This window comes from Nansenia antarctica, assembly GCF_963989245.1.
Source record: "Nansenia antarctica genome assembly, chromosome: 3".
NCBI lineage: Eukaryota > Metazoa > Chordata > Actinopteri > Argentiniformes > Microstomatidae > Nansenia > Nansenia antarctica.
The window spans coordinates 33,834,785-33,904,784 of NC_137688.1; the positions used below are offsets into that span (position 1 = coordinate 33,834,785).

Genomic DNA, 70,000 nt, shown 5'->3' on the forward strand with positions numbered 1-70,000 from the left:
GAACACCAGGGGAGGCAGGGGAGGTAGAACACCAGGGGAGGCTGGGGGAGGTAGAACACCAGGGGAGGCTGGTGGAGGTAGAACACCAGGGGAGGCTGGGGGAGGTAGAACACCAGGGGAGGCTGGGGAAGGTAGAACACCAGGGGAGGCAGGGGAGGTAGAACACCAGGGGAGGCTGGTGGAGGTAGAACACCAGGGGAGGCTAGGGGAGGTTGGGGGAGGTAGAACACCAGGGGAGGCTGGGGGAGGTAGAACACCACAGGAGGCGTCTTGGTGTCTTAGGGTGGTTGCAGTGTAGTGTTTAGGTGCCTTTTGTTTTGAGTTTTCTTAACTTTTTTGTTTTTGTTTTTGTCATCTTTCATCAGAAAATAAAACAAACAAACTCCAGCTTCTTTTCAGAGTTGATGAGTCAGATTGTGTTCTTATGTGTTATATGTGTCTAGTATGTGAGGACATCAGGTTTTCTATCCATTTGTATGTGACTCACTTCCGGAATCAAGGTCTTTAACCAGGGCTGCCAAGTTTCACCAAAAGTTTGGAGTGAGATTTTTTGGCGGTGGAGCGACCCAAAACTGGTCTAGTGGATAGTGGATAGTGGATAGTGGTCTAGTGGATAGTGAGTTGGACTTGGGATCGGAAGGTTGTGAGTTCAAATCCCGCCTGAAGCCACACCACTACTAGTGTGCCCTTGGGTAAGGCACTTAGCCCTCAGTTACTCCAGGGGGAATGTCCCTGTAATTCGTAATTGTAAGTCGCTTTGGATAAAAGCGTCTGCTAAATGGCAAAATTATTATAAAATTAAAACTGTGCACGTTTTGGCAGCGGCGGCCCCTCTCTCCCAACCAATTATTTGTGCTAGTTTCCTGCTATTTTACATGTTGTTCATAATAAACCAGCACAAGAAATGAAAATAATAAATAATAACATTTTATAAAACAAGAAAAAAATTCAGACAATATATCATATTTATGAAATCTTAATAAACAAATACAGTAGCCTACAGACTCTGAAAGAAAAATTGGCCCCATCAGCAGGACTCAGCCCCTTGGTCAGCAGCAGAAAGACCCGTGGTCATTGTAGCAGTCTCTAGGCACAGAGGGAGGTCGACACAGAGGAATGGTACAGAATATATGTTTATTTAGTCCAGCACAACTCAGCACCGTCACTGACGTGCTGAGCGAGTCTTTTTCCCCCTCCCGCTGTCTCTCCCTTTCGGGACCCGCTCCGTCCGCTCCTGGCAGAGCCCTCGCTCTCGCCCCGCTACTCCGCTCCTGGCAGAGCCCTCGCTCTCGCCCCGCTACTCCTCCCTTTCGGGACCCGCTCCGTCCGCCCCTGGCAGAGCCCTCGCTCTCGCCCCGCTACTCCGCTCCTGGCAGAGCCCTCGCTCTCGCCCCGCTACTCCTCCCTTTCGGGACCCGCTCCGTCCGCTCCTGGCAGAGCCCTCGCTCTCGCCCCGCTACTCCGCTCCTGGCAGAGCCCTCGCTCTCGCCCCGCTACTCCTCCCTTTCGGGACCCGCTCCGTCCGCCCGGCTCCCTGCACCTCACCCCCTTTCGGGATCTCGTGCGTCCTCGCCGCGGCTCTCTCTCTCTCTCGGTCTCTCAGTGTCTCCGTGCGGCAGGTACTTCCTGCCCTCCTCCTTTCTCGAGGGAACAAACACACACAGGTTAAATAGACCAGTGGGACAACGAGTCTGATCACTGACACCTGTCCGTAATCAGCCCCTTGTTCCCCTCCAACGGCAGTCTGGCTCCCTCTGCAGGCCAGAACGCGCCATGTTCCCCACACATCCCCACCGCCAGTTTCGAGGCCGGGGAAACAACCGGCCGATAGCCTACTCCCCCCCCCCCATCACGGGAGAGGAAGTCGGCCACGACCATCTGCGTCCCCGGCCTGTGAACCACCGTGAAGTTGAAGGGCTGCAAGTGTTCGTGACATAAAGTTAGTGCCTTGGTCGGTGAGGATCTCTTTCGGGATCCCCACCCGGGAGATGACCTGGAATAACGGCTGTGCTACACTCTTTGCAGAGATAGTACGAAGCGGTATTGCCTCGGGGTATCGAGTCGCGTAGTCTATGAGGACTAACACGAACCGATAGCCCTGTGAGCAACGTTCAAATGGCCCGATTATATCCATCCCAATCCGGTCGAATGGTGCCTCTACCAGGGGAAGGGGGCACAACGGTGCCCTGGGCACGGCCGGGGGATTGACTAATTGGCACTCGCGGCAGGATGCACACCACAGATGCACCTCTGCCCGAATCCCCGGCCAATAAAATCGAGCCATTATCCGATTGAGTGTTTTGTCGTATCCTAAGTGGCCCGCCATAGGGTTATAATGCGCCGCCTGAAATATAGCTTTCCGGCGGCTCCTAGGTACCAACAACTGGGTCGTTTCCTCGTCCCTGCGAGTGTCACGACTCACTCTATACAGTCTGTCCCTAATCAATACAAAATACGGGTGGGCGCGCACAGCGTCTGGCCGTACCAGCACACCATCAATACTGATCACCTGGTCATAGGCGGAGCGTAGAGTGGCGTCGCGAGACTGCTCGAGGGGGAAGTCGGCTACTGGAGGGAACGCAGGCGGCGGATCTGCGGGTGCCGGACCCACCGCCTCCTCCGGCTCCTCGGCAGCGTCGGACGCCCTCGCATCAGCGCAGAGCACTGTGCACGCCTCACATTTCCCTGTCGGTCGTGCACGCACCCCCGTGGTTTCCCCTAATACCTGCGGAAACCCAGCCCAATCTGACCCCAAAACTAGGGGGTGCATGAGGCTCGGACTAACCGCCGCCTTGACACTATATTTTTTTCCCCCATAACGAATTTCGATGGGGACCACCGGATACTGGTGACAATCCCCATGTATACACAGTATCCCAACCCGCGATGCCTCTAACAATGCCCCGGGTCGAACCAGGCGCTGGTGGATCATGGTCTGTTGGGCGCCAGAATCCAACAGCGCCTGGTGCGTCTCACGCTGTACCCTTACTGGGATGTAAAACGCCTGTCCTGGACGCGGGGGAGGGGTCGGACTGCCGACGACGCGGATTACCTGACCCACCTCCATCTCGGGGCATTCCCGGCGGAGGTGGCCAGGCTGTCCGCATCGCCAGCATCCCTCCTCTACCGCTCGTGGGGCCGTCTGTGGGGTGGAGGTTGGCCCCCCGTGTGTGTTCCTCCCCCCGGTGTCCCGCCCCGTCCTCCGGGCAGGCGTTGGTGGCTCCCGCCGCGGCTCCACCGCAGGCCGTACCCCAGGCCGCGCCCCGCCGGCCCGTTGGCGCGGAGCCGGGGTCGGGGTAGGGCGCGGGCCCGGTGCTGGGCCCGGGGCTGGAACCTGCGGTCGGGGCAGGTGGTTGTCGGGGAAGGGGTCGAGAACGGCCTCCGGCTCGTCCCACACCCCCATCCTCTGGGCCCGAACCCGGGGACCTCCCCCGGGTGGCTCGGTGCGGTCCAGTAGCTCACGGAGCATGGCCCGCTGCTCCGCCTGTCCCCGCATCAACTCCGCTGCCATCACCTCCTGCGCCTGTAGCATTCGGGCCAGGTGCGTCACCACCTGGACCGATGAGTCCATGGTCCTCTGGGCGTGTGTGCCGACCCCCTCTCTGTGCCCCACGTTGGGCGCCAGATGTAGCAGTCTCTAGGCACAGAGGGAGGTCGACACAGAGGAATGGTACAGAATATATGTTTATTTAGTCCAGCACAACTCAGCACCGTCACTGACGTGCTGAGCGAGTCTTTTTCCCCCTCCCGCTGTCTCTCCCTTTCGGGACCCGCTCCGTCCGCTCCTGGCAGAGCCCTCGCTCTCGCCCCGCTACTCCGCTCCTGGCAGAGCCCTCGCTCTCGCCCCGCTACTCCTCCCTTTCGGGACCCGCTCCGTCCGCCCCTGGCAGAGCCCTCGCTCTCGCCCCGCTACTCCGCTCCTGGCAGAGCCCTCGCTCTCGCCCCGCTACTCCTCCCTTTCGGGACCCGCTCCGTCCGCCCGGCTCCCTGCACCTCACCCCCTTTCGGGATCTCGTGCGTCCTCGCCGCGGCTCTCTCTCTCTCTCGGTCTCTCAGTGTCTCCGTGCGGCAGGTACTTCCTGCCCTCCTCCTTTCTCGAGGGAACAAACACACACAGGTTAAATAGACCAGTGGGACAACGAGTCTGATCACTGACACCTGTCCGTAATCAGCCCCTTGTTCCCCTCCAACGGCAGTCTGGCTCCCTCTGCAGGCCAGAACGCGCCATGTTCCCCACAGTCATCATCTTATATACAGTGCATTGCTCATAGATGGCTATCATGTTATACAGTACATACCAGGGTTTTTCCTGGGTCAGAATCAGGGCTTGGTGGGTGATTTTGTGCGCGCGCAGCGCGCCCACATTTTTGGGGAGGGACCCCCAATTGTTGTATTTGTATTGTAAATTGTAATTATTAATAATTATTATTATTAATGTACCTGGTTATGTTACAGTAGAGAAACAAAAAACAGTTACCAAAACTGAGTATTTACTAGCTAAGATTGGCAAAAGATTGGCGTGGTGCAACCGAAATTAGTAAACAACTAGTTTGAAACTAGCTAGTAACAACTAGGGGTTTAGTAACTACTAAATGCCTGCATTTAGTAATGACTTACGCCATATTGGTGCAACCCAGTCCAGTAGGCTACCAGATACGATGTTGTAATGTATGCACATATTTTGCTACCACGGTTGCCAGATGGAATTGACAATGTCCAGCCCAACCGGTCTAAAAGCTGCCGAATCCACCCGTCCAATTTTCTGATACATGAGAAAGGTCAAAGGTCAAAGATGGTGCCAAAATATCTCCAAATGGCCTAAACATATAGGTGTCCGCCTAAACATACCTGTACTAAAACAGGTACAAAGTTGCATTTGCTCACATTACTAGCATCGACTTTGGCACAAGTACTAATAAGACCCTGGAGTACTGATTCCTAGATGATTTGGGCTTCGTCATCAGGTTTCCAAGGTGATATTCACTGTAAAAGCTGTTGTTTTTTTAGGCGGAGACTGAATTTGAGATGTTTTATAATGTTCTAGCTCTATTTACTCTGACACAGTAATATAGATTTTGATTCTGACACTTCTACAGCCACCCCACAGGTGTTAGCTTTCATTTGATAAGATCATTATGAAGGCCCTTGTGATTGTGGAGATATTTTATATTCACTGTGGGCATGTCATTTCGAGCAGAAAACCAGAAAAAAGAGGTGGATAAGATCTGGTTAATGACCAGAGGGAAGAGGCCGAGCCAACACACTCATAAACGTCTAAATCTCTGAGAACCAAAGCTTTCACTCTGCAAGGTTATTGCCGTTCGTTCTAACCAAATAATTACAATCAATAGAATTAGAATCATCTGAATTAGAATCAACAGAATTAGAATTGGAATTAGTATAATCAGAATTAGAACAATCGGACTTAGAATCATCAGAATTAGAATTATTATAATTAAAATCATCTACATTCTACTAATTGTCAGGACAGGACAGTGCTGTGGTGTTGGGGTTAAACTGGCTCTGTGTTTGGACCAAACTCTGTCTGTTCACATTCAGTACAATATCATCCTTTAATAATAATAATGTTTAAATATAACAATGCTCAGTGAAACGATTGTCTCAGAGGCTGCTCATATGAACATGTCCATGTCGTCATGTCGAGCAATGTCTGAGAGTTATCATCATTCTTCCAAAACAGCCTTGGACTTCCCAAATCATAGCTCCATTTACATGCGTAGTTCTCTGACTATTAATGTGTTTATTAATTAATTAATTAATTAATTAATCAATTACCTAATTGCCTCTAATTAGTTATCGGAGGTAGATGCCAGTGTTGAGTCCTGCTTCTCGGTCCTACCCAGTGACTCTGCGGTGGTCCTAGCCAGCGCAGTACTGGCTGGCTGGCTGGTTATCTCTGCGGCCAGGCGTCCCGTAAACAGTCATATCAGAGCCTCTAATCCCCTCAGCAGAAGACAGAGAGGCTGTCACAGCCAGCAGATACATGTTATCACCCTCCCAGAGCCTGTTTCTGCTGCTTAATGAGTTTGTTCTGCCGGGGCCCAGTGGAATGCTTCACGGAGCATTCTAGAATGCCGTCATCATCCAGGACTTTTATAGAGAAGTGTTCTGTCCAGGGTGTGGTGTTGTTGGAGGAGGAAGGGCTGGAGATGGAGGAGGAGGAGGAGGAAGAGGAGGAGGAAGAGGAGGAAGGGATGGAGAGGGGGGAGGAGGAAGGGCTGGAGATGGAGGAGGAGGAAGAGGAGGAGGAGGAAGAGGAGGAAGGGATGGAGAGGGGGGAGGAGGAAGAGGAGGAGGAAGAGGAGGAAGGGATGGAGGAGGAGGAAGAGGAGGAGGAAGAGGAGGAAGGGATGGAGGAGAAGAGGAAGGGATGGAGATGGATGGAGGACAGGGTTGGAGATGGGTTTAATACTCATCATTCATGTTCATGTTCTTGAGGTCATACATGTTCTAGAGAGGGGCCATACGTTCTAGAAGGTACTGTAGGGATCAGAATCAACCGATAGGGAGCTCTACGAAGCAAATGACTCAATGTTCTTATTGTCACTCTGAAGTTCAGAGTTTCTGAGAGGGCGTGAACGCAGCATTAATCCTTCTGTGTTGTGTTGTCCCCAGGGGCTCATCTTTGGTGCACCACAACCAAACCCATCATAGAGGGGGAGGAGCTAGCTGCCTTCGCTGTGGCCTTCTACTCCCGCCTCCAAGCTGTCAATCACCAAGCTTGTCTGTCTGAGGGGATGTACCCAGCCTATCAGAAGGCCTGTCTGTCTGAGGGGATGTTCTCAGCCAATCAGAAGGCCTGTCTGTCTCAGGGGATGTACCCAGCCTATCAGAAGGCTTGTCTGTCTGAGGGGATGTACCCCGCTAGCCTGCTGGACTCCATCCAGCTGCTTCCCCAACAAGCAGCTGTAGTCAACAGTAAGTAGACGTGTGTGTGTGTGTGTGTGTGTGTGTGTGTGTTTGTGTGTGTACGCGTGCACGCACACATCAGTTAGCTATCTGAGCTCACATGAGTCTGTTTGTCAGGGATAAGAGACTCATTAAGGCTCTTTCTGACCTTCAGTCTCTGTGTGAATGTACACACACACACACACACACATGCACACACCAGCCTATCCTGTCTGGTAGAGGTCAACAGGGTGAGGTCATCTCCATCCCCAGCTGACCAATGGGAGATAAGTTATGCCTGAATGCTTTCTTTCCCCCATGAGACTCTCTCCCGCCTCTTTCCTCTTCACACACATTCTGATTGGTCGAGATAAGCCTGCCCAATTAAAGGTAGACTAAGCTTAATGACATCATCATAAACACTGGGGTGACAGACTGCAAACAGACATCTGATTGGTTGAGATGAAATAAAGTACCGTCAGTTGATGTAACGTGTGTGTGTGTGTCTGTGTGTCAGTGTGTGTGTGTGTGTGTGTGTGTGTGTGTGTGTGTGTGTGTCAGTGTGTGTGCGTGCGTGCGTGTATGTCTTCTGTACCAGCGCTCTGTGATGTGACTCATGATTGTGGCGTGTGTTATCTGGTCCCTGATTGGTTGACTGACCTCAGTTCTGGTTTGTGATTGGTCCAGAGGACATCTTCCCGTGTCAGGCGTGTGGGATCTCGTACCGGAGCGAGCGGAACCTTCAGGCCCACCTGATGTACTACTGCAGCGGGCGGCACCATGACCTGGACCTGCTAACCAGCCTCAGCCCGTACCCACAATGCACTATGATGCCCGCCGGACCACAGAAAGATGCAGAGAAGCACCTGAACACGCCCAACGGTGAGGGGGAGGGGCATGTATGACGTCACTGTACTAAACGATGATGTCACTGTGCTGAATGATGTCATGACAGTTATACTTCTGGAGTGCTTTCAAACATAGCCCAGGTGATAGGGTCAAAATGGTAAATTATTTAAAATTGTCAAAATGTTGTCATTCGTATTGTCAGTCAATGTGACAATGTGACCTCTTGGTATTACCTATAAATACAATCTATTTGTATTTCACACATCATACAAGCATCTACTAACTAGACCATGTGAAAACACCCTCAACTTTTAAAAAAAATCTACTGTTGTACCGAAATGTATGTTTTGAGATGATCAATCATCTCTAGTCTAATCTAGTCTAACCATCCATCCCTCTCTTCTCCTCAGGGGTGACGCCGGGGGAGGACGTGGCCAGTCTGAAATGTACGGTGTGTGATCACATGGCCACCTGTCTCACCTCCCTGCAGCATCACATCCTGTCTCACCTCTCCCAGACGGGATACAGGTGCTCCAGCTGCCACTTCAGCTTCCCCTCCCCCCGGGAGCTGGAGCAGCACCAGCAGACCCACGGACACAGTGGGGCCCAGCAGGGGTGGAGGGGTCTCCCAGGGCCAGGAGCAGGGGCCCAGCGGGGGTGGAGGGGTCTCCCAGGGGCAGGAGCAGGGGCCCAGCGGGGATGGAGGGGTCTCCCAGGGCCAGGGGCCAGGGGGCCCAGGCAGCAGTCCCCGGAGGTGGAGGGGTCTCCCAGGAGCAGGAGCAGGGGCCCGGGCACGGTTGACACCCCCCAGCAGCCCAGGAGAGATATTCCAGGGTCAGGGCTAGGGTCAGAGATAGGGTCAGGGCTAGGGTCAGGGCTAGGGTCAGGACTAGGGTCAGGGCTAGGGTCAGGTCTAGGGTCAGGGCTAGGGTCAGGTCTAGGGCCAGGACTAGGGTCAGGTCTAGGGTCAGGTCTAGGGTCAGGACTAGGGTCAGGCCTAGGGTCAGGGCTAGGGTCAGGGCTAGGGTCAGGACTAGGGTCAGGGCTAGCGTCAGAGATAGAGCCAGGACTAGGGTTAGGGCTATGGTCAGGTATAGGGTCAGGACCAGGGTTAAGATCAGGGCTAGGGTCAGAGCCAGGGTTAGGATCAGGGCTAGGGTCAGGGTCAGGGTTAGGATCAGGGTTAGGATCAGGGTTAGGATCAGGGCTAGGGTCAGGACTAGGGTCAGGGCTAGGGTCAGGGCTAGGGTTAGGGTCAGGGCTAGGGTCAGGGCTAGGGTCAGGGTCAGGGCTAGGGTCGGCCATACTCCCTCAGACCAGTCCTGGTGCAGAGGTAGAGAAGAGAGAGACTCCTCCCCCTGCTGTGAGGGCCGTCTCTACCTTGGGTTCGAGAGCTAGCTTCTCCTCCACCAGAGTCAAGTCTGAACCCTCCAGCCCTCGACAAGCCTCCTCGCCCGTCCAACGTCACCACCACCAACACCACAACAACAACACTGGCCCCACCTTCCCCATGGGGCCCTTTGCCATACCCCACTTCCCCTTCTCACAGGAAGTGACGTCGCCGGGCGGCCCCCAGGCCTCGGAGATCCTGGTGAAGATGTCAGAACTTGTCCACCGTCGGTTGAGACATGGGACTGCCGGCAACAACAACAACAACAACAACAACAGCTACCCCGCCTCCTCTGTGCTGTACAACGCCCTGATCCCTAAAGGAGCCACCTGCTTCCAGTGCAACATCGCCTTCAGCAACCTGGACAGCTACCTGGTCCACAAGAAGCACTACTGCCACAGTCGCTGGCGGCAGGCGGCCCAGCCCCAGGACCACACCGCCAGGGCAGGGAGCCCCGCGGCCGGGGGAGGGGTGGTCAGCCTTACCACAGGGGGTCCCCCGCCCGCCTCGGACTCCAGCGGCCGCCTCACCTCCCCCCGGCTGAGTCTCCTCCCCGGCCTGGATCTGTTCGGAGCCGAGGTCAAGGGTCCGCCGGAGGGCCCGGCCGGGGGGACGAGCGTCTCCGAGGAGGCTCCTCCTCCTCCTCCTCCTCCCCCCTCGCGGGCAGACGCCAAGACCGAGTGTCCCCACACACCAGGGACGATGTCCGAGGAGGGCGAGGCGACGGAGGTGAGCAAGACCACGTGCCAGGCGTGCAAGATCACCTTCAGCCGCACAGAGAACTACGTGGTGCACAAGCAGTTCTACTGCGCCACGCGGCACGACCCGCTCGCCCGGCGCTCCCACGGAAACAAGACGGCCGCCACCGCCGCCGCCGCCGCTCAGAGGACGTCGCGGGCGCGGAAACAAAGGAAGAACAACTACGAGACGGGCGTCGTCTGTCGCGAGCCGGTCGGACCTCTGATGGTCCACCGCCCGCGGTTCCTCGGCGTGGGCGTGGCCTCCATAGGGGCGGGGCTGTACCCGGACCCAGGGGAGGTGTTTGGGAACCAGTTCCACCCCAGGTATCCCAGCATGTTCCTGGGCGTGGTCCCCAGACACCCCCCCGAGGCCAGCCTCCCCGGCCTCGCCAAGTCAGCTCAGTCAGCCTCCAGGTGCAACTCCGTCTCCGCTCAGGGTGACCTGGACTTCCCCATCGACCTCAGCAAGAAGAGTCCCTCCTTTTCATCTTCATTATCATCATCATCCTCATCATCGTCTTCGTCGAGCCCGGGCAAAGCGCCGGTGACGGTGGCGGCAGCGGCGTTGGCGTCCAGGAGGCTGCTGGACTACCACGAGTGTACGGTCTGCAAGATCAGCTTCAACGAGGTGGAGGCCTACCTCCGACACAAGCACAGCACCTGCCCCGCCGCGGCTCGACACCGCAAGGCCCCGCCCGCAGCACTGACACCAGACGGCCACGGCCACCACCACCACAACAACAACAACAGCAGCAGCCATGTAGAAGAGAAAGAGAAGACCAGCGAGGTGTCGGTTCGGGCCGCCATCAGAGAGGAGAGCAGGGACCCATTCCTCTCCTCCTCCTCCTCCCCTCCTCCTCCTCCGCTGAAGAAGAGGAGACGTGAGGAAGATGAAGAACACGGGAACATGAAGTCAGCGCTCTACGGCCTCCAGCCCTCCGACTACGCGGCCGCCGGTACCGGTACCGTGGCCCTGCAGAGAGACCCGGTGGAGCTTGGGAAAAGCCCCAGCCAAGGCAGCGAGGGGGAGGAGGACCAGCCTTTGCCTGAGGGCCACCAGGAAACACCAGGCAGTCTGAGCCAAAATGGCCGCCTGGCGGGGACAGCCCGGAGCCCTAATGGATGCCGCCAGGCCGAGCAGCACGTGGTGGGCGGGCGCTCAGGGGACAACCAGGAAACGAACTCTGACCTCCCAGGTGGCGACGCGACTGGCCCGACCACGGCTCCGGACAGTCCAGCCAGCTGTCCTCAGGGTGTGTGTCCCTCTCCCCCCTCCTCCCCCGCCTCTCAGGCTGAGAGTGGTGTCACCCGCCCCGCCGTCTCCGTCCAGGGGACCGCGAACGCCAAGTACTGCGGTCCGTGTGACATCCAGTTTACCACCCTGTCCAACTTCATCACACACAAGAAGTTCTACTGCTCCTCTCTCTCTGCTGAGCACGTGAAATGACTCTCTCTCTCTATCGTTCTACTGCTCCTCTCTCTCTCTCACGTGAAATGACTCTCTCTCTCTATCGTTCTACAGCATTGTTAGCAGACAATCAACTGAAGCATCTCTGAGCCGGGAACATGCAAACAGGAAGGAGGGTCAGTTTGTGTCAGATGATTTCTTTGTGACTTTATTTATTTATTTATTTAATTCTTTAAAAAAAGAAATACCTTCCAGTGTTAAGATATTTCGTTAGATATTTAATTCATGAATTGAAAGTAAAGTATTTCTTAAGCCTTGTGTCAGATGCACAGAGAATAGTTTGTTTGGACACGTTGGAATGCATATTTATCTAACTATTATATAACGAACAGCAAAGTCACAAGCACTGCTTTATTCAGATAATTATGTTTTAATATGTTGTTTTTTTGGCCATTGTTGTTAATTCTGTTTGGAATGGAATGATAGCACATCTTTATTAATCTTATATTTCGATGTAGAACTTTGTCATGTATTGAACGTGTAAACTGTAGTCGGTATATCAAATTTGGTTTCGATGTCTGGTTTTACTGGTTTTACTCTGATGCAGAACTGTTATTTATGCTGTTCCTCTGTTTGTTAATTTTGTCCCTGTTCTATGTTCTTTCTATTGCAGTGTTATGCAGAATTGACTTGTCTATGTTGTCCTTTTTTAATTAATTGCTGATTTAAACAGTTATGAGTGTTGATTATGAGGGGGGAGACATGGGCATCCTAATGCCCCAAAAATACATTGTTCAAATGTGTTACTATGCATGTGTGTTTGGAATCAAATTCCTCAAATGTTATGATATTTTTATGTTTGTTACGTGTCGTGGAAATTAAAATTCAACTCTCAGGCTCAACCTGCTTCAGGATGTGGTTTCTCTTCTCTCTTTCTGTTTCATGTCGTCTCTGTCTCTCTCTCTCTCTTTCTCTCTCTCTCTCCCTCCCTCTCTCTCTTTCTCTCTCTCTCTCTCGCTCTCTCCCCCTGTTTCTCCTATTGAAGTCGAGGTTTAAAACAGTTAAGGTAAGGGTTAAAGTGCAATCTGTAATTCAGACAACAGCAAAGCGGCCTCTCCACCACTTTGGTGAACAGTTGAGGGATGGGGCCAGTCTCCTCCATGGAGCTTTGGATGCAAGGCCTGACTGTCCAGGACAGAAACGTGATAGTTTGAAGCTGGACAGTGTTTGCTTACCACTGCATTATTTACAAACAATGGACAGACTTACATTGTGCGTTCTGATGGGGCAAGACAGTTGAACTAAGCCCATGAGGCATTTCTAAGTTATACACTCCAGGAATCAATGGCTTTATATAATTGATCTAAAAGTCCCAAGATGATGTACCAATTACAAACCGCCCCTTTAAGATTAACGTTAGGGTTTGGGGTAGGGTCGTCCTCCCACTCCTCTGCTGCCCTGCCCTCCCAGCACACCAGGTAGTGGAGCTCCACCTAGTGGACACTTCTGGAATAGATCATGTGGGAACGCAGCATTAACTCGACATGATCATATATATATGAGTACCAGTCAAAAGAATAGGAAGGTGTGTCCAGACTTTTGACTGGTACTGTATATACAGTTGTAGTATATACAGTTGTAGACTATAGTTGTATATTATACCTCTCTACCAGCCTCCCCTGCCTCTCTACCAGCCTCTACCAGCCTCCCCTGCCTTTCTACAAGCCTCTACCAGCCTCCCCTGGTGTCCCTGCCTCTCTACCAGCCTCCCCTGCCTCTCTACCATCCTCCCCTGCCTCTCTACCAGCCTCTACCAGCCTCCCCTGGTGTCCCTGCCTCTCTACCAGCCTCCCCTGCCTCTCTACCAGCCTCTACCAGCCTCCCCTGGTGTCCCTGCCTCTCTACTAGCCTCCCCTGGTGTCCCTAAGGAGGTTCTTCTCTCTCTGGACACGATGCGCCACATCCCTGCCTCTCACCTCAGCCTTCCGCCGTCACTACGACAACCAGCTATTTATTCCAGCGCAGCAAGGTGCTGTGACGTCGGCCGTCAGAATATCTATATCGATTTAGACTCACATCAACGGCACTTTGTCCCACTGCACACTCTCCTACTGCACCCGCCACCGCCAGGGGGGCTGGGGGGGCACGGGGGGGGGCTGTTGACTGTCAAGGATTGGTTTTTAAACGAGTCATTGATTGTTGAAGGACATTACTTATAAATGGGTCTGTTTAGTAGTTCCACCCTTCCTGGCCAACGTACGAGACTCAAAGGAGGGTTGAGACATCTCGAGCAGGAGAGGCTGGGGGAGGTAGAACACCAGGGGAGGCTGGGGGAGGTAGAACACCAGCAGAGGCTGGGGGAGGTAGAACATCAGGGGAGGCTGGGGGAGGTAGAACACCAGGGGAGGTTGGGGGAGGTAGAACACCAGGGGAGGTTGGTAGAGGTAGAACACCAGGGGAGGCTGGGGGAGGTAGAACACTAGAGCAGGAGAGGCTGGTGGAGGTAGAACACCAGGGGAGGCTGGTGGAGGTCAACCAGGGGAATCAAACAACAATGGAATTGCAATATGTATTTATTTATGTGTTCTTCTGAGTAGGGACATATTGACATTTCAAGCCAGATGCACCATAACATGTTAGCTGCTGCTCATTTACTGGGTCCATCCCTAAATAGACAGAAAAAAGGTTATGATAAACATCCACACGACAGTGGATAAACAGGATATACTGTATTTGTTGTGATATATTTGCAGTTGCCATGGATTCTTAATAGGACTAGATGTTAAAATCCCTAAATAATTAGCACAACAATTGACTGAGTGGAGTTGGAGATGTCCTCTTGGGTGGAGTGGAATTTGGCAATGATCACGTGGTGCCACCAGTACGACACATCTTCAGTTGTGGTCCCCGACCTCATTGGGTGTTTCGGCCATTTATCACAAGACACCCTCTGCCGAGGTTGGCCCACCACAGGCTGATCAGGCCTGGGTGTGTGTCGCACGGTGGCACCACGTGGTCATTTGGGAGCCCATGTTGGGTCCCTACGTTTCAGCCACAGCCAGTGACTGCTCCGTTCTGCTGCAGTGGACAGTTCTTTAATTGCCTTCCGTTGGGCCTGTCCTCTGATCCCTACTGCCCTCAGGAGCCTTGTGGTGGAGCTGGCTACAAAGCCTCTGCAGCCCACCTCCACTGGCCACACCTTCACGTTCCAGCCCCGCCCCTCTGCTTCGACTGCTAAGTTGGCATACCGCAGCCTCTTCCGTTCGAATGCCTCATCGATGGCCTCCTCCCATGGGACCGTCAGTTCTACGATGAAGACACGCCGGCAGGACTTGGACCAGAGGACTAGGTCTGGGCGCAGGTTGGTCGCTGCAATTTCGGGTGGGAAGGTGAGACTCTGGCTGAGGTCTACCCGCATTTCCCAATCCCGGGCTGCGTTCAGTGGGCCTGAGTCTGGAGGTGATGGCTTGGTCCGCTGTTTCTCCCCTTCCCGGATGAAGATTGTTTTCCGTGGAAAGGTAGTCTGGGCATTTAGAGGCATGGCGTTGGTGGTTACCCTCTTGTGCTCAAGTTCGGCAGCCAAGCACTTTAGCACTTGGTTGTGGCGCCATGCAAGTGAAGTGAAACTTGATTTATATAGCGCCTTTTGTACATCAATGCAATTCAAAGTGCTTTACAATAGAAACAATGATTGAAAACAAGGTTACAGAATCGAACAATGATTGAAAACAAGATTACTGAGATGGGGGGGGGGGGGGGGGGGGGACACGAGACAACAGGAAGGGAGGGGAGGGAGGGGTTACATCAATAACACTAATAATAACTTGTATAACTACTAATAATAACAATAACTAATAATAACTTGTATAACTACACTTGTATAACTACTAATAATAACAATAACTAATAATAACTTGTATAACTACATCAAGCTTACACTAATAATAACAGGATTAAACAACAACAACAACACACAAATAACACGAAGCTCCTCCCCTCCCCCTTGTTTGGACATGCTTTTTCAGTTTACAATAATATTGTTGTTGTTGTTATGCTCAACACACACACACAGACACACACACACACACACACACAAATCGTTTTGGCAGAAATGCCCATTGAAAACACAACACATTAATAAAACCGCAGCTAATGAATTACCAAGAAATCTATTTCTCTGTAACACACATTATGAAACCACATGATTGGTTGAAACAGACACTTCCTGTCCTTCTCAGCCTGGGCTGTGTGCCCCCCCCCCCCTCCTCTCTCAGAGGGTCAGCACCCAGCACAGCTAGCTTGTCAGGCATGGAACAGACTGAGTCATCTCCCTATGTGTGAGTGTGTGTGTCTGTGTGGGTCTGTGTGTGTGTGTGTGTGTGTGTGTGTGTGTGTGTGTGTTTGTGTGTGTGTGTTTGTGTGTGCAACCCTGTGGAGTGTTACAGTACATCCTGAGGGGGAGGATGTGTGTGTGTGTGTGGGGGGGGGGGGGCTGCCCTGTGGAGTGTTACCCTGAGTGTGTGTGTGTGTGTGTGTGTGTGTGTGTGTGTGTGTGTGTGTGTGTGTGTGTGTGTGCTGTTGCGTTAACCTATTCAGTTCAATTCAGTTCAGTCCTCCTCTCCCCGCCCCCTCCTTCCCCCCTCCCCTCTCATATATGAGAACAGATGGAGCAGTTGGTCATTTTACTCAGAAACACAGCTCAGAGACGAGAGAAAGAGGGAGAGGGAGAGAGAGAGAGGGAGAGAGAGAGAGAGGGAGAGAGAGAGAGAGCAAGCACCTGCCAACTGTACAAAGACATCAGAGACACATACTTCTCACAGATTACAAACACCCAAAAAGATTTTGAAAATGTTTTGCCCAAATTATTTTTTGCCATATCTGCTGAGTGAAGTACAACAATGTGCAACACACAACAGAAAGATTTGTGACAGTAAAAGGACGTCCAATGGAACACAACCAGTAAAGACTGGAAATAAGTATCTGCACTATTTGCACCATGCTGATCTTTGTACATAATGTTTACACAGTTCTCATGTATATGTATTTATATTTTTTAAACTGCAATGTCCACACTTCTCTATTTTTATTTTAAGTTATTTTATTTACCTGTATACTCTATATATACACAGCTCTGTTTAACAATTTCTTTATTCTAATACATGACATTCTTTTTTTTGTCTTCACACTTGCTTTGGCAATGTTACAGTAACATTATGTTTCTCATGCCAATAAAGCCCCTTAAATTGAAATTGAATTGAATTGAATTGAATTGAGAGAGAGAGAGAGAGAGAGAGAGAGAGAGAGAGAGAGAGAGAGAGAGAGAGAGAGAGAGAGAGAGAGAGAGAGACAGGGGGTTGTCGGTTGGACGTCCTAACAATGATAACAATAGGATCTCCCAATGACAATAGCCTCTCCAGGCCTGCCTGTGTGACAGATAGATAGATAGATAGATAGGCAGACATCTGAAACATTCTATACAGTAACAACAGTACAGTATGATTTAACATCCCCCAGCCTGACTCTGATCACTCCGACATCACTTATTCAACTGTCAAAAACCAACATTATAACCACATGTACGTGCGTGTGTGTGTGTGTGTGTGTGTGTGTTTGGCGCCATGCTGATATGAGGAATTAACACGCCTACTCTTACAAACTTTAACGACTCTTACTTACTTACTTACTTACGCCTATCGCTCCTTTTGGAGGAGCATAGGCCGTCGACAACAGTTCGCCAGGGTCCTCTGTCCTGTGCTTTGCTTTCCAGCTGTTTCCATGTTAGTCCACTCTGTGTGATGTCTGTCTCCAAGTCCCTGCGCCAGGTGTTCTTGGGCCGGCCTCTCTTCCTTTTGCCTTGGGGGTTCCATCTAAGGGCCTGTCTGGTGGTGCTGGTGTTTGGTTTGCGTAGTGTGTGGCCGATCCATCCCCACCTTCTTCTCTTGATTTGTTCTTCCACTGGTTGTTCGCCCGTTCTCTGCCAGAGATCGTTGTTACTGATGGTATCTGGCCAGTGGATGTTCAGGATCCGCCTCAGGCATCTGTTGATGAATGACTGCACTCTAGTCATTGTGATCTTGGTTGTCCTCCACGTCTCTGATCCGTATAGGAGTACTGGCTTGATGTTGGATTTGAAGAGTCTGATCTTTGTCCGCTGACTGATTACCTTGGAGCTCCAGATGTTCTTTAGTTGGATGTATGAGGCCCTTGCCTTGCTGATTCTTGCTCTGACATCTGCCTCCGTGCCACCCTTCTTGTCTATGATGCTACCTAGGTAGGTGAAGGATTCTACTTCCTCGAGTGCTGTTCCCTCCAGGTTTACTGGGTCTTCGTTGTTTGTGTTGATCTTTAGGATTTTGGTCTTTGCTTGGTGGATGTTGAGGCCTAGTTGTGTTGAGGTGTCTGCCAGTATGTTTGTCTTCTCCTGCATCTGTTGTCGACTGTGGGATAGTAGGGCAAGGTCGTCTGCGAAGTCTAGGTCGTCCAGTTGTGTTGAGAGTGTCCACTGGATCCCGTTTCTCCTCTGTGCCGTTGTGGTCTTCAATATCCAGTCAATGGCCAGGAGGAAGAGGAAGGGGGACAGTATACCGCCTTGCCTTACTCCGGTCTTCACTTGGAAGCTTCGTGTGAGCTGCCCGCTGTGTATGACTCTGCAGGTCATTCCTTCATAGGAGTTCCTCATGATGTTGACAAGCTTTTCTGGTATGCCGTAGTGTCGAAGCAATTTCCAGAGGGTGTTTCTGTGGAGACTGTCAAATGCCTTCTCGTAGTCTACAAAGTTGATGTATAATGGAGAGTTCCATTCCAATGATTGCTCAACTATGATTCGGAGGGTTGCAATCTGGTCTACACATGATCTATTGGGTCGGAAGCCTGCCTGCTGGTCTCTTAGCTGCGGATCCACCACTTTCTTTATTCGCTCGAGGAGGATTCTGTTGAAGATTTTTCCTGGCACTGATAAAAGCATGATTCCTCTGTAGTTGTGGCATTGGCTGAGGTCTCCTTTCTTAGGTATTTTGACCAAGTAGCCTTCTTTCCAGTCTGTTGGCCCTTCCTCTTCCTCCCATATCTTCTCGAACAGGGGGTGTAGCATCTCTACCGAGGTGTCTATGTCTGCCTTCAGTGCCTCAGCAGGGATGTTGTCTGGTCCTGCTGCCTTACTATTCTTTAGTTGTGCAATGGCCTGTTGGATTTCCTGCTTGCTGGGCTTTCCACAGTTGATGACTAAGTCAGTCTCCGCAGGTTGAATGTCCGGGGGGTTATGTGGTGTCGGTCTATTCAGGAGTTCTTCAAAATACTCTGCCCATCCCTCTTGCTGTTGGTCCAGTCTTGTGATGGTCTTTCCTTCCTTGTTTTTGATTGGTCGTTCTGGTCTGCTGAACTTTCCGGACAGTTTCTTGGTGGTGTCATACAGTTCCTTCATGTTTCCTTTTGCTGCTGCCTCTTCTGCTTCTTTAGCCAGGTTGTCGATGTAGTTTCGCTTGTCCTTCTTGGCATTTCTTTTGACCTTTCTGTTTGCCTCAGTGTACTCTCTTTGGGCTTTTGCCTTGGTTGCCCTTGTTCGGCTGTTGTTAACGTCTGTCTTTTTCTGTCTCCTTTCTTCTATGTTGCGTAGTGTTTCTGCTGATATCCACTCTTTATGGTTTCTCTTCTTTATTCCAATCACTTCCTTACATGTTGTTATAAGGGTTTCCCTTATCCTTTCCCATTGGTCTTGCTGGTCTCCTTCGTCACTGCTTAGATCTTGCAAGGCTTGATATCTGTTCTTCAGCTTCAGTGTGAACACTTCTCTTGTCTGTGTGTCTTTTAAGAGGTGGACATTGAATTTCTGTTTCTTTGATGTTGTTTCCATCCAGTGCTTCTTCAGTTTCAACTTGAGCATAGCGCTTAGTAGGTGGTGGTCTGATGCTATGTCTGCTCCTCGCCTTACTCGCAGGTCCTGTAGTGATCTCCTGAACTTGCTGGTTATGCAGAAGTGGTCTATCTGGTTCTCGGTCACTCCATCCGGTGATACCCAGGTTGCCTTGTGGATCCTCTTATGTGGGAAGACGCTTCCTCCGATAACCAGGTTGTTCAGGGCACAGGTGTCCACAAATCTCTCTCCATTCTCATTAATTTCTCCTAGGCCATGCTTTCCCATCACTTTTTCGAAGCCTGTGTTGTCTCTGCCAATCTTTGCATTGAAGTCCCCCATGAGAATGTTGATGTCTTTTCCTTTTTGTTGATCCAGGATGCTCTGCAGTCTGTTGTAGAACTCATCCTTTTTTCCATCGTCACTGTCATTGGTTGGTGCATAGCATTGTATCACGTTCAACTTGATTTTCCTTTTCTTGGTTCTGAAGGTGGCTGTTATAATTCTTGATCCATGTGCCTCCCATCCAATCAGTGCTTTCTTTGCTGTTGTTGATAGCAAAAGGCCAACCCCCTCAGTGTGAGGGGCTTTGTCTTCTTCGTGCCCAGAGTAGAGTAGCAGCTCTCCTGTCTGCAGTCTTTGTTGTCCAGATTGTGTCCATCGTGACTCACTAATTCCTAAAAGATCTAGTTTGTACCTCTTCATTTCTGCTGCTACTTGTATGGTTTTTCCGGTCTCATACAAGGTCCTGACGTTCCATGTTCCAATTCGTATGTCTCTGGTTGACAGAAGGGGTTTCGGCTCTGTGACTTCTGTGACTTGACAGCTTTCATCACACAGCGTCATATTTCCTCTCATTGAGGATCCTTCTTCTTCCAGGGCTGAGGTCTGTTCTGTTGTCAACGTTTTTGTAACGGATTGTTTTCTACGGGATGGGGTTGTTGGCCCCACGCCCAACCCCCAACCTGGAGGACCAGGTGCTGCGACTCTGGAGTCTTAAATATGGAATGAAAACCAAAACGCTATCTTTGTCTCTCCCTCCCTCCCTCTCACTCCCTCCCTCCCTCTCCCTCTCCCTCTCCCCCCCCCCCCCCTCTCTCTCTCTCTCTCTCTCTCTCTCTCTCTCTCTCTCTCTCTCTCTCTCTCAGCTCCCTGCAAGAAAGTAATATTTCATCTTTGAGCTTCAGATTAAAATTGTATGACAGAATCATTTTGTAGACAAGCTTTTAATCTCTACCTTTCACTGTTCTAGCCTATATCTAATTACTTACTACTTCTTTTTTTTCTTTTTTTTGTATAGTTTTTTTTTTGCATGCAGATTGAATCTGTTATGTAAAAGATCATCAGGTTACATTTTGACTTTATAATCATAACTCATCATTGTGAAGACCACAAGCCCGGGACTGATACAGCAACACCTTCCCTTGTTGTTGGAGTAAAACAAAACAACAGTTCAGAGAGGTTTTCAAACACTGTACCCTGACGTGTAATAATAATAATAATAATAATATTAATAACTTTTATTTGCATATTTGTATACCTACAGCTCTTCAGATTAAACTATTTACTTGTTTGAATCTTATAATAATTCTTATATTATTTAATTGTTGTTTATCTTTGTTCTATGCCCCTTGGATTGTATGGTTTATTCTTGTTTATATTATTGCTATTGTGTGTTTTATTGTTTACTATTGTTCTATTATTATGTTGACGCTGTGTGGATATGATAAATCACTTTGAACTGCAACGTTTGCAGGAAAAATGCTATACAAATAAAGGTTATTATTATTATTATTATTATTATTATTATTATTATTATTATTATCGCACTAAAATAGATTCGTCCGACGGCTCTCTGACGTCGGATGAACTAACTATCCCCCTCCGTGCTAAGGGGGGAGGAGGGGAGGAGGGGAGGGAGAGGAGGATGGATAGTGTCCGACCGAGGCGGTGATGATCACCCGGCTGTAACAACACTGAACTAGAACATATCTGTGGTCCACACAGCTGTCAGGGCCCACGGGGCTTTATGCTGCTACACCTCGGATGTTGACGAAAAACGATGCTTTATATGATGATGATATCCTGAGAAACGTTTTTTTCGTTTTTGATCATCAGGGAGTCATTGACATCTCAAGGATACGACTCAGTTTTTTTTTTTCGTTCGTTTTTTCCCGTTGCTTTTGTCAGCTAACGGTGCAGCTAGCCAGCTAGCGGGACGAGGTTGTGTAGGCGTCGCAAAAAAAAGAGAGAGAAACTCTAGTTTATCGTTTTTATTTCACCATTTAGATGTCATTATTGTAGTTGGAGACTGGTTTATGTTCGATATCGATGTTTGTAATGTAACGTCATCCGTGCTAGCTTGGCTTTGTCAACGTAGATATTTTTGGTCGACTTGGGGTGGGTTCGTGAATTTACTCTGAGAGCGCCGGAGCCAACACTGGGTTCAAACACCATAAAGGGACCAAGTAATTTGATTGGACAAGAGGCATTCCATGAGTGCTGATCAGATTTCCAGAGCGTATTTACGAACGCAGCCTTAGTCGGTCGGCTAACAACAACACAAAGAGGCAGCAGCGGCTAGCTGCTAACCAGCTAACGGGCCAGTGTCTAGCGATGCCTTTTGTCTTCTCTTCCTTCTGGCACAATGCAGAACACTACGGTTCACCTTTCACTGGGACATGGAGATCCATGTAGATATATAACCGCTCATGTCATGTGAAGATACATTCACATCGGTTTAGCAATAGATAGCTAGAATAATAGTTAGCTGTCTCGATTTTTAATGCTGCTTCTTTGTCGTTATGCTAGCTAGTTAGTTACTGAGTGATTGTTGTGTTTTGGTGAGCCAGAATACGGTTTTATTGTTTGGTTATTGTCAGATAATCAAGATAAGCTGAGCTGTTTTTGGCCTTGTAACTGGTTGTCAACCGCTGTCAAGGGTCTGGCTGGCGAGCTGAGGTTGTAGTAAGCAGATCAGAGATATTATTACCATTCAAACCAAGGTTTGTTGTTGTATGGCTCATTGCTTTGAGATCATTTATTTTACTACTTTCAATAAGTCACAGCAACCTGGCGTACTGTTTGTTTTTTCTGACGTCAAAATCCGGAAACGGTACCAGTTTGAAGCACATTAAAGGCCTAAAAATAGCAACACACACACATTTTAATTGATCATTAGTTGGCTATTATGGCCAACGCTTGGATCTCGTCATGGATAACATGTCTGCATCTCCTCTACATACTCACTGGTAAGTCTTTCACAGTGTGTGACTCACGTGTGTCTCATGATGATGATATTCGTGATTTAACAAACACCTGAACTAACCATTGCTTCAGCTCCTAAAACCTGAAATCAATACTTGAGTTTTAATTGTCATAATGAAGATAGCCCCCAATTGACATGTTCTGTTTATCCCTGTTTTGTCTATTTTGATTGTCTGTCTTTCATGTGGACTCCAGGAAAAATAGTCTTCACTATGGTGATGACAAATGGGGATCCGTTTAAATAAACAAATATTCTATTGTACTGGTTCAGCTGAGTGTGTTAACGACAGATGTGATCTATTGAGGAGACAAACAGATGTTAGATTATATCCGTTACGACTCATTGTGTCAGGCTTCATACGCCATTTGTCTTTCTCTGTGTGAGTAGAAAGCACTAACGGTTTGGAATTTGTCTAGAATTCTAGAATTTCTCTCTCTCAGTATTTAGCATTAACGTCATCGAGCCATTAAGGTACATAGCTCCCAGATCGACAACACACCACTAACCTCAACACATGGCTGTGATGTGGTGGTGGACTATTGAGTCTGTGGCCACCATTAATTTGAGGAGACAGTTGTGTAGTTGAGAAAAACAACCTTGTGCAGAATGTAGACTACTGATTGTTGTATGATTTGATGCATTAGTCCTGACACTACTATACACTGCTGGTTAGCACGGTGGTCAGAGTGACTGACAGAGTTTCTGATTAGATTAGATTTGAGATTAGATTAAACTTTATTGTCATTGCAGAGTACAAGTACCAGACAACGAAATGCAGTTAAGCTATGTACAGTTAAAGTACCGTATGTTAATGTACAGTATACCCTACATACTGCACAGATGTATACAATAGTGTCTATATCAAAGGAGGTATGTGCAATGTGCAAAGGTAGTATTTGTAAACAGCAGTAGTGCAAAGGGTAATTGAGTGTGTGTGTGTGTGTGTGTGTGTGTGTGTGTGTGTGTGTGTGGGGGCGGGGATACTGAGAGTCATTGTACCCCATGTGTGGGGGGGCGGATTGTTCAACGGAGTGTGTCTGTGTGTGGGGGCCGATTGTTTATCAGTGACAGCTCTGTGAAAGAAGCTGTTCTGTAGCCCGCTGGTACGGGACCTAAGGGTCCTGTACTTCCTGAGTCTCTTAGATGGTAGGGGGATCAAACAAACTGTGGCTGGGGGGGCGAGGTATCCTTGATGGTTGCGAGATGGTTTTGAAGTCAAGATTGAATCTGGACAGAACTCAGTGAACTTCCTGTCCAGGCAGAAGAGGCAGAGTTGTGATTAATTTATTTGGACACGAGGGATCAGAGTCATGTCATAACCTGTCCTAACCTGTCTGTGAAAGTTTAATGAAGCTTCCTGGTGTGCTGTGAAAAGCAGCTCTGCAGCAGAACTGACGCGGCCGTCCTTCCTGCCTGCAGTGCTGACACACTCGACCATAACTCCCCATGTTTACTCTTCACACGTGTGATAACTATAGCCAGGGTCAGTGTGTGTGTTCGGTGTGTGTGTGCAGTGTTTCCCCTAGGTTTGCTGCCTTGGGGGGGTGGCATGGACCGTGGCATGGACCCTCCCCCCCCCAGGGGGTAAGACCCTGCGACATACCAGCATCATGTCCAGGGGGTGTACTAACTTGTACATTAAGCCGCCTCACGCTACGGAAACAGGAGATAGGCTCCTGCCCTATGGGCCATTAGGCTCCAGAACCATCGGTTCTCAAGGCTCCTTACTTATGTGGTCTTGACTACCGGTCCACTTTCTCACCTGGTTCTTGCTCTCTCTCTCTCTGGTGTGCCGACACCATCCTGCTCTCTCTCCTTCTCTCCCTCCCTATTCTCCTCTCTCCCTCTTTTGCAGTCAACCAAAAGGCGAACATAACAACCAGAGTATTTATAATCTAATAAGAGGTATAAATTGATCCATATCAATTTATAACATAATTATAATTGAATATTGGATTGCTGTGGGCAATGCAGTCAGATAATGTCATTTTGACTTTACTCTCTCACCTGAAAAAAAAGCGTATGTCCAACTATAAAAACAGACATTTCCAATGCTTCAATCCACTGTCCATGTACTGTAAATATGCCATTATGGTATTACCATAAAGCCCAATTCTAGCAGAATAAGAAAGATAGTATATCTACTTAAAGTAAAATAATAAAGTGCATCCAGTTAGCTCTTTAGCTGGCATGTGTGCAGCAGACTAGCTCATCTAATCACCTCTGAGCTAGCTAGTTAGCTTGCTAGTTCTTTGACACTATTTTACACTTTCTAGTCACAATAATAACGACCAATTTGAACCAACTTGCTCTGTTAGAACACTCAGTAATTTGCTAACATTTCAACTTGCTTACTTTCCATCTGCAGACATCTCACCCTGCAAAAACTCTCTCGCGTCGCGCGCGCACACTCACGCACAATCTTGTACGCGAGTGTGTCCAGCGCGCAGCGAAGTGTGGAGGTTTGGCTATGCGAGACTACTGGCGGACTAACGTTACCAACGAGCCCATGGGCTTGCCACTCGCCAGATTCGGGTTGGGTGCATTTAAAAAAGCAGATATTTTAGCCTGCTTGTCAGATGTTTGGTGTCTACGTCCGTAATAATTCCTCTTTCTTGGGGGGGCGGGGGGTTCCGTTGGGGGGGTGGCCCGGCAATGGTAGGGGAAACACGTGTGTGTGTGTGTGTGTGTGTGTGTGTGTGTGTGTGTGTGAGAGAGTGAGATAGCTATACAGGGGCTGTGTGTTTGTGTGTGTGTGTGTAGTATTTGTGTACACTGTATGTGTCTGTAGTGTGTGTGATATTTATCTGTGGCCGGTGGTGTATGTGTGTGTAGTAGGCCTATGTGTGTACACTGGGTGTGTTCGTAAATACACTCTTGGAAATCTGCTCCTGTTTCAGAGCGCTCTAGTTTCAATTTCATAGAGCGCTCTGAAATCTGTTAATTTACGAACGGTCAAATAAAGTCTTTACAAACTCACTGTAAACATGGCGGACACCAACGATAACATTATCATCATTTCGCTGGTGGCCAACAATTTTACGTTATCGTGTTAACATTAACCTTAGCTAGCTTTCTGTTGCTAACTTAAGTGATGTTGACAGTAGATACTTGTTAACTAACGTTGCCATTTTCATCTTTTAAAATGCATTCAAATGAGCGTTAATTCATCCCATGTATAACGATGATTATTACCTTGTTACACGTAGATGCGTGTTGAATAATACTCCCTAGAGTACCAATCAAGCCGCAACCATAACATTTTGCAACGAGTAGTTGCTCCAACATTTTTAGATTGGAATGTTCAGATGCTCTGACAAACCATGTTTTCAGTCAGAGCGCCCAGTGTGCACAGTGCTCTGGATTTAGAATTGGGACACTCTGAGCGTTCTGAATCTCAGAGCATATTTACGAATGCACCCTGTGTGTGTGTGTGTGTGTGTGTGTGTGTGTGTGCGCGCGCCTGTGTGCGTGCGTGCATGAGTAGGCTGTCCCCTGCAGCATTCTCCCACTGTAATGTTACATGCGTTCTTTCTTTTTTAGTGTTGTAGTACCCCCGTTTCTCATTGGTTGTTTAGAGTCACATTGTTGTTGGTCACATGATCAGTTCAGAGATTCGCCGCCATTAGCATGTAGAAGTGGACGTTGACAACAGCGACCAACAGCATCAGAGCCCATCAACCAGCCAATAACCTTGATGACCAGGTACCAGCAAGCCAGTAACCGAGACGAGACGACCAAATATCAGCCAGCCAGTAACCTTGACGACCAGATATCAGCCAGCCAGGAACCGTATAAAATCTTACTTGTGCAGATCTGATGGGATAAGTACAGGTGTGTAGACAGACATGACTGTAGGATACAGGTGGTCAGATATGACAGTAGGATACAGGTGTGTAGACAGACATGACAGTAGTACAGGTGAGGTGAGTAGACATGACAGTAGGATACAGGTGTGTAGACAGACATGACAGTAGTACAGGTGTGTAGACAGACATGACAGTAGGATACAGGTGTGTAGACAGACATGACAGTAGTACAGGTGTGTAGACAGACATGACAGTAGGATACAGGTGTGTAGACAGACATGACAGTAGTACAGGTGTGTAGACAGACATGACAGTAGGATACAGGTGTGTAGACAGACATGACAGTAGGATACAGGTGTGTAGACAGACATGACAGTAGGATACAGGTGTGTAGACATGACAGTAGGATACAGGTGTGTAGAATAGATATGACAGTAGGATACAGGTGTGTAGATATGACAGTAAGTAAGTAAGTAAAGCTTTATTTATATGAATGAATGAATGGACTTTATTGTCATTGCTACAGTACAGGTACCAAACAACGAAATTTAGGAGGGGTGGCTCCCCTGGTGTTAGGAAAGGAAAAAAAAAAAAAAAAAACTTTTAAGAAAAAAAAAAATCACAAGAAGGTAAGGAGCTGGTTTACATAAATAAAGGCTATGTACACAATCCACTGTACTATACTGTACAGATAGTCAACTAGGGTTGTCATATTGCACAATAGTATTTTTTCACGTTATTTAGGGCCAATCCCAATTCCCTTTTCTACCCCTATGGCTCGTTTTCGAGTGTCACTCGATTCGAAGGCAAGGCCTTCGAATACGTCACAAGCCCTACCCCTTGAAATCTAAGCCCTATGAATTGGGACAGCCCTTCACGGCGCCTACGTCATCAACAGTGGTTTAGACGCGGTACGGGTGACGCGTTGTGTTGCCGGCGAATTCTCACATCTCCTGTGACCGGAGGAGATAGCAAAGATGGCGGCCGTTAGCATCACAAACACTATGATAACATCCTCCATAGTATCTAGTCTATCTCAGTCACAGACATGTTCAACAACAAGGAAGGGATACAACTAATAAACATGTTAACTCACTATTCACCTTGTTATACAACAACTACTACTACTACTACAAGTGTCTATGACTACTGTTCATGTTAAATCCGTGTGGAGCTAATGCTATCGCGTCTCCACAGGCTAAAGTACAACTACACTAATATCCTTAACTTATGTCCTAATCACACTACTGTCTAGGGATGCTCCGATCTGGATTTTTGGGGCCGATACCGATCACCGATTTTTTTCCTCAAGATCAACCGATACCGATACCGATTTTTTTTAAAATACATAACTGTAGGCCTACTGACTGGATAGCCTACATATTTTTTGCTTTTTAGACAAAAGTTTTGATCCATTAGGCACCAAGCAAACGCAGACCCATTTTTATGGCATAGTAAAGGTCTGGCCTATCCAGGGCTTGACGCTTACCTTTTCCCCAGGTAGCACTGTGCTACCATGTTGAAAAATTTAGTAGCACACCAAGAATTTCAGTAGCACAATGAAAATTGCGCAATTTTCGTCAACAACGACAACAAATTATCATAATCATAACATATCAAAATGATCATAACCGGCTCTTGGCCGTAATAAAAATGGAGACTCACACAATGTAAAGGGGAAGTAAGAATCTTAATTTCAGTTGGCCCACGGTTCGGTATGAACCTCGGTTTTTGGGTCACGGTTTACGGTTCGGTTTTTTTGTTTGTTTCAAATGCTACTATTTATTTACAAACTGTTACTTTATTTTGCTTATACTTATGGAACTTTAACATTTAGACACATTCCAGAATATGACTGGTAAATTGTATAATATAAATATATATAAACAAAACACTTTCAAATGTAAAAAAATTACAGAAACACTTTCAAATGTGACGTGTTGTGGATTGGAACTACGGATCATAAACTTTCAAATGATGTGTCATACATTGAAATCCGAAAAAAGATGAAGTTAGAGTCATTTGAATGTTAGACATCAGGCACATATAGGGTTAACCTCTTTGTAATGAAACCGGAAGCAACCGCTGCTAGCAGCTAGCGGCTAACAAAACACAGCGCTACGAACTATGAGAGCTGTATCCCATATACCCATTATGCGCATTTTAAGCATATAGGACTCGCGTGAAGCATTTCTGCGACACGCGTTTCTGTTCACTGTTTTCATTCCCTCATCGCTTATACACATAGGTTTGACTGCGCATGACAGTAGTTCAGCAGTTAGTCGCACTGGTGCGATTGAATGTATTTCCAAGTCGCACAGAAATATATTCACTCGCAAATGCGACCAAAACAGTCGCACTGTCGAGCCCTGGGCCTATCACCCACTTAGGGCCTGAAGCCCAAGTCAGTCGATATGGCTGTATAAAAGACATCATAAACGTGGCTTTCATGGTTTACATACTGTTACGTCCTCCTATGTTTTCTGTTCAGTTATCTGTCTTCCCCAGAAAAAGAAAAAAAGAAAAAAAAAAAAAAAAAAAAACGGTTTTTGCGATCGGCCATTTTTGCCGATCACCGATCGAGTCATTTGGAGTGAAATCGGCCGATTTAAATCGGTGGCCGATAAATCGGAGCATCCCTACTACTGTCATACAAGTCGTATACTACTGTCATACAAGTCGTACCTTCTCCTTGACATGGACATAAACACACCTGCTACCTTCTTTGAAAGAAATCGCGATTTATTCAGTGAAAACTAGTACACACAATCAACTAGCACATGATAGCACAACAATAGCATAGCATTCGCGAACACAGTCAGTCAATGCAACTAGCACAACAACTAGCGCCGTAGCTCTCATGTACTATACTACTAAACCAACGCATCATTTCTACTAACACAGTAATATGACATGATCACACTAGTCTAGTCGTGTTTAAGCCCAGGAGGAGGATAAAGATGATGATAGATGAGGATCTTCTTCTCCTGGGTTGATGACGAAAGATGGCGGCCGTTAGCATCACAAACACTATGCTAACAACACTATGATAACATCCTCCGTAGTATCTAGGATAAACAGGTTATTTTGATAAACTGGACACATTTTGTGAATATATATGGTTACTTTCTCGCCTGAAAACATATAAAAACGTCATAAAATGACATATTAACACTTGTAGAGCCAAATTACAGATTGTAGCCAATGGCGGCCAACATTGAGGATTTTATATTTGTAGATGATTCGCAAAGCATCCTGGTATCAAGGGGTAGCGTACCCCATGCCCTTCGAAGCTAGTCTGGTCCTGGAATCGCTCGAAACGAAGTAATAGTTAGTCCTCCCCCTTACCCCTAGCCCTCGATGAAATATGAATTGGGACAGCCCTCCCCCTAAACGTGAACGCGCAAATCGAGCCATAGGGGTGAAAACGAAGGGCTAGGGGTGAATTGGGATTGGCCCTTAAAGTGTCACAGTTTGCAGGCTTGAAATGTACATGTTTGTGCCTCAGCACTACACCTGATTTTTTCAGTCCAGCAGCTGCCATACAATCCGTCCAGACTGTCCAGGGCCCAGAACTTAGGTCTTTGCTGTGTTCAGGGCCTGGACGGCCCTGTGGTAGAAGCAGTTCTTCAGTCTGTTTGTCTTAGCGGCCAGGGTCCTGAACCTCCTTTTCGAGGGCAGCCTGGTAAAGTGTACATGCCCAGGGTGGGTCGGGTCCCTGGAGATCTTCCCTGGGTCGGGTCCCTGGAGGCCTTCCTGAGACAGCGTGTGTTGTACAGCTCTTCCAGAGAGGGGAGGGGGGCGCCGGTGATCTTCTGTGCTGTTCTCACTACTCTCTGTAGCGCATTTCTCTCCGCTGTTGTGCAGCTGGAGAACCAGTTGCAGATGCCGTAGGTGAGGATGCTCTCCACTGCGCCGCGGTAGAAGGCCACCAGTATCTCCTGCTTGTTGTGTTCCTTCCTGAGGCATCTCAGGGTGTATAGCCGCTGTTGTGCCCTCTTGATGGTGCCTTTTGTGTTGTCCTTCCAGGTCAGGTCATCCCGCATGTGATGACCTGCACCTGACCTGCACCTTTCGTACATGAAATGCAACTCAAAGGACAGTAGGATACAGGTGTGTAGACATGACAGTAGTACAGGTGTGTAGACACAAGTACAGGTGTGTAGACACACATGACAGTAGGATACAGGTGTGTAGCGGCGTGGCAGTAGGCCTACAGGGCTTGTGAACACGTCAGGGACTGGGTCCTCTGCACCCAAACATAACCCTGTTGGGATGGTAAACTCACTCCTCAGGTTCAAATACCCTCACAACCCCCCCCCCCCCCACACACACACACACACACACACACACACACCTCACCTCACTGAGGAGTGGGTAGCTGGTGGTCCCGTCTGCTGGCCGTTCAGGGGTCACAGGGTGGAGGAGAGGGTAGCTGGGGTCAGGGGTCACAGGGTTGAGGAGAGGGTAGCTGGGGTCAGGGGTCGCAGGGTGGAGCAGAGGGTAGCTGGGGTCAGGGGTCACAGGGTGGAGGAGAGGGTGTGGGGCCTCTGGGAATGCAAGGATTGTTTGCAGCAACTTGACGTCTGTTTCACAAACACCCTAGCCTGGGGACAGGATGAGCCTGGGGACAGGATGACTAGCCTGGGGACGGGATGACTCAGGACTCCAGTGGCTGGATGAGGACTCAGGGTCAGTGAGGCAGCGTGTGTGTGTGTGTGTGTGTGTGTGTGTGTGTGTCTCTGTGTGTGTCTCTGTGTCTGTGTCTGTGTCTGTGTCTGTGTGTGTGTGTGTGTGTGTGTGTGTGTGTGTGACTCACACTCACAGGGCTCCTAGACAGGAGGACAGGGAAAGGTCTGGGATCAAATATTGACCTTTTTCAACACCGGGAAAGAAGAGCCCCCATCGTCTGGGAATAGATCTGTGTTTTCAGACCTGTGCCATATTCATGAAGAGATTAGAATTGTGTGTTAAGTATTTTTTCAAAGCCAGGTCATTTGTACAGATCTAGGTTGCTGCGCTACATTCGACAGGAACAGCAACACAAACCCACAAATCAGCTGAGCTGTCCCGAAATGGAGGTCTGGAATTTTAAAATGGAGAATGTGGAAGAACCCTGCCGTTGCATGTCTATACATGCCAGCGGAGGCTGGTGGAGGTTGAAATCGGAGGACAGGCTCATTGTGTGTTTGAGTGACGATACTCACTCTTCCGTTCCCATGCATTACATTGGTCCTGTCCCTGATTTCTACCTCCACCAGCCTTCCCTGATACATGTGTCCTCTAACTTCTAGTTTAGGCTTAAATCTAGGATAGTGATCCTCAGTCCAGACCCTGGTGAGACCCTCAGTCCAGACCTGGTGAGACCCTCAGTCTAGACCCTGGTGAGACCCTCAGTCTAGACCTGGTGAGACCCTCAGTCCAGACCTGGTGAGACCCTCAGTCCAGACCTGGTGAGGCCTTCAGTCTAGGCCCTGGTGAGGCCTTCAGTCCCAATGTTTAGTCCCAGTTTAGTCCCGCCCTCCACCTTTAGCCCAGCCCCCTGCATTCCTCAGGGGAGGGGAGGGGGGGACTGAGCAGAAGGGCAGGTGTGAACAAATCTCTAATTCCTCCCTGAGGAGCAAATGGTTGAGCAACGTTGACTCAACCTTCTCCCAGGTCTAACACAACCACCAGATCAGTCAAAGACGTGGAGGTCTAACATTCACACAACCACCAGATCAGTCAAAGACGTGGAGGTCTAACATTCACACAACCACCAGACCAGTCAAAGATGCAGAGGTCTAACATTCACACAACCACCAGACCAGTCAAAGATGCAGAGGTCTAACATTCACACAACCACCACCACCAGACCAGTCAAAGACGTGGAGGTCTAATGTTCATACAACCGTCAGATCAGTCAATAGATGACTGAACGTTAAGATAGTCAGTACACAACAGCAGTGTTTCAGCAACTACACACAGTGTAACTAATACACACACCAATACAGCCTGAGTGACTAACACACAAACACACACACACACACACACACACACACACACAGACACACACAGACACACACACACACACACACACACACACACACACACACACAGACACAGACACACACACACACCTTTTGCCTCTCAGAGAGAGTGGACTAATGACAGCACAGGGGAGTGGATGCTGGGTAAAGAGCTGCAGACACATAATGGCCTCATTGATGCTTTCATAACTGTTCTCACTCCCTGAGACAGCAACACACACACACACACACACACACACACACACACACACACACACACACACACACACACACACACACACACACACACACACACACACACACACACACACACACACACACACACACACACACACACACACACACACACACACACACACACACACACACACACACACACACACACACACACACACACACACACACACACACACACACACACACACACACACACACACACACACACACACACACACACACACACACACACACACACACACACACACACACACACACACACACACACACACACACACACACACACACACACACACACACACACACACACACACACACACACACACACACACACACACACACACACACACACACACACACACACACACACACACACACACACACACACACACACACACACACACACACACACACACACACACACACACACACACACACACACACACACACACACACACACACACACACACACACACACACACACACACACACACACACACACACACACACACACACACACACACACACACACACACACACACACACACACACACACACACACACACACACACACACACACACACACACACACACACACACACACACACACACACACACACACACACACACACACACACACACACACACACACACACACACACACACACACACACACACACACACACACACACACACACACACACACACACACACACACACACACACACACACACACACACACACACACACACACACACACACACACACACACACACACACACACACACACACACACACACACACACACACACACACACACACACACACACACACACACACACACACACACACACACACACACACACACACACACACACACACACACACACACACACACACACACACACACACACACACACACACACACACACACACACACACACACACACACACACACACACACACACACACACACACACACACACACACACACACACACACACACACACACACACACACACACACACACACACACACACACACACACACACACACACACACACACACACACACACACACACACACACACACACACACACACACACACACACACACACACACACACACACACACACACACACACACACACACACACACACACACACACACACACACACACACACACACACACACACACACACACACACACACACACACACACACACACACACACACACACACCAGCACAGCCTGCCCTGCTGACCAGCTTTAAAAACTTTCACCAACTGACAAAACTTTCACCAACTGCCAAAGACTTCCGGAACACTCACCGCCTAGACTGCCAAGTGCTATGTGGTGTTTACCTAGCAACAACACTTTGATTGGCTACAATCAGTTTGGCCGACTTTATTCACCCTGGGCACTTAATAAGTTAATATTGTCACCCACGGTTGCCTGTACAGTAGCCTGGTCAGTAGCCTGGTCAGTAGAACAGGTCTTTGTTCCCATACACACACAGGGCCCCAATCGTGCAGAAATGTGTAAAAATTGAGCAACGTCTGTCATCTGTACCGTAATATCTCTAATAGTCACAATGAGAAATAATCCATGGGACTTTTGAATGCTGTGTCTGGCGTCTCCATGATATACAATGCGTTATCAGACTGTTTACAAACAAACCCTCTTGATTTGAATAATGACATAATAATGGTTTCTCAAAACCATTGTTAAAATCAAACCTTGTGGCCTGGGGTGGTCCAGTGGGTCCAGCACCGCGGTCTACAGTGCACACATATGCCCATGTCGGCATGGGTTTGAATCCGGCCCATACCCTGCTGACATGGCCTCTCTCTCCCTTCTCCTTACTTTCCTGTCTTTCTTCACTGTATCTGTCCAATAAAATGAAAAATATGAGTCTAGCCTCAATAACAATCCTGCTGTATTCAATAACAATCCTTATGTATATATTTAGTAGTACAGCATCTTTGCACTGATGAATCCACTGTAGTATGACTGGTACTACTATCACTTTATTACTTTATTACTTACTTATTATTATTATTATTATTATTATTATTATTATTATTATTATTACATTGGGATGTAATAAAAGCGATCCTGATTCTGAGTCAGATTTTGATGTTTGGTTTTTATTCTATGTTCCAGGAAATGCAGTGTGTTACCAGCACAATGACAACGTTTACGTATCTGGGATTTCAAACGGTGAGTTGGTTTCTTATGTATCCACTGTCCTCTGACACCCCTCATACACTGACACTTCTCATCCACTGACATGTAACATTACTGTCAGTTAAAGCTCTGTCCGTGCGTGTGTGTGTGTGTGCGTGTGCGTGTGCGTGCCCAGCCTGTGGAGAGGTGGCGGAGCAGGTGCGGGCGTCCAGCGGGGTGATCACCAGCCCAGGGTGGCCGTTTGAATATCCCTCCAGAACCAACTGCAGCTGGAACATCAGAGCCAACCCTGGAGAAGTCATCACCATCAGGTACCCCTCCTCTCCTCCTCTCTAACCATGAAGAAGTCATCACCATCAGGTACCCCTCCTCTCCTCCTCTCCTCCTCCTCCTCCTCCTCTTCCTCTCCTCCTCCTCTCTAACCCTGGAGAAGTCATCACCATCAGGTACCCCTCCTCTTCTCCTCCTCCTCTCCTCCTCCTCTCCTCTCTAACCCTGGAGAAGTCATCACCATCGGGTACCCCTCCTCTCCTCCTCTCCTCCTCCTCCTCTTCCTCTCCTCCTCTCTAACCCTGGAGAAGTCATCACCATCAGGTACCTCTCCTCCTCCTCCTCCTCCTCTCCTCCTCTCCTCCTCCTCCTCTTCCTCTCCTCCTCCTCCTCTCCCTCCTAACCTTGGAGAAGTCATCAAGATCAGGTACCCCTCTCCTCCTCCTCTCCTCCTCCGCCCCTCCTCTCCCTCCTAACCCTGGAGAGGTCATCACCATCAGGTACCTCTCCTCCTCCTCCTCCTCCTCCTCCTCCTCTCCCTCCTCCCCTCCTCCTCTCCTCCCCTCTCCTCCTCCCCTCCTCTCCCTCCTAACCCTGGAGAGGTCATCACCATCAGGTACTCCTCCTCCTCTTCCTCTCCTCCTCCTCCTCCTCCTCCTTTAGTTTATTAGTTTATACTTCATTCCCCATTAATTAACAGCAGTAAAGAAGTACATGGAGCAGCTTTACTTGGCAATGTCCCCTGTAGTACTGACCGGTTGATAGTTTGTGTGACAGGGTAGACTAGGTGTTCTTTCAGAGATTTAAGCATTGTAGAATCCATACCATATAACCTTCGAGATTATACGAGAATTAATAATTGCTTGAGTTTTATGTTCAGGGGTGCACATAACTGGTGCGCCAGTGCGCATGCGTCGCCAAAATGCATGCTGCGCGGCAGATCAGCTGCATGAAGGCGCTCTTGCGCACCAACAGCTGGAAGCGCTGGCAGAGGAATTTACTTCCTCAAAATCCACCTGCTGACTGCTGACTGCTGCATCACTGAGGCACCCGACGAGCCGTCAAAATGTCCAAGAAGCAAGCCCCACTAAGTAACTATTTGCCGGCGCTTCCCCTCACGAAAACATTCGGAAAGTATCGTAACTCGTACTTTCATTCCGCGTATCGCGTATCGCACGGTTATCACGCCGACACGTGAAAATTCAGTCCCGAACGACTCGTCGCTAAAAGGAAAAACAACACCAAGGGACACGTTTCTTTTCTCTGAAGCTTTCAAACGTTCCGACGTTTGTTTTACAGCTTCATTATCGCACCTAGACCCCTGACCCAGGGAATATGGTTGGGAATTCTATTAGAAAAAGAAGAAAAAAAGACTTCGTTGCACAATCAAAATAGTGAGCTATTTAAAGTGATGGCCTACAACATCCTCTACCATGGTCGAAATTGAGGACAGTGATAACTGACAGCAGTCAAGAGAGCAGTGATGATTATGATTAAGCTTGTAGCATAAATAAATGCTTAGGCTGTAACTTTTTGTTGAAAAGTTGATTTCAGTGTTTACAGAACAGAACAGAGCAGTGCTTAAAGAGATGTCAGTTGATTTCATTGTGTTTAAAGAACAGACATTCAGTTAGTGCTTAAAGAGATGTCAGTTGATTTCATTGTGTTTAAAGAACAGACATTCAGTTAGTGCTTAAAGAGATGTCAGTTGATTTCAGTGTGTTTAAAGAACAGACATTCAGTTAGTGCTTAAAGAGATGTCAGTTGATTTCATTGTGTTTAAAGGAGTCTGACAGACTTTCATGCTTAAAGAGCAGTCATTGGATTTTGCATTTGTTTATTTTGTTTTGCACACAATAATTTGTTCGTTCATCTTTATTTATGAATAAATGTCGTTTTGCTAATATAAGTTATCCATGTATCCCTTTTTCATCCATCCTGTGGGACGGGTCGTGACTCGCAAGCTCGGGGAGCACCAAGCAGCATCCCTAGGTGCTCCTCTGAGCACTGGCCCCAAAAAGTTATGTGCACCCCTGTTTATGTTCAGAGATAGGTTGAATGCTGAAGGAAGGCTTGCTTTCATCCACTTTAAGAATATTTTTCAGTTGTTAAAGGAAAATGTTGTTTGATTTCAGTCACGGAATTGATCAAATATTCATTAAAGGCTACAGCTATTTGTGCTGCATCTTGCATTAGCCTAGCATTCAGTTTCAGCTCTAACTGGTTCCAAGGTCTGTGGTTGATCCCCATTACATTCTTAATCTGTTCCCAGATCAGCGTTGTGTTTCCCTTTGCCTCATTAATAATTGTTATGAAATAAGTTGGCTTTGGCCTTTCTGATCGCTTTGGTTACTTTGTTACGTAATGAAGTGAACCTGTGTGTGTTTGTGAGTGTGTGTGTGTGTGTGAGTGTTTGTGAGTGTGTTTGTGAGTGTGTTTGTGAGTGTGTGTGTGTTTGTGAGTGTGTTTGTGAGTGTGTGTTTGTGAGTGTGTGTGTGTGTGTGTGTGTGTGTGTGTGTGTGTGTGTTTGTGTGTGTGTGTGTGTGTGAGTGTGTTTGTGAGTGTGTGTTTGTGAGTGTGTGTGTGTTTGTCACCTCCGTCGCCTTCGGCAACCTGCAATGTCTTTATCACCCTGCCGTGTCCATGGTGACGGTGCTGAAATAGAACCGCTGGGGGGTGTGTGTGAGTGTCTGCGTGTGTGAGAGTGTTTGTGTGTGTGTGTGCGCGTGTGCGTGTGTGTGTGTGTGCGTGCTCGTGTGTGTGTGTGTGCGCGTGTGTGTGTGTGCGTGTGCGCGCTCGTGTGTGTGTGCGCGCTCGCGTGTGTGAGTGTGTGTGTGCGCGCGTGTGCGTGTGTATGTGTGTGCATGGGCGTGTGTGTGTGTGTGTGTGTGTATGTGTGTGAGTATGTGTATCTGTGTGCCTGTCAAAGGAAGTGATTTTGTGGCGAGGAAAAGAACCAGGGACAAATGATGATTGCAGCCAATTAGAGAGAGTATTGGCCGTGCAACCACCCTGGCCTCGTTAACTCACTGTGTGTGTGTGTGTGTGCGTCTCCGTCTGCCTAATCACAGCTCAAGCTGGCTGCTCTGACGCAGATGTTTTGTCAGTGTGTATTGTGATAAGGAGCACGCCTACAACACACACACACACACACACACAAACAAACAACATTGTTTGTCCTCCCTCCTTTTGATCCATTGTGTTCAGTATCATATCAGCCTGAAGTGTGTTTAAGAGTCTCTAGGCACAGAGGGAGGTCGACACAGAGGAACAGTTGTAGAACAAGTATTTTATTTAAGCTGCACCGCTGGAGAGTCCCAGGTTCTGACGACCCTCTCCTTCCTAAAACTGGTTCTGCTTTTCCTCTCAGGATGCAAAGGACTAGAACTGATCTAATGCGTCAAAAATCATTGGTTAGGAATGATCACGTATCTGGCGGATGGTCAGTCTGGTTAGGAGGATGACGGTGGCTGCGTTCGTCAAATTCGCTCAGGAAATCAATCTGATCAGCACTCATGGAATGCCTTTTGTCCAATCAAATTACTTGGTCCCGTTATGACGTTAAACCCAGTGTGCGCTCCCGGTGGTGATGTTGTTGGCTGTGGTTGATGACTAACCCCCCCCCGCCCCCCGGAGCATGTTCCATGTCTGCCATCAACAAGGCCTTTGTCTGGTCGCCATGGTGATCGTCCTCATCGTTCTGAATTCAGCAGCTGCTTTGTTGTCATTCATGATTACCAGCATCAGGGTGGAAGCTATGGCCAGACCTTCAGCCTCTGTTCTAAAGTCTGGAGGCCTGCCTAGGTTAGTCATAAGTCTAGTCTAGAGGACATTCAGCCTCTGTTCTAAAGACTAGGAGCCTAGGTTAGTCCTAAGTCTAGTCTAGAGGACATTCAGCCACGTGAGCAGGCCGGGTTCCGACGCGGGAGGTCGACCGTAGATCAAGTCACCCTTATGACTCAAGACATCGAGGATTGCTTTTCGGCAAAAAAGAAGGCCGGGGCCGTCTTTATAGACCTGACGGCTGCCTACGATACCGTATGGCATCGCGGCCTCTCCTGCAAGCTGCTCCGCCTGCTGCCGGACAGGCACATGGTCAGAATGATCATGGAGCTCATCCGTAACCGCAGCTTTACCCTCACCACCGGTCGCGGACAGCTAAGCAGGCTTCGACGCCTTAAGAACGGCGTCCCTCAGGGATCGGTCCTGGCCCCCCTCCTCTATAATATCTACACCTATGACCTGCCCAACACACTCTCGCGGAAGTACGCCTACGCAGACGACCTCGCAGTGGTGTACTCTGCTGGAAATTGGCAGTCTGTGGAGGAGACTCTGAGCCAGGACATGCAGACACTAGTGGCATACTTCCGGAAATGGAGATTGAAGCTTAGCGAGGCAAAGACGGTGTCGGCTGCCTTCCACCTTAACAACAGGGAGGCTAAACGTGAGCTTAGAGTACACCTAGATGGAACTCCCCTGCCATGTTCCGCTGAGCCAATCTATCTCGGCGTGACATTGGACAGGACGCTCACGTTTCGCGACACCTCGAGTCACTGCGCAAGAAGTTAACAGCTCGTGTGGCGTTGATGAGGCGACTGGTTGGCTCGGGCTGGGGCGCCGGCGCAAGGACCTTGCGCACGGCAGCCCTAGCCCTCGTTTATTCAACTAGTGAATACTGCGCCCCAGTATGGTGTCGCAGTGCCCACACCCGCCTCATCGACTCGCCTATAAACGAAGCCTTGCGCATTGTGACAGGATGCCTGCGTCCTACCCCCGTGGACAACCTTCCCATCCTAGCAGGCATCCAGCCCGCAGGCCTCCGCCGCATGGGAGCCACAGCACGTCTCGCCTGCCGGGCCGTGGAGCTTAATAACCATCTGCTCCATGATAGGCTCACTATAACAGCGGAGCCCTCCCGCCGTTTCAAGTCGAGACACCCATTTGTGCCTGCCGCACAGGATCTCAGGCAGCAATGCAGAGATCTCAACATCATTGCGGCAGGATGGGCGGATTATATGTGGTGCGCGGAGTGGGAGGCTAACACCTCCAAACTCCGCGACCACATCCCAGTCGCCGGCCCCTGGATTGCCCGGTGTACCACCCACCCAACGGGATGCATGGTCTGTCGGTATTAGATGACGAGACGATGACGTGGCTTCTGGAGGGGTGTCCAGAAATATAGCCCGGGTGAGCCCCTCAACCAGGTCTCGGGGTGGTAAACGGGTAGCCCCTCGGCCCCGAGCCTGGTGGAGTGGAGAGGAAAAACAACTACCCATACGCCGAAGAAGAAGAAGAAGCCTCTGTTCTAAAGTCTGGAGGCCTAGGTTAGTCCTAAGTCTAGTCTAGAGGACATTCAGCCTCTGTTCTAAAGACTAGGAGCCTAGGTTAGTTCTAAGTTTACTCACCTCTTCCTCTCCCCCCCCTCCTCCAGCTTCCAGGACTTTGAGCTGCAGAGCTCCCACCGCTGCGTGCTGGACTGGGTCTCCATCGGGACCTACAAGAACCTGGACGGGTTCCGTGCGTGCGGCTCCTCGGTGCCCGCCCCCTACGTCTCCTCCCAGGACCACGTCTGGATCAAGTTCCACTCCGACGGCAGCCTCAGCGGCAAGGGCTTCAGGCTGGCCTACGTGACAGGTACACACACACACACACACACACACACCAGGTACACACACACCAGGTACACACACACCAGGTACACACACAGACACACACGCACACACCAGGTACACACACACACACACACACATACGCACACACACACACACACACACACACACACACACCGGGGGGTGGGGTGGCTTCAGGCTGGCCTACGTGACAGGTACACACACACACACACACACACACACATACACCGGGGGTGGGGTGGCTATAGGCTGGCCTACGTGACAGGTACACACACACACACACACACACACACACACACACACCGTCTGGGATGGCGGGGGGCGGGTGTGGGTGCTGTCCGTGTGGGTGTGGGTCTCCGTCCGTCCGTGTGTGTGTGTTTGGGAGGTGTGTGGTGTAGGGGGTGTGTGTGTGTTTGGGGGGAGGTGTGGTGTTGGGTGTGTGTGTGTGTGTGTGTGGGGGGGGGGGGGGGTGTAGGGTGTGTGTGTGTGTGTGTTTTGGGGAGGGTGAGGTGTAGGGTGTGTGTGTGTTTGGGGGGAGGTGCGATGTAGGGTGTGTGTGTGTGTTTGGGGGGGGGGTGTTTGGGCTTGCCAGCCTCAGGCTAGTTCCTCAGATGAATGATCTATTTATATCAAAGACAGACAGACAGAGAGAGAGAGAGAGGGAGGGGAGGGCGAGACACACACACACACAGACACACACGCACACACACACACACAGACCACTAATTGCCTGTGTCCCAGTCGCAGCAGTACCTGTGTGTGATCAGGGCGCCGTGGGACGTCAGGTCCAGAGGTTCATTAGTCAGGCCTTGGCTCCAAAGTGAGTGGCACTCCAAAACGAGCCGTAGGGGTAGGAAAGGGAAACGGGATTGGGCCTTGCTCTAACTACCCGGTCGAGAGAGGACGCTGGCGTTGCTGGGCTTTATCCTGCTGGTGAGAACCCCTCTCTCTCTCCCTCCCTCCCTCTCTCCCTCCTCCCTCTCTCTCTTTCTCTCTCTCTCCCTCTGTCCCTCCCTCTCTCTCTCTGTCCCTCTGTCCCCCTCTCTCTCTCTCTTCCTCTGTCCCTCCCTCTCTCTCTCTCTGTCCCTCTGTCCCCCTCTCTCTCTCTCTTCCTCTGTCTCTCCCAGCTAAAGTAGAACACATCTTTGAGATGCGGGGGGGGGGGGGCTCCTTCTCTCCCTCCTCCCCCCTCTCCCAGCTAAAGTAGAACACATCCATTGAAAGATGGAACACATCTTTGGGGGAGAGACAGACAGAGGGAGGGGGAGGGGGGGAGAGAGAGAGGGGGGGACAATGCTGAGTCTAGAAACAGAGGAGCTGTGTGATTGGCTGGTCTGTTTATGGCCTGACTGCTGGTTTATAATTCTCTGAAGGGTCCTGCTGGTGTGTGTGTTAGGGTGTTCTGCTGGTGTGTGTGTTAGGGTGTTCTGCTGGTGTGTGTGTTAGGGTGTCCTGCTGGTGTGTGTGTTAGAGTGTTCTGCTGGTGTGTGTGTTAGGGTGTGTTCTGCTGGTGTGTGTGTCAGGGTGTCCTGCTGGTGTGTGTGTTAGGGTGTCCTGCTGGTGTGTGTGTTAGGGTGTCCTGCTGGTGTGTGTGTTAGGGTGTCCTGCTGGTGTGTGTGTTAGGGTGTCCTGCTGGTGTGTGTGTTAGGGTGTTCTGCTGGTGTGTGTGTTAGGGTGTTCTGCTGGTGTGTGTGTTAGGGTGTTCTGCTGGTGTGTGTGTTAGGGTGTCCTGCTGGTGTGTGTGTTAGGGTGTTCTGCTGGTGTGTGTGTTAGGGTGTGTTCTGCTGGTGTGTGTGTTAGGGTGTTCTGCTGGTGTGTGTGTTAGGGTGTCCTGCTGGTGTGTGTGTTAGGGTGTTCTGCTGGTGTGTGTGTTAGGGTGTCCTGCTGGTGTGTGTGTTAGGGTGTTCTGCTGGTGTGTGTGTTAGGGTGTGTTCTGCTGGTGTGTGTGTTAGGGTGTCCTGCTGGTGTGTGTGTTAGGGTGTTCTGCTGGTGTGTGTGTTAGGGTGTGTTCTGCTGGTGTGTGTGTTAGGGTGTCCTGCTGGTGTGTGTGTTAGGGTGTCCTGCTGGTGTGTGTGTTAGGGTGTTCTGCTGGTGTGTGTGTTAGGGTGTCCTGCTGGTGTGTGTGTTAGGGTGTTCTGCTGGTGTGTGTGTTAGGGTGTCCTGCTGGTGTGTGTGTTAGGGTGTCCTGCTGGTGTGTGTGTTCGGGTTGGGTGGTTTCCAATTTTTTATACTGTTAAACCGTTCCCAAAATTAACCTCGGTTTATGGTTTTACAGTGGGATTCAAAATTACTTTTTGGGGCTTTGACGGAGCCGCCAAGCTACCACCAGGCAGGCCAGAGGAGATGAGTGTTACCTCTGTATCTCTGCTAGAATTATTATTATTAACATATAAGTATGTAATACCACTCCCCACCACCAGGGAGGCCAGAGGAGATGAGCTGCGACCAGGACCAGTTCCACTGCTCCAACAGGAAGTGCGTGCCGGAGTCGTGGAAGTGCAACGGGATGGACGAGTGCGGAGACAACTCAGACGAGGAGCCGTGCGTCCAGCCTGACTCCTCTGACCCCGCCTCCTCTGACCCTGCCTCCTCCTCTTCCTCCGACCCCGCCTCCTCCTCCTCCGCCGGCTCCGCGTTCTCCTTCCAGCCGTGCGCCTTCAACCAGTTCCCCTGCCTGTCCCGCTACACGCGTGTCTACACCTGCCTGCCCGAGTCGCTGAAATGCGACGGCAGCATCGACTGCCAGGACCTGGGCGACGAGATCGACTGCGACGTGCCCACCTGCGGAGAGTGGCTCCGCAACTTCTACGGCACCTTCGCCTCGCCCAACTACCCGGACTTCTACCCCCCCGGGAGCAACTGCACCTGGCTGGTCGACACGGGGGACCACCGCAAGGTAACCCTGCTAACGCTAACCACACTGGTCTATAACCACCGCAAGGTAACTGACTGACTGGCTGGCTGGCTGGCTGGCTGACTGACTGACTGTGACTGGCTGTCTGACTGGCTGAATGACCTGCTGACTGTCTGTCTGGCTGGCTGGCTGGCTGGGTGAGTGACTGGCTGGCTGAGTGACTGGCTGGCTGAGTGACTGGCTGGCTGAGTGACTGGCTGGCTGAGTGACTGGCTGGCTGGCTGGCTGACTGGCTGACTGGTTGTCTGGCTGAGTGACTGACTGACTGACTGGCTGAGTGACTGACTGACTGACTGACTGACTGACTGACTGACTGACTGACTGACTGACTGACTGGCTGACTGACTGGCTGGCTGGCTGACTGACTGACTAACCGACTAACCGACCGTCTGACCGACTGGCTGACTGGCTGGCCGACCGACCGCCTGACCGACTGATTGTCTGACCCAGTCTCTCTGTCCGTCAGGTGATCCTGCGCTTCACAGACTTCAAGCTGGACGGTACGGGCTACGGCGACTACGTCAAGGTGTACGACGGCCTGGAGGAGAACCCCCGCCACCTCCTCCGCGTTCTCACCGCCTTCGACTCTCGCGCCCCCGTGGCCGTCGTCTCGTCGTCAGGGCAACTGCGCGTCCACTTCTACGCCGACAAGATCAACGCCGCCAGGGGCTTCAACGCCACGTACCAGGTGAGGGGGGGAGGGAGGGGGAGGGAGGGATGAGGAGGGAGGACAGGGATGGAGGGAGGGATGAGGAGGGAGGACAGAGAGGGAGGGAGGACAAGGATGGAGGGAGGGATGAGGAGGGAGGGATGAGGAGGGGAGGACAGGGATGGAGGGAGGGATGAGGAGGGGAGGATGAGGAGGGGAGGACAGGGATGGAGGGAGGGATGAGGAGTAGGGATGCACGATATGCATTTTTTCCAACCGATACCGATACCGATATTTACCCGCTTCTCGTGGCCGATAACCGATATGATAACCGATATTATTATTTATTTATTTTTTCTTTCCTAGCACCAGGGGAGCCCCCCCTCCCAAATGTTGTTGTTTGGTACCTGTACTATATCAATGACAATAAAGACCATTCAGATATAATTTCACAGTTGATAACCTGTAGTTCATGCACACCTGAAGGTAAGAAAGGCTATGTAGTGAGCAAAGATTGATGATTTAATATTCCATAGTGATCTCACCAAATCTAACTTACATCACTATTGTTAACACAACAAAGAGAACACTTCTGACTCTTCAAATGTTCATTTATTATTTCCTCTAACAAACAGAATCTGTTATAGACAGTGCACAATGCTTTTTTTAGCCAAGATCTGGCCTCCTTTTATGAAAACAAAAAAGGCTCACCTAAGAGTAATTTATTACCGCGGATGGCTGTCGCAGTATGCGAACCGGAGAACTCCTGCGCATGTAGCAGTGTCTTCTTCATATTGAAGTCCATCCAGCCACTGGGCCGTCAAACTAAGCATACTGACTGGACTAACGTCAGAAGTCCATATGTCCGTGGTAAAACTTATCTGGCTTACGCTAGTATCGATCAGACTATGGATGTGTGTGGCGACTGTATCATACATAGCAGGCAGGCACACGTCTGCAAAATAGCGGCGACTTGGGAGTGTATACCGAGGCTCTAAATGTGAAATTAGCTGGCGAAATCCTTTATCTTCTACTACAGAGAAAGGCTGGTCGTCGAGGGCCATCAACTCCATTATTTTTTCATTGATTGCTTGAGCCTTTGAGCTGTCTCGAGTGAACTTCCTGCAGTTTTCAAATGCGTGTTCAATAGGCACAGCAGCTTTTTTTTTTCGCGGCTAGGCTACTAGGCTACTAGTGTTGATATTCCTTCCATACAGCGTGCTTGCAATGGTGAATCTTAAGGTGACTTATGAAATTCGTTGTGTTGTAACTCGTAGACCTTTGCCCTCCTCTCCGAACTTTTGTCGAACATGTGTTGCAAATTGCAAACGCACTATCTGCCTCAGAAACTCTGCAGAATGTCAGACACCGGGGAAGCTCTCATGTTTCGCTGTCGTCTATACACTGCGTGCCTGTACGCATGCGCAGCAGCATGAGCGCTCATGCTGCTGCGCATGCGTACAGGCACGCAGTGTATAGACGACAGCGAAACATGAGAGCTTCCCCGGTGTGTCTGACATTCTGCAGAGTTCATATTATCAATTCAATTCAAAGATACTTTCTTTATCCCCGTGGGGAAATTCGTTTTGCCGCGCCACTCCACAAAAAAATAATAAAAAATAATAATAATATCGGCTCTATATCGGCTACAATTTTATAAAACCGATAAATACCGATAAACATTAATTTCCCATTATCGGGCCGATAAATATCGGTGCCGATAATATCGTGCATCCCTAATGAGGAGGGGAGGACAAGGATGGAGGGAGGGATGAGGAGGGGAGGACTGGGATGGAACACAACTTGTATTTGTAAACCGCAGTAGTGCAGAAGCTAACATCATCTCTCCTCCCTCTCCCCCTCCTCCCCCCTCTCTCCTTTCTCCTCCCCCTCCTCCCCCCCCCAAGGTGGAGGGGTTCTGTCTGCCGTGGGAGGTGCCCTGCGGGGGCAACTGGGGCTGCTACACAGACCAGCAGCGCTGCGACGGCTACTGGCACTGCCCCAACGGGCGTGACGAGGCCAACTGCTCCGCCTGCCAGGAGGAGGAGTTCCCCTGCAGCCGCAGCGGCGCATGCTACCCGCGCAGCGACCGCTGCAACTACCAGAACCGCTGCCCCAACGGATCGGACGAGAAGAACTGCTTCTTCTGCCAGCCGGGCAACTTCCACTGCAAGAACAACCGCTGCGTGTTCGAGAGCTGGGTGTGCGACGCTCAGGACGACTGTGGCGACGGCAGCGACGAGGAGAGCTGCCCCCTGGTGGTACCCACGCGCGTCATCACGGCGGCGGTGATCGGCTCGCTGGTCTGCGGCCTGCTCCTGGTCATCGCGCTGGGCTGTACCTGCAAGCTGTACTCCCTCAGGATGTTCGAACGCAGGTGTGCGGGCGGGGGGGGGGGGGGGGGGGGTGCGGCGCGGCGCGGGAGGCACGCACACACACACACACACAGGCTAGTAGTGCCCAGCTAAACATACACACACACACTCACAGGCTAGTAGTGTCCAGCTAAACACACACACACACACACACATGCACACACACGCACACACACGCACACACACAAGGCTGTTCCTTACCTCTGATTGGCTGTTCCCTCCTTCTAACTGATCTGATTGGCTGTTCCCTCCCTCTAACTGATCTGATTGGCTATCTGCAGGTCCTTTGAGACCCAGCTGTCCCGGGTGGAGGCGGAGCTGCTGAGGAGAGAGGCCCCGCCCTCCTATGGTCAGCTGATCGCTCAGGGTCTCATCCCCCCTGTCGAGGACTTCCCCGTCTGCTCTGGCAACCAGGTGACACACGCACTCACACACATACACACTCAGGCACACTCACACGCACTCACACACATACACACTCACACACACAGTCACACACACACACACACCTTTGTCCAAAAATCGAAAAGCGATTGAATCTAAAAGCATGGCGGTGGCTGCTTTTAATTTTTTTATTTGACGAGGCTTCGAAAGCCAGCATTTTCAACAACGCTGTAAAAAAAAGTCTTACTATCTCAAAGTAAGAAAGCATGAATGGCTTTAGTTTCATGGACTTTTTACAGTGTGAGGTTTTTTTTGTTCCCCAAAATATCTATTGCACTATTTTCACTAATTTCTAATGCAAATAGCCTATTTCAGACAATCACTCTACAGCAAACTGTATGTTTTCCTGAGGGATAAGTGATGTCTTGTTTACAGGTAGGCTATGTTTGTAGCCCTTTTATTTACACTGGCTGCAGTAATGAAAGCACTTCTTGTAGTGTCTGATTTTGCACAACTTGTGTTGGTCAATGCTGGTCATGGTCATTTATGTTCCAATAAAAACTACATTCATGTAACTGCTTTGGAGTCAATCCTTAATGTAAACATTGATATTTTTAACAAGGCAACATGTTAGAGGGTTCCTTGAACCATTTATAGCATTAGTTCTGAGAATCTCTTTCATATTCAAGCAAAATTGGTATTGTAACTAAATAATCGAATCGTGAATCGAATCGGGACCTTGTGAATCGGAATCGAATCGTTTTGGGAAATCAGTGGCGATACCCAGCCCTGTTGACTTGGTATCATCTGTTAATAAGCCACAGTCTGTTTTACTGATGACCTGCAGACCTCAAACTGTCAGTACTAACACTGTTGTTTCCCTGTGTGTGTGTGTGTGTGTGTGTGTGTGTGTGCGTGCGTGTGTGTTCTGTGTGCCTGTGTCTGTGTCTGTGTGTGTGTGTGTGTGTGTGTGTGTGTGTGTGTGTGTGCGTGTGTGTGTGCGTGTGCGTGTGTGTGTGCGCAGGCCTCCGTCCTAGAGAACCTCCGCCTGGCCGTCCGCTCCCAGCTGGGCTTCACCTCCATCCGCCTGCCCACCTCTGGTCGCCACGGCAACCTCTGGCGTCGCCTCTTCAACTTCACGCGGTCGCGGCGCTCCGGCTCGCTGGCGCTGGTGTCGGCCGACGCCGAGGACAACAACAGCGGCGGCGGTGGCGGCGGTACCGGGGGAGGGGCTGGGGGGGGGTCCGGCGGCCGTCAGGCGGACAGGACCGGGGGGGGGGGCGCACAGGGGACTCCTCCCGCTGGACTCTGACGCCCCCGGGGAGGGGGAGGGGGGCGACCGGCGGAGGGAGGTCCCCGGCGCGGTGGGGGGGGGGCTGGCGGCCCCTGGCGGCCCCCTGCCTCTGAAGACGCCCCCGGCCTCCGCCGTGGAGGCCTCCATCGTGTCCGTCTCCCCCCCCTCCCCCTCCGCCGCGGCCCCGCCCGCCCCCCGCAGCAGCAGCAGCAGGGACCGCCCCCGGGACCACCGGGACAGACCCAGGGACCGGGCCAGGGCCGGCAGCCCCGCCGTGGTCCCCGTCCCGGCGGAGAGTTCTGGTTCCGGAGGAGGAGGAGGAGGAGGGAGTCTGGAGCCTCGGAGCGTGGCAGCGGCGGCGGGGGGGAGGAGCCAGAGCCAGCTTAGCTCCGCCCTGAGCCGGATGAGCCGCAGCCTGCGGTGGATGCGTCTGTCCTTCGGGGGGCGCTCTTCTTCGTCCTCCTCCTCCTCCTCCTGCGGCCAGAACCACAGCCCTCTGAGGCAGTTGGAGCACGGAGGGGGAGGGGGGGGTGGAGGAGGAGGAAGAGGAGGGGGAGGAGGAGGAGGAGGGGCAGGGGGAGGGAGCAGGGAGGATGAAGACGACGTGGAGCTGCTCATCCCCGTCTCCGACGCGGCCTCGGACACAGACTCGGCTCTCAGCGAGAGCTCTCGGCCGCTGCTGCTCCTGGAGGCGGGGCTAGAGGCCGGCCTGGCGCCGCCCCCCCTCGTCCCCCTCTCCTACAGGTCATCACACCGGTCGGCCAACAACCGGGACGGGCCGTGCGAACACTGTGGGATGGTCCACACGGCCCAGGTCCCGGACGCCTGTCTGGAGGCCACCGGCAAGACCGAGAGCAGCGACGATGAGCTGCTTCTGCTCTGCTGAACACTGGGCCCCCCCCCCCCCCAGAACACTGGGCCCCCCAGAACCCCCCTCTCCCAACTCCAGAACTCCTTAGGGGTGTCGATGGTGCCGCTGGTGCCGCTCTTAACTAAAGGACACTGTGGTGTTTCATGGTACGACTTATTATCCTGAACGTGGACCGTCCCTGTTTTAAGCTCACCCTTCCATTTCTTTCTCGGAGGGAGGGAAGGAGGGAGGGAGGGAGGGAAGGAGGGAGGGATGGAGGGAGGGAGGGATAGAGGGAGGGAGGGATGGAGGGAGGGAGGGAGGGTGAGACTTCTGTACCTACTGAGTGTTAAAGATGCTTAAAAGTGTGTTTCTGGAAATGCCTGTTTGTTTGTGTTGGTGTTTGTATTAGTTGACTTGCGGTACAGCCTGGGTGCGTTTACCTGATGGTACGAGGACGTGTCCAAACCCCGCCCCCTTGTTCCGTTTCTAGAACACTCTGTTCTATCTGGGCCGTTCCGTTCTGGAACACCCCCATCTGAGGAGCTCAGTTCTAGAATCCTCTCTCTGGAGTTCTAGAACCTTCTCTCTCTCTAGACTGGCCTCCATAGCAACACCTGGCTGGAGGGGGGATCCCCCCAGCCACCCCAGTAGGGCTGGGTTCAAAAAATCGATTTCCCGATTCTGAATCGATCTTCATTAAATGAGCGATTATTGATTCATTTTTTTTTGCTTGCAGCTTCAACCCGCAACGAGATCTCGTGGCCAGATCTCGCGCTAAAATAATTTATCATATCTCACGCAACGTGAGGTCTCAACACTAAAATCTAAAAACATGGCGATGGCAGGGACACTCAAGTCACCACCAGGCTTAAAGTCAGATGTCTGGGTGCATTTTGGATTTAAAAAATGTGACGATAGAGATGAGCTGGACAAAAGCAAAGTCATAAAAAGTACATTCATGTAACTGCTTTGGAGTCAATTCATTGATATGTTTAACAATGCTACATGTTATAGGGTTCCTTGAACCATTTATAGCATTAGTTCGGAGAATCTCTTTCATATTCAAGCAAAAAATGTATATTGTAACTAGATCGAATCGGAATCGAATCGAATCGAATCGGGAGCTGTGAATCGGAATCGAATCGTTTTGGGAAATCAGTGGCGATACCCAGCCCTACACCCCAGAGACCCGCCCTCCCAGACCCCCCCAGCCAAGCCAGGGACCCCCCCCCCCCCCTCCATCCAGCCAGCCACCACAGAGCTACACCCCCCAAAGACCCCCCAGACACCCCCCCCCCAGCCACCCCAGAGACCCAACCCAGCCACCCCAGACACCCCCCCCCAGCCTGACACTCTTCTTAGGGTGAAGGAGAACAAACAAGCTGCCTTTTCATGTTAAAGATGATGGTGCTGTGAGATGTACAGATGACTGAGTAATGAGACATGTAATAAAGGTTTACGGATGACGGTACAAGACAGAACCTAGGCAGAGAACCTAGATCGAGAACCTCGACACAGAACCAAGGCAGAGAACCTAGGCACAGAACCAAGACAGAGAACCGAGGCACAGAACAGAGAACCTAGGCACAGAACAGAGAACCTAGGCACAGAACCAAGACAGAGAACCAAGACAGAGAACCTAGGCACAGAACCAAGACAGAGAACCTAGGCACAGAACCAAGACAGAGAGCTGTGACTCACTAGAGGAGAGTTAGGATATTACCTGTCAGTTATATTTCATGTCAGTTGTTTCATCAACTTCCTTACTGGGCTCTGTGTGACAGGTGTGTCTGTATTGGGAGGGGGCGGGGCTCTGTGTGACAGGAGTGTCTGTACTGGGAGGGGGCGGGACTCTGTGTGACAGGTGTGTCTGTATTGGGAGGGGGCGTGGCTCTGTGTGACAGGTCTGTCTGTCTGTCTGTTGATCTGGTTTCTGGGGTGTGTTCCATGGCGTGTGCTGTTCACCTCGGGTGATCATGATGGCTAAAGGTTTTTATTTATAGGAAAAGGAAAAGTGAAACTCCAGAGATCAGTTTCTACAAACTAAACATGGTGCAACATCCCGCCATGTTTGTTGTATTTATTTGTTTTGTTACTTTGGTAACCCCAATGTTTTGGTACTGGGAAATACTGGTGTGTGAGTGTGTGTGTATATTTATTATTATTATTATTATTGTTAATTTCAACTTAAGTAGCTGTTTACCTGAGATGCATGTCAAATTGTCTTGTGCTATTTTTATTTGTTAAGTGAAATGGTGTTGAAGTATATAAACATAACTGTTTACTGCAGTAAGAACAGAATAAAGCTTCATCCTGCTATTGGAGCGTTTGGTCTCTGGGACATCACCCTGACCCCTGACCCCTAACCCTGATCATTGCCTTAACCCTAACCCTGACCTTGACCCTGACCCTAACCCAGGATTCATATCAACAACACACATTCATATACACCAGGGGAGGCTAGTGGAGGTAGGAATTGGAGGATGATAGAGAGAGAGAAGCCATGATGCCTCCAGTAACCTCTAGCAGCCTCCAGTAACCTCCAGCAGCCTCCAGTAGCCTCCAATAGCCCCCAGTAGCCTCTAATAGCCCCCAGTAGCCTCTAGTAACCTTTAGCAGCCTTCAATAGCCTCCAACAGCCTCTAATAGCCTCCAACAGCCTCCAGTAACCTCCAGCAGCCTCCAATAACCTCAAGACACGCTCAATTATCAGCATTTGTTTGCCTATGAGGTCACGGCGTCCTGATACCTGAGGCCGGTCATTTCCCTGGATGCGCCTCATGCAAACGCCAACCTGGGACTCAATGAAATGGAGCTGGCAGGTCGTGAAGGGAAGAGAAAAACCTCGGACGGGATGCAAAGGTGGAAACTTTCCGTGTGCGTGCGTGCGGAAGAGAGTACTGTGTGTGTGTGCGTGTGTGTGAGAGAGAGTACTGTGTGTGTGTGAGAGTACTGTGTGTGAGAGTACTGTGTGTGTGTGTGCGTGTGTGTGTGTGTGTGTGTGAGAGAGAGTTCTGTGCGTGTGCGTGTGTGTGTGTGTGTGTGAGAGTACTGTGCGTGCGTGTGCATGTTGGCATGGCTGGCCAGGTGCCTTCAGGAGGAGTGTGGGGGGGGGGGGATCCCTGGCTGTGGTTGGTGGAGGCCTGCTGGTTCCCTGGCTGTGATTGGTGGAGGAGGTATAACCAAGACTTCTCATAGAAGTCAGAAGGGTCACAGACAGAAGATTTACCATGCATGGCTTGGAACAGCACTCATTAGCGCTCATATTTCAGATCACATATTTCTCTCGAACCTGTTCTATAAGATGAGTTCAACTTTATTGATTATTCTCCATCAGCTGTAACCATGGTACCCTGGGCCCAGTTGTTCCAAAAAATTGAATCTGGATCAGAATGATTCTGATTCTTTATTGCTATCCAGGTTCAGATTGATCTGGCTGATTTTGAGTTGTATGGGGGAAATCAGCCAGCTCCATCTAATCCTGGAAAGAATCGGGATCACTTTGATCCAATTAAACGTTTTGAACAACTGGGCCCTGGTCTTTGATACGCATGGTGTAGCCTACAGTATGTTAGGGACACGTCATCATGTAGCGTTTGCCTCTATGAGGTCACGGCGTCCTGATACCTGAGGCCAGTCATTTCCCTGGATGCTCCTCATGCAAACACCAACCTGGGACTCAATGAAATGGAGCTGGCAGGTCGTGAAGGGAAGAGAAAAACCTTGGACGGGATGCAAAGGTGGAAACTTTCCCTAAAGTGAACACGCCTCATTAGCTGAGCTTGACCTCTCATTGACAGTGAAGGCACAGTTGATTTGAGATGTCCTTATGTCTTAAGGCTTTTGAACAATGATTTATTAAACTTCTGCCTAATATTGGGCAGAATTCTTGGGCACAGATTAAGTGTAATCGTAGACAAAAAAAAAAAATCTTCTATGGGTTAGGGTTAACAACAACAATACACAATATCTACAACAATACACAATCGGATTAAGTGGAGTAGCCTAAAGCCGTTAATGTTTATTAATTTACAGTAATATCACAAGAGATAGAGACAAAGATGTTGTTGTATAGTACACATTATGTTATACTATACTTGGTTGAGTTAATTGCTGAAGTCATCCTGTCCCTCTCCCCTTGGCTCAACAAGACGGCCAGAGGAATTTGCATGGTGCCAAGACAACATAGTCCATGTGACATGACGACTGGTATCAAGGCAGGAGAGAGAACACATGAAGAGACGCACACAGGTACACACAGGAGAGAGACACACAGGTAGACAGAGGAGAGAGACACACACAAGTAGACACAGGAGAGAGACACACACAGGTACACACAGGAGAGAGACACACACAGGTACACACAGAGAGAAGGACTCCACAGACAGAGAGAGAGATTCAGGTAAGTGATACTTCTAAATATAATAATCTGTGTCTCCTATCCAGTATAGATATGGGCTTATGGTTTATAGATAATTTAGTTCTATTTAAGCTAATTTAACTGTTGGGCTGTTTCTTAATGTTCTTTACTGTTTAGTTTGTTAATCGGTAATTGTATATTTTATGTTAGGCATTCAGTCAGACATTTTCTTTTCTAATAATTAAGTATACCCCTTGACCCCATATTACGGATATTACTTAGAAATATCTAAATGAGAGTAGAACAACAGTCTTACCATATCCTTACCAAAACCACAAGGACCTATCACTCAGTTGTTTATGTTTGGGTTGTCATACAAGACTTTGTAAACAAATGATGCAATAGCTTTAGTAATGCTGTTTCAAATAGCTTTAGTAATGCTTAAAAAGAGGTAATTTCTTGAGCACTACATCGTTGTCATATACAATGGCTTTGGAAAGTATTCTGACCCCCTCTGAAACTTTTGCAAATGTATTAAAATTGAAATACAGAAATACCTAATTTACATAAGTATTCAGACCTTGCTATGTATAATATACATGTATATAATATAATATATATGCGTATGCGTGTGCGTGTGCGTGTAGGCAGCACTGTAGATGTTCTTATTTCATCTGTACAGACAGGAGACAGGTGTGGAGGCCTGAATGAAGCCCCAACCACCAGCCATGCAGTGGGGTCTATTTCTCCTCTCTGTGATGGGTAAGTGTCTTACAGTAATAGTACCTGTGTGTTAGTGGGCCTCTGATATGTACCTGCTTATTCAACAGGTGTCTTAGTCACAGGTTAGACAGGCTTTCCTCTCCAAGTTGTTTCTTTGAGTTCTCTGGTGGTGAAAATGACAAATGATGAAAACAATGTTGAATAGCTGTAGGTTGTCATGGTGACGGTAAGAACCATGTGTCTCTGTACCTGTGAGCACCTGTTTCCTGCTCACCTGCTCACCTATGTGCCTAGAGGTACAAAGCATTTGGAAAGTATTGAGACCCCTTCGCTTTTTCCACATTTTGTTGTGTTATAGCCTCAATTTAAAATGGATTCAATTAAAATGATTTGCCATCAATCGACACACAATACTACGGAAGAGTATTAGGGCCACCAACTTTTTTAAAAATATATATTTTAATATATTATTTATATTCTGAGTTTAAAGTCAGAATTTCTGAGAAAAAGGCGGAATTTCTGAGGAAAACTCAGTTGTACTGTAGAAATACTCTTCCGTACTACAATACTCCAGAATGACAAAGCAAAAACACTTTTTTTGACATTTCTGTAAATTTATTAAAATTGAAATACAGAAATACCTCATGTACATACAGTAAGTATACAGACCCTTTGCAATGACACTCTTAAAATGAGCTAAAATGCAAAAATGGCATCAACAAATCACTCAGTAAGTTGAATTGAGTCTATCTTAATGCAATGAATATAGTTCATGTAATTGTATCTTTGTTTTTATAGGGTTAAATTGAGTCTATAACACAACTAAATGTGGAAAAAGTGACGGGGTCTGAATACTTTCCGAATACACTGTATATGTAACCTATTAACCCTGGTGATACTGCCACCTAGTGTACAAACTACTCTAAACATCCTAAAACCACACTAAATACACACAACACATACAATCAACAAAATGCCCTAAATGTCTCCTACACACACTACAGAATGTGTATTTATTCATGTGTTTATCACTATATGTACATATTATATTTTTGCACGTTGTCTAGAACACTGAACACTAGAACACTGTTCACCTCACATATATCTAGAACACTGAACACTAGAACACTGTTCACCTCACATAGATCTAGAACACTGAACACTAGAACACTGTTCACCTCACATAGATCTAGAACACTGTTCACCTCACATAGATATAGAACACTGTTCACCTCACATAGATATAGAACACTGTTCACCTCACATAGATCTAGAACACTGTTCACCTCACATAGATATAGAACACTGTTCACCTCACATAGATATGCACTGTTCACCTCACATAGATATCGAACACTGAACACTAGAACACTGTTCACCTCACATAGATATAGAACACTGTTCACCTCACATAGATATAGAACACTGTTCACCTCACATAGATATAGAACACTGTTCACCTCACATAGATATAGAACACTGTTCACCTCACATAGATATAGAGGTGTTCTATATCCAACCCCTTCTTGACAACAATCCTGCTCAGTCCCCCCCCCCCCCCCCCCCCATCACAACGTTTCTGGTCAGCACCCCGCCCCCCCTTTTGATTGATTGATTGATTGAAAACTTTATTAGAAGATTTGCAGAAGTAGGTACATGAAAGTACATATTACATACAAGGTCAACTAACAGGATAAAAACCCAAGAAAGCCACTGGTTTATTTCAATTGGGGTCCTTGATTCTCACGTCTGCATATTTCAGCAGCACCATCCCTTCTGTGCTGCAGGTGATGTGGTTGGTGTAGACAGCGAAGAGTTGGGGGGATGAGACGCAGCCTTGGGGGAGGCCTGTGTTTAAAATCATCTTGCTGGATGTGAAGCCGTTTACCTCCACCTGCTGTGGTCTGTCTGTTAAAAAGTTCTTAAACCATAAAATCAGTGTGGGGCTGACGTCAAGCTCTGCTAGGTGGTGTAGCAGAATGTCAGTTTTTACAGTGTTGAAGGCAGAGGAAAAGTCCATCAATAAAATCCTGCTGTGGGGGTGCGCCGAGTCCAGTTGTCTGGCCACAGTGTCCAGGAGGGTCAGACTGGCGTCCTCCACGCCCCGCTTTGCCCTATAGGCAAACTGTAGAGGGTCCAGTTTCTCTGCCAACAGGTTTGTACTTTAGACACTGGGGTTAATAATACAGTTTTTCTCAATTGCTAAAACACATTTCACAAAACTTTCCCCCATTTTCCCAAAACTCTAAACACAACACACTTTTCTAAAGCTACATAAACAAAACCACACCTTCTCTCTTGAAAACTCAAACTTTCACACCAAAACAGCTGCTCAAAGCCTGCAAAAATGTAAACACTATACGCATCATTACAGACTACAACAAAACAACTGAAAACACAATGTTCAGTGTGTGAGAATGTTCTTTTTTTTCACAACTGCCAAAGCACATTTTTAGAAACCTTACAGTATCTGTTCTCAGAATATATCACTGTAGAGTATTGGGCATTCATAGATTTGTGTGTTTCATATGAACAGTATGTAAATCTACAGAAAATACAGTATGTATGTTACGGTACATGTGGGAATACAGTACATATGGGAAAACTAGGATTAGGGTTGTACACTACTGTACTGTATCACAACTCAATGCAAACACTACAGAGGATCCATTACACGCAACAATACTCACTGAAAACAATGTTCAGGGTGTGATGTTTTTTTATGTATTTATGGAACTATACCACACACACACACCACAATCATTTGCAACAAGTGTCTTACATTTTGAGTTGTTATGTTTAATGAATGAAGCCAGGTGTGTTCATTGTGTTCAAATTTTGCTGACTGTGGCAAGCATTTTGCATCACATGAGCTTTAATTTGAGAATTTGAGCAGAGTTTTTTGCAACTTGTGTTTTAGCAAGACAAAATGTGTTTAGATTTATGAAAAAAGGAGGATTGTGTTTTGTGAATTGTGTCTTCATGTGAAATGTGTTTATGGTTTTGGCAAATGGGGGCTAGTTTTATTAAATGTGTTTAGAGAACTGGTCATTTGGTTTAGAGAATTGGCTTTTGTGTTTTAGCAATTGGGAAAAAAATTAATAATAATAATAATAATAATAATAATAATACATTTTATTTATAAAAGCACTTTACATAAGAAATCTCAAAGTGCTACAATAAAAAAACAAGAAGATAAAACAATAAACATTTTCAATTAAAAGGCTACAAAAAGCCTTTGTAAAAAATAAAATAAAAATTGTACTCTAGACACTGGGGTTGTAATGTAATATGCACAGATGTGTTGTAGTCATTTATAACTCCCAGGCAGGGAGCTCTCAGACACATGTTTTTGGCATTTTGGCATTTAGCCTTTATCCAAAGAGACATACAACAAATACAAAGATAGATCGGATCCGATAAATAATTGAATTATCAATATCAAGGGGGGGCAGATCATAAAAACACTCATTTTGAGTCGGTCACTTTTTGACTTTGCCAAAATAGTGTGATTGCCCTTATCTTTCACAATCAGTAACCAGTAGGCTGGTGGTTGCCCTCATTTTTACGGTCAGTAACCAATAGGCTGGTAAAGTGATTGCATGAAGAACCCTGCTGTCCCAGCTAGCAATTTTTGGTTCTAAAAATGTTCAAAGAATGTTACCTAGAACGTTCTCGTAATGTTTTCAGCGGGAAGTTTTCTAAGTTCCCAGAATGTTCTAGGATAACGTTCTCTAAAAACATTTTTTAAATGTTGTGTGATAACCTTCTTAAAATGTTAAGTGACAACATTGCTAGAACATTATGCCCTAATGTTCTTGAAAACGTTTTCAGTGGGAAGTTCCCAGAATGTTCTAGGATAACGTTCTCTAAAAACATTTTTAAAATGTTGTGTGATAACCTTCTTAAAATGTTAAGTGACAACATTGCTAGAACATTATGCCCTAATGTTCTTGAAAACGTTTTCAGTGGGAAGTTCCCAGAATGTTTTAGGATAATGTTCGGTAATAACCTTCTTAAAATGTGAGTTGACAATATTGCTAGAACATTACACCTTATGTTCTCAAAACATTTTCAGCTTAAGTTTTTTGTTTGTTCCCAGAATGTTTTAGGATAACGTGTGTTACGTTTTGGAATAATGTTCTAAATGTAGAGTGGTGTTGGACCCATGTGCGGTGCGGTGCGACTCAGAGGAATTGAGGTCGAGACATGAATAAAATAAAGTTCTCTTTACTGAGATGAATACACTGAATATCCATAGGACCGTGATACAGAACCACAGAAAAATAAAGGAGAGCAAGCAAGGCTCTGCGTAGCGAGTCGATAACTAATAACAAAAACAAAACACTTGCGAGTAGCGAAAACAAAAGATGAGCAAACAAGGCTCCGTTTACTAAAAGCAAACTTCACTTAAAAACAAACAAATCAAAACACACATATAGTCAATAATACCTGGAAGTAGCGACAGGTAAGGTAAAGTCCTCCAGGACCGAAAGGACAGGGACAAGTATCATGCACAATATTCTTAAGGGAAAGACGAGGGTTCACAAGACGCTAACAAGTACGAACAACTTTGATTGATTGAAAACCTTTATTGTCCCCAATGGGGAAATTTTGTTGTCAAACAGCTTAGTTAGGGCAGACAGAAAACATTCAATAAATACATAAAACAGTGCAGGCTCAATAAGTAAAAAGTTCCAAGTTCCAAAGTTCCAGCTCCAGGTCTCCCCCACCCTGCAGGGCCTGGTTGTAGAGTCGGAGTGCAGCTGGAACAAAGGACTGTCCAAATCTTTTTGTACTTTGACGGGGGAGAACAAATCTGTGGCTGAACTTGCTCCTCATCCCCGCCAGCTCGCAGTACATCGGGTGGGAGGGATTGGCCAGCATGGCCGCCAGTTTTTTCCCCATCCTCTGTTCTGCCACCACCTCTAGGCTGTCCAGCCCGGTCCCCACCACAGAGCTGGCCTTCTTCACCAGTTTGTTTAGCTTCGCAGCATCCCTGGCACAGATGTTTCCACCCCAGCAGGCCACGGCGAAGAACAGAACGCTGGCAACCACCGACTGATAAAACATTCGCAGCAGCTTGTTGCAGACACCGAAAGACCTCAGCCTTCTCAGGAAAAACAGTCTGCTCTGCCCTTTCCTGAGAAGAGCCTTGGTGTTGTCAGTCCAGTCCAGTTTGTTATTAATTTGTACTTCCAGGTACCTGTAGGAGTCCACCCTCTCGACTTCCACCCCCTTGATGGTGATGGGGGCTGGGGTCCTTCTCTTCCTCCTAAAATCCACCACCAACTCCTTTGTTTTGCTGGTGTTAAGCAAAAGGTAGTTGGTGTCGCACCACTGCACAAAGCTCTCCACCAGGGCCCTGTACTCCTCATCCCTGTCGTCTGTGATGTAACCGACGATAGAGGAGTCATCAGAAAACTTCTGCAGGTGGCACTGGTCGGAGCTAAACTGGAAGTCGGAGGTATAGAGGGTGAAGAGAAAGGGTGACAGAACAGTTCCCTGGGGGGCACCGGTGTTGCACACCACCACCTCAGACTGACAGCCCTGCAGTCTCACATACTGACGTCTGTCTGTGAGGTAGTTGTGGATCCAAGCCGTCAGGGAGTCCTCCACACACATCACTGCTAGTTTGTCAGCCAGCAGTGATGGCTTGATGGTGTTAAATGCACTGGAGAAGTCGAAGAACATGGTCCTCACCATGCGCTGTGGCCTCTCCAGGTGTGTGTAGGCCCTGTGCAGCATGTAAATGATGGCATCCTCCACCCCAATGCTCTCCTGGTATGCAAACTGCCGGGGGTCCAGGAAGTCCTTCACCTGGGGCTTAAGGTGTTGCAGCACTAGCCTCTCCAGGATCTTCATGACCTGTGGTGTCAGGGCGACAGGTCTGTAGTCGTTTGGGGTGCTGGGCCGTCCCTTCTTTGGCACTGGGACGATGCAAGAGGTCTTCCAGAGCTGTGGCACCCTCCTCAGTCTTAGAGATAGACTGAAGAGATGTTGGAATGTGTCCGCCAGCTCTCCAGCACACACCTTCAGAACCCTGGGGTTGATGTTGTCTGGACCTCTGGACTTGTTCACATTCACCCTGGAGAGCTGCCTTCTCACCTGCTCAGATGTTATAAAGCTGTGAGTACAGGTGTCTCCAGGTGTGAAGCATGCTCCCTGGCTCCTGGTGTTGGTAAGTGGTAACTGACAAGGGAACAGGGAAATGGGACACACCTAAATACACATACAAACACTCACAGGTGACAATAATCACGTAATTAGTCCAGGGCTGGAGTGATGCTGCTCTTCAACCAGCAGAGGCATCGGGGAGGTATCCTCGCTGACCCCCCTCGTAACAAACGTGCTCTAAAAACCATTCTAAAAACGTTTGCTTATAACCTTCTTAAAATGTTTACTGAAAACCCTGTTAAAACATTATGCCCAAACATTCTTAAAATGTTTTTAGCTAAACGTATTAACACATGTAAAAGTTTGATAACATCAATATTCAAGTCTTTCAACATAATGTATCATTATTTATTAACATTAACAACAGAGGTGAGACAGGGAGAGGCAGCCACAGCTTCATTTGAGAACATATTTTTAAAAAAGCAAAACATCATATACTGTACATACTGAAAACATGGAAGTCAGAACCTATCATCACTGCAACAGTACATATCTCTGACAGTACATATCCTCATGACAGACAGGCATTCCCAAAGTGTTGATTGCTTGATTTAGTCCTCGAACAGTGTGGGGCTTCTGCTCCCCTCAAGTCCTGCTGCTGCACCTGGACACATTCTTAAACATCATCCCTGGACACATCCTTACTCTGAACTCTGTCCTCAGTCACAGATGGTCCACCTGTATCACTGTCCTCAGTCATGGATGGTCCACCTGTATAATCCACCTGCATTATAACAAAAATAGTATTTAAATTCAGAATAGTTTCTGATTCATCAGAAGTCTTTTTGGTAGCCCTTTCAATTACAGGCCGTTAATTATGCAGTAATTACTGTAAATAACCAAGTAATATCCATGTAAAATAGACATGTCGAATGCTAGTAATTGTGCTAGCTAGATTGCTATAGCTTGCTAGCTAGCTAGCTCCCAAACCTGTCCCAAACTTTTGGGCTGGTAGATTTGCTTCACTCACCAGCCAAAAAAACAACAACAATGACGTTAATCTATTGAGTGGCTGGTCAAATCTGAACGTTCACCAATTTGTCGATTTGGACGGTGGATAAAAGTACATTTTGCACCCAGCTTCTTAGCAATTTCTGACAACACACACGCTCGACGTTATTCGCATTAACGGTTAGTTTGTAGTCAAGAAAGTAAATGTATCCATACAAAGTAACGTTAATCAATTAAAAACAGTTATTGTAACCTTACCGTTTAATCCACAGTGTCCCGTTCCCTTGTGCTGTCTTCAACTAAAACCGTCTACTTGTGCCCGACCACTGAACATCTCAGTCAGGCAAAGTGAAATCTAATCAGATTCGTTTGATTGGTCTGAAATCTAATCAGAGTCGTTTGATTGGTCTGCCACGTCCTCAGCCTCCTCGGTTATTGGTGAAGTCTGAAACTTGAATGTTTAATAACATCCCAAAAACATTTTAAGAATGTTTGGGCATAATGTTTTAAAAGGGTTTTCAGTAAACATTTTAAGAAGGTTATAAGCAAACGTTTTTAGAATGGTTTTTAGAGCACGTTATCCTAAAACATTCTGGGAACAAACAAAAAACTTAAGCTGAAAATGTTTTGAGAATATAAGGTGTAATGTTCTAGCAATATTGTCAACTCACATTTTAAGAAGGTTATTACCAAATTTTGTAGAATGTTTTTTGAGAACATTATTCTAGAACATTCTGGGAACTTAGAAAACTTCCCGCTGAAAACATTACGAGAACATTCTAGGTAACATTCTTTGAACATTTTTAGAACAAAAATTGCTAGCTGGGAATGTTCTTCCTTTGTTATCGTGTAACATTGTGGGAACATTTTATAAAAGAACATTCTATAATCTGTTACCTAAACAATGTCCCCAAAACATCCTTGGAATGTTGCAGGTAAAACGTTCTTCCTTTGTTTACACATCCCATTACAAGAACATTCTAGAAAAAACTTTTTGTGATCTGAGGCATCAATAACATCCTGAAAACATTATCCGAATGTTGCTTTGAAAATGTCCATTCTTTGTTATCATGTAACATTGTGGGAACATTTTATAAAAGAACATTCTATAATCTGTTACCTAAACAATGTCCCCAAAACATCCTTGGAATGTTGCAGGTAAAACGTTCTTCCTTTGTTTACATATCACATTACAGGAACATTCTAGAAAAAACGTTTTGTGATCTGAGGCATCAATAACATCCTGAAAACATTATCCGAATGTTGCTTTGAAAATGTCCATTCTTTGTTATCATGTAACATTGTGGGAACATTGTATAAAAGAACATTCTATAATCTGTTACCTAAACAATGTCCCCAAAACATCCTCAGAATGTTGCACCTAAAACGTTCTTACTTTGTTAACATTTAACGTTATAGGAACATTATTTGAAATGGTAAACATCCTTAAAATGCTCTTTGAACATTAGATGAAAACGTTTTCTTTAAAACATTAGCAGAACTTGTAGGGAATGTTAGCCAATGTTGTGGGAACATTCCCTGCTAGCTGGGGTACCACTGGAATGCAAGTGCCTCATGTGCAAACTGGTTCCTGTGTATTTCCCCTCTCCTGAGACTACTGATAAGGAAACTGGCATTAAGTTAAAAGTAAAACAATCTTAGTCTGCGGTTCCTGACCACTTCCGCTCCACTTGTTTGGATCATTACCAAATGCTTTCAATGTTGAACGACTCTGTTCCAGCGACTTGGGGGAGAGAGGAACTCCAAACTCAGAGTTACAACGTGGTGAGTGATCCCTCCAAATAACTTAAATTAAAACATTTTTTAGTCCTGTGTATATTTAAAGAAATCCCCCTACCGTGGACCTTTTTACAAAAATGGTTAATAATGTACCTGTCTAACAGTCATCAATGATCACGGTTCCTGTGTAATATAATATAATATAGTGTATATTATATTTTGGATAGTGTAATATTATAACATAATATATTAGATTTTGTATAGTGTAATTCTCAGGCTGCTGGTAATGAAATGAAATACTGAATAACTGATTGTGACTGACTGACTTCTGGAATGGTTTCCTTCTCGCTTTTTAACTTATGTTACCTTTCTTGGGTGTTGGAGTGTGGTTTGAATTGAGGATTTAGGTTTGTTAGAATGGTTCCATTTAGGTCTGTCCAAGAAGGAAAAAACAAAATACAATTATTATGTACCATTGGAGAGGTTATGCCAAATCGAACTTGACCATTAATGCTTCATTACTTCCTGAAGGTTATAGTTAAGTCAGACTGTATGAGTACACTTTAACACACATTACTACCTGAAGGTTATAGTTAAGTCAGACAGTATGATGACACTTTAACACACAGTTCAACACAGTTTGCCCTGAATCTGCCTCTATATCAAGTTTCAAGTCTTATTGTTATGTCACATTACACAAATGTAAGAGTAAAATTCACTTTTCTACCTCTCACACCCACTGCCACTGAGTGCAATACTCATGACATTCTACTTGAACTATCTATTTTATTTACTATTTGTACTGCTAATTGTATCCTGTCTTATTTCTCACTTATGTTCGGTACTATTGTCACTTTTTTATCTTGAGTTATGCCTATAGCCTAGTCTTGTGCTGCAATGTCAGGAACCGAAGCCTAAGAAATTTACTCTCTTACAATTGTGTAATGTGATAAACTCTAAACTTTAAAATGTAAACAACTGTGCCTAGTCAAGTCAGTCTGTGGGCATTTTTAAAACATATTTTTAGAAACTGAAAGTGTTTCAGTGCCTGGAATTAGGGTGTTAACCTTAAACTGTCATCTGTCAATAGTGATCCGCAACACCTCCACCCTGGACTCCTTCAAACTAGCCCTCAAAATGAGTTACAACAAAAACATTTGACTAAGTAAGTGAATCATCCATCCACCAGTCATAGCAGGAAAAAGTAACCTATGCTAAGGCCTGGGGCCATTGGCAGTCATAGTGCTAGAAGGTCTCTGGAGGGACAGTTAAGGTGTTTATTTTATTTTATTTTATTTTACCTTTATTTTACCAGGCGAGACAATTAAGAACAAAATTCTTATTTACAATGCCGGCCTGCAATAAGGGGAAAGGGGAGGGGGGCTGAAAGATAAAACATGTTAAAAACAAAGCACAAAAAGCATTAAACACATGCATGTAACACAAACAATACAACAAAAGCACTAACAGACATCAATAATGGAATACAACAGTAAGCACAAAAAGCAGACAGGCAACACAAGACAATACAATACAACAAAACGCACTGGGACACAGCCAAAAAGCAGACAGGCAACACAAGACAATACAATACAACAAAACGCACTGGGACACAGCCAAGCAAACACAACAATAACCACTGAGACACAACCAATCAACACAGCGATACAACATGGACACTAAGACAGCCAGTAAACAAACCAATACAACGATACACACTGAGACACAGTCAAGCAAACATAAATACGGTACAACAATAACCACTGAGACACAACCAATCAACACAGCGATACAACATGGACACTAAGACAGCCAGTAAACAAACCAATACAACGATACACACTGAGACACAGTCAAGCAAACATAAATACGGTACAACAATAACCACTGAGACACAGCCACCAAATACGTACAACAATAGCAATAAGCACTTACGAAACAGGCCAACAAACATTAGAAAACAGTATTAACATTAACACAGAAAAGCTTAAAAGCAGAGAATGAGCAGACATGAGCGTATGGGGGCATAAAAACAAGTGCAGGTGGACAGAGGGGGTGTGTAAAGGGAATGAATACAAGTGCTGCCCTACAGAGAAGAGAAGCATGTGCAGGAATCAGTGAGGGTGTCTGAAATAGTGAGTCTGAAGGCAGAGAGGGAGATGATTTTATCCAGTTTGAGGGTTTTTTGCAGAGCATTCCAGTCAGAGGGGGCAGCACACTGGAATGATGCACGGCCAAGGGAAGTGGTGGATTTGGGAATTTTTAGTTGGATGTGGAGTGAGGATCGGGTGTTGCGAGTGACAGGCAGAGGGTGAAGCAGGAGACACAGATAGGGGGGTGATAGGTGGAGGAGGGTTTTATAGATGAGGGTGAGCCAGTGCATGTGACGGCGGGTGTGAAGGGAGGGCCAGTTGACCAGGGAGTAAAGAGTGCAGTGGTGGGTACTGTAGGGGGCGTTAGTGGCGAACCGGATGGCGGAGTGATACAGTGTGTCGAGCGTGGAGAGTGTAGCTTTGCATGCAGACCTGTAGATTGTGTCGCCGTAGTCGAGCATGGGGAGAATGGTCATTTGAATGAGGGTGCGTTTAGCGGATGAAGTGAAGGAGTGACGGTTTCTATAGAGAAAGCCAAGTTTGGCCTTAATCTTGGTCTGTAGTTTTGAGATGTGGTCTGTCTAACCAAATTCCCGGGTATTTATACACCGTGACCTGCTCCAGGATAGCTCCCTCACAAGTGGTAATGATGGTGGCTGGGGGGGGTGTGGTGCCTTTACGGTTGAACCACATGAACTTGGTCTTGGAAGTGTTAAGGGACAGTTTGAGGTGGGTGAAGGCCAGAGAGGTCAGTTCCTTTAGGACCTCACCTACTGAGACAGGCCTGAGGGAAAAACTGTGAGCGGGGGGGAAGGGGCTAGGAGGGCAAACAGGACTGGAGGGTGAGTGTAGCAGGGGAGTGGGGCTTGGAGGCAAAGGGCTCGTTGGAATAGGAGCGGGGTTAGGAGGACCTGAAACAAGACCAGAATTTGTAAAGTGACGGTTAAAAATGTCAGCCATCAGACTTTTATCCGTGACTACAAGGTTGTCTACATTAAGTGACACAGGCAGGGTCGAAGGTTTGTTCTCCAGTTTTCTCACTGTTTTCCAAAAGGCGTTGGGGTCTGAGCCACAAGCTGTGAACTTCTCCTTATAGTAGCCAGTTTTGGCTTGTCTCACAGCTTGTGTAGCCTTATTGCGGAGCTGACGGAACAAGAGGCTGGCGGATGCGGAGCTGGAGCCAAGGCAGACCACAGAGAGAAGATTGAGGAATGCCTCCTGAGCAACGACTCCAGGCGGATGTGGCAGGGGGTTCAGCAGATGACAAACTTCAGCCAACAGGCTCACAGCCGCAGAGGATGACCCCCTGCTGGCGGGAAAGCTGAACACCTTCTACGCCCGGTTCAACGAGGGGCGAACGGAGGTAACCACAACCACAACACAAACATCACTCTCTCCAGCTCTCAGCAGCCTCACCCTCACAGAGCATGAAGTGAGATGCGTGCTGAAGGCGGTGGACCCCAGGAAAGCCTCGGGGCCGGATGGCGTCCTGGGACGGGTGCTGAGGGACTGCGCCGACCAGCTGGCCGGGGTTTTCACCAACATCTTCAACCAGTCCCTGTCCCAGGCCACCATCCCACCCTGCCTGAAAACCTCAACTATCATCCCAGTCCCGACGAAAAGCACGGTGAGCTGCCTAAACGACTACCGCCCGGTGGCACTCACACCAATCATCATGAAGTGCTTCGAGAAACTAGTCCGGGCCCACATACTCACACGCCTCCCGCCCAACCTGGATCCATACCAGTTCGCCTACAGAGCCCACAGGTCCACAGAGGACGCCATCGCGACGACTCTCCACGCCACTCTATCCCACCTGGAGAGGGGAAACAGCTACGCGAGACTGCTCTTTGTGGACTTCAGCTCCGCCTTCAACACCATCCTTCCAGACAGGCTAGTGACCAAACTACTAGACCTGGGTCTATCACACTCTATATGTGCATGGATCAAGGACTTCCTGACCGACCGCCCCCAGAGGGTGCGGGTGGGCCCCCACACCTCCACAGCCCTCAGACTCAGCACTGGGTCCCCCCAGGGCTGCGTGCTAAGCCCCATCCTCTACAACCTCTACACCTACGACTTCACCCCCGTCCACCCCAGCAACTCCATCGTAAAGTTTGCAGACGACACCACCGTGGTGGGATGCATCTCGGGGGGGGGACAAGGCGGCGTACAGGGATGAGGTAGAGCAACTGAGCAAGCTGTGCAAGGTTAACAACCTGCTGCTGAACAAGTCAAAGACCCAGGAAATCATCGTAGACTTCAGGAGGAAAAAGTCCGAGATCCAGCCCCTGCTCATCGACGGAGAGAGCGTGGAGAGAGTCTCAACCCTCCGATTCCTGGGGATGCACATGCGGGATGACCTGACCTGGAAGGACAACACAAAAGCCACCATCAAGAAGGCACAACAGCGGCTATACACCCTGAGAGTCCTCAGGAAGGAACACAGCAAGCAGGAAATACTGGTGACCTTCTACCGCGGCGCAGTGGAGAGCACTGATCTCCAGGGACCCGACCCACCCTGGGTACGAACACTTTACCAGGCTGCCCTCGAAAAGGCGGTTCAGGACCTTGGGCGCAAGGACAACAGACTGAAGAACAGCTTCTACCACAGGGCCGTCCAGGCCCTGAACACAGCAAAGACCTAGGTTCTGGGCCCTGGACAGTCTGGACGGATTGATGGCAGCTGCTGGACTGAAAAAATCAGGTGTAGTGCTGAGGCACAAACATGTACATTTCAAGCCTGCAAACTGCGACACTTTAAATAAATGTGAAATAACACTACTGTGCAATATAACAACCCTAGTCGTCTATCTGTACAGTATAGTATAGTGGATAGTGTACATAGCCTTTATTTATGTAAACCAGCTCCTTCCCTTCTTGTGATTTTATTTAATTTTTTTAGTTTTTTTTTTAAAGTTTTTTTTTCTTCCCCTTTCCTAACACCAGGGGAGCCACCCCTCCTTAATTTCGTTGTTTGGTACCTGTACTGTAGCAATGACAATAAAGTCCATTCATTCATTCATTCATTCATTCATTCATTCATTTAAATGTAATATTGAAGAGTGGATGAAGTGCTGGTGGTCAAGCAGTAGAGGTGAGGTGCCGTCCTCCGTACTACTTTCACTGCTCTCTAATGTGTTGCTTTTGTTAGATGATCAGTTAGTATGGTCACAGGTTTTTGTCTGTGTGTGCATACGTGCGTGTGTGCGTACATGTGTGTGTGCATACGTGCGTGTGTGTGTCAGAATCAGAATCGCATTTATTACATATTACTGTATTGATTGATTGATTGATTATACTTTAATGTCCCCGAGGGGAAACTTGTCTTGGGCATGGTACTTTCATGCTTCAAGTGCAACAGAGACGATACATACAACATACAGAAGGCAAAGTAAACAACAGGACAGCAGCAAACATTGAGTGACATTGGCAGCAGTTTCCACCTGGACATGGCATCATTTGGTATAAATATATATTGCACATAACCCTTCAAGTGGTGTTTTCGAATATTGCACATGGCCCTTCAAGTGGTGTCTAAGATAAAGTGCAGGTGCTGGTGATCATGTCCTAATCATCGTTTCTGCTTGAGCAAATTGATTAGTTTAATGGAGAATGGGACAAATGATAATTTTAAGAGTTTATAATTACATCTTGGCATGCGAAGCCTTCTACCTAGGGGGAGAACTTCGTATTCTGTGGAGAGCGGATGTTGGGGGTCTGCGATGATCTTATTAGCCTTGTCCAGGACAGCTTTTTCATATAGTTTATTTAGGATCACATAGTCTCTTTCACCTACAATTTTCATGGCTGTTTTGTGAATGCTAACTAGTCTGTTTTTTTGTTGTACAGTTAAGTTGCCAAACCACACAATTATTCCATATCTGATTACACTTTCAACAATGGACTGATAGAAAATTCTCATGATCTGCTTTCTCACCCCATAAAGTCTGAGTCGCCTCAGGTGATAAAGCCTCTGCTGTAGTTTGTTACATAAGCTGTCTAAGTGTGTATTCCAGCAGAGATGGTTGTCTAATTGAATACCTAAGTACTTATAAGAGGGCACCTGGATGATTGTTTGGTCTTTAACGATCACAGGCTCATGGTCAGTTACCTGCCTTGGGTCTAACACAACCTCCTGAGTTTTGGTGAGGTTTAAGATGAGATGGTTGCTGTCGCACCATTTAGTGAATATGTTAATCTCATCATGGAGCACCGAGGGGTCTGTATCTTTATCAAGGAGACTTAGAATTGCAGTGCCGTCAGCATATTTTATAATATGGTTGCTTGGGTGGTTAATTTTACAGTCGTTGGTGTATACTGAGAAAAGATATGGGGACAGAACGCAACCTTGGGGGACACCTGTACTGCAGTGTTTAGTCACTGACAGTGTTCCATTGACTTTCACTTGCTGTTCTCTTTCTATCATGAAGGAATGGATCCATTTGATTAAAGTACTATTGACACCTTAGCTTTCCTAAGAGCACGTGGGGTTGTACCGTATTAAAGGCGGAACTAAAATCAACAAAAATAATTCGGGCATAGGCCTTTTTGTTTTCGAGGTGCTTGGATACAGAATGTGTGATATAGAGAATAGCATCCTCCGTGCTACGGTTCTGTTTATAGGCAAATTGAAAAACATCTAGCAGTGGATCAATGTGTTTTCTAAGCAGAGACAGTACATATCGTTCAAAACATTTAATCACAATGGAAGTTAGAGCAATGGGGCGGAAGTCATTATTCTCCATGGCACGAGGTTTTTTCGGCACAGGGATTATAATTGACTTCCTCCACAGAGCTGGAACTTCGGTATTCAGGGACTTTTCAAATAGCGGACACCATGCTGTTGTTAGTTCTTCTGCATAGTTTTTGAGAAGAGAAGCTGATAGACCGTCTGGACCTGTGGACC

At 48.1% G+C, this 70,000-nt stretch overlaps 2 protein-coding genes across 2 annotated transcripts in view; both read left to right on the top strand.

Moving 5' to 3' along the window:
• The window catches only part of LOC308154010 (zinc finger protein ZFPM2-like), a gene marked incomplete at both ends in the record, with an annotated part of 45,740 nt that extends 34,405 nt beyond the window's left edge, over positions 1-11,335 (top strand). The window contains 6 exons of the mRNA XM_080527190.1: positions 6,637-6,728; positions 6,834-6,939; positions 7,597-7,791; positions 8,169-8,592; positions 9,079-10,576; positions 10,760-11,335. Of these exons, the coding sequence (XP_080383316.1) occupies positions 6,637-6,728; positions 6,834-6,939; positions 7,597-7,791; positions 8,169-8,592; positions 9,079-10,576; positions 10,760-11,335 (2,891 nt within the window). The remainder of the gene's footprint in view (positions 1-6,636; positions 6,729-6,833; positions 6,940-7,596; positions 7,792-8,168; positions 8,593-9,078; positions 10,577-10,759) is intronic.
• A 10,927-nt stretch (positions 11,336-22,262) lies between these two features.
• lrp12 (low density lipoprotein receptor-related protein 12) lies at positions 22,263-49,186 on the top strand. Its single transcript, XM_080527191.1, is given in 10 exon segments — positions 22,263-22,396; positions 34,655-34,711; positions 34,854-34,989; positions 40,380-40,582; positions 42,999-43,474; positions 43,959-44,180; positions 46,049-46,518; positions 46,798-46,930; positions 47,925-48,124; positions 48,126-49,186. Coding segments are annotated over 10 exon segments (2,913 nt in total). The 5' UTR covers positions 22,263-22,335; the 3' UTR covers positions 49,081-49,186.
• Positions 49,187-70,000: the final 20,814 nt, after the last annotated feature.